At 47.1% G+C, this 70,986-nt stretch overlaps 4 protein-coding genes and 2 non-coding genes across 7 annotated transcripts in view; 2 read left to right on the top strand and 4 right to left on the bottom strand.

Moving 5' to 3' along the window:
- Positions 1 to 6,108, bottom strand: part of LOC119274838 — a 15,992-nt gene extending 9,884 nt beyond the window's left edge. The window contains exons 1-4 of one of the 2 annotated variants that reach the window (XR_005135352.1): positions 5,864 to 6,108; positions 4,973 to 5,779; positions 4,722 to 4,860; positions 4,432 to 4,623 (exon numbers count right to left, since the gene is read on the bottom strand). Coding sequence is in view for 1 of the 2 variants with exons in the window: in XM_037555570.1 (XP_037411467.1) it covers positions 4,238 to 4,342; positions 4,432 to 4,623; positions 4,722 to 4,860; positions 4,973 to 5,052 (516 nt within the window). In the remaining variant the exon portion in view is untranslated. Of the gene's footprint in view, positions 1 to 4,145; positions 4,343 to 4,431; positions 4,624 to 4,721; positions 4,861 to 4,972; positions 5,780 to 5,863 lie in introns of those variants that run through there. The other variant, XM_037555570.1, reaches the window with a different exon arrangement.
- A 16,790-nt stretch (positions 6,109 to 22,898) lies between these two features.
- On the bottom strand, positions 22,899 to 25,074 carry LOC119279331. The gene is made up of 5 exons (XM_037560603.1): positions 24,835 to 25,074; positions 23,753 to 24,117; positions 23,518 to 23,655; positions 23,334 to 23,417; positions 22,899 to 23,177 (listed from the first exon to the last, which is right to left on the bottom strand). The coding sequence occupies exons 1-5, from the start codon at positions 25,072 to 25,074 to the stop codon at positions 23,045 to 23,047; spliced, it is 960 nt and encodes a 319-aa protein (XP_037416500.1). The 3' UTR covers positions 22,899 to 23,044.
- Positions 25,075 to 32,303: 7,229 nt separating this feature from the next.
- LOC119274839 (probable inactive shikimate kinase like 1, chloroplastic) lies at positions 32,304 to 34,760 on the bottom strand. The gene is made up of 9 exons (XM_037555571.1): positions 34,561 to 34,760; positions 34,424 to 34,470; positions 34,253 to 34,307; positions 33,979 to 34,139; positions 33,804 to 33,886; positions 33,592 to 33,709; positions 32,988 to 33,066; positions 32,815 to 32,879; positions 32,304 to 32,662 (listed from the first exon to the last, which is right to left on the bottom strand). The coding sequence occupies exons 1-9, from the start codon at positions 34,706 to 34,708 to the stop codon at positions 32,594 to 32,596; spliced, it is 825 nt and encodes a 274-aa protein (XP_037411468.1). The 5' UTR covers positions 34,709 to 34,760; the 3' UTR covers positions 32,304 to 32,593.
- A 512-nt stretch (positions 34,761 to 35,272) lies between these two features.
- On the top strand, positions 35,273 to 35,351 carry LOC119283037. The gene has a single exon (XR_005138996.1). It is a non-coding gene; the product is annotated as a small nucleolar RNA U61 (small nucleolar RNA).
- Positions 35,352 to 35,448: 97 nt separating this feature from the next.
- LOC119283048 lies at positions 35,449 to 35,537 on the top strand. Its single transcript, XR_005139007.1, has one exon. It is a non-coding gene; the product is annotated as a small nucleolar RNA snoR14 (small nucleolar RNA).
- A 4,959-nt stretch (positions 35,538 to 40,496) lies between these two features.
- Positions 40,497 to 43,316, bottom strand: LOC119274840. Its single transcript, XM_037555572.1, has 4 exons — positions 42,613 to 43,316; positions 41,542 to 41,782; positions 41,285 to 41,402; positions 40,497 to 41,136 (listed from the first exon to the last, which is right to left on the bottom strand). Exons 1-4 carry the CDS (start codon positions 43,188 to 43,190, stop codon positions 41,045 to 41,047), a joined length of 1,029 nt encoding a protein of 342 aa, XP_037411469.1. The 5' UTR covers positions 43,191 to 43,316; the 3' UTR covers positions 40,497 to 41,044.
- Positions 43,317 to 70,986: the final 27,670 nt, after the last annotated feature.

Here is a 70,986-nt window from a genome sequence, read left to right on the forward strand (position 1 = left end):
CACCTACACCAACTCCAATTCTTCCTTATGCCTATGAAGTGAAGAAGACCAAGGCTGCAGAGCGAGCTGCAATGAAGAAAAGGAAGGCATCAGCTGCATCAAATTCTTCGGCTGCGAAGAAAATGAAGCTTATGACCAGCTCTCTTGAAAATCCTATTGATGCCGTTCCGGTTTCCTCCATGTCATCAAAGGAAATTGTTCCTTATGGAGAAGACTACAAGATCCCAAGCGGATCTGATGAAGAAAATCATTCTGCTGCTACGTCAGAGCAGCTTGATGAAGAAATTGAAGTGGAAGCATTCCCTTCAACGCCAGTCGTTTCTTCACCTATGCCTCAGTTCACAGCTGAAGAGGCTGGTGTTGAGGAAATTGAAAATGAAAATGAAGATGTGGATATTGGATGCACTACACCAGTGATGAATGATGACTTTTGGGAAAGTCAGCATCCCAATACTCCTCCATTCACACCGATCCAACAGATTCCTCAGTCCCCGGCAACCACAGTTCAGATGGGCTCTGAAGAAACTCATCCCACTCCTTCTGTTCATGAAGAAATTCCAGCCGCTAGTGCTGAAGAACCTGCTGCTGCTGATTCTCAAGTTGCACCAGAGGTGGAACCAGAAATTCCTCAGCCTGCAGAGCCTGAGCTCGTGATTCCTGAGGTTGTGCTGCAAATCACTAACACTCCTCTGCCCAAGCCGAAGAATCCGTTCTCAAGAAAGCAAAAATTCAAGGCTGAAGACTTCTTTTCGGAGCATGTGTTCTTCACTGATTATAATCCATATGACTCTGCTCGCATAAGGAAGAGGCGTTTCTGGACTGCTACTCAAGGCAACTTCTATTCCTCAGTGTTGTTCGACAAGGACAAAATCTTTGATCATGAACATATTCCTCATGTGGATATGGAATCTCTGCCATGCTTCGAGCCAGTCCTCAGTGTTCTTCACGATGCAGGATTGCTCAATTTCTGCAATGACATCTGTGATTGGAATGAAGAACTCATTCTTCAGTTCTACGCCACTCTGCATATCACTGGAGACGCTGATGATGTCAATTCATGGGTGTTGGATTGGATGACCGAAAACACTCACTACAAGGCACCGGCAACTGAATTGCTTCATGTCCTTCCTCTTGATCCTCCCCATGACAGTGCACGTTGCATCTACAATGACCCTGAATTGTCAAATCATTATATGCAAGTGCTCATGAAGCCTTTGAAGCCTGGGCAGGCCCCACGAACCAAATTCCTCGTCAAGGAATTGATGTATGTACCCCGGACTGTCTATCGCATCCTGACGAAGACAATGAGTCCTATCAAAGGCCACGACTCAAATGATGAAGATGTCGTTGGCATCATGAAGAACATGCTTTTCAACATCATTCATGGCGTTCCCGTCAATTTCCATGATTTCTTCATGAGGACTCTGGCTAATGTTGCTATGTCACCTTTCGAGCTGAAGCCCTATGCGCCTTGGATTATGAGATTCATAAGGGCAAGATCTTCACTGAATTACAAGGCTGACACTCTGAACCATGGTAGCTACTTGCCTCCCATTGAAGTCCTCAAGCGACTAGTTTCATCATCTGATGATAAAGGCAAGGCAGCTGCTGTGATCGATGAAGGCACTCGTCCATTGGATGGTCAATTTTGTCTGGCTACATCTTATTCTACCAATGACGACTCTGCCACACATGACACTGCCGCAAATACCTCAGCCAAGCACAAGCCTCAAGCCACAACACCCAGGGTGATGACTGACCGTGAGTTACTCCTCAGTCTTCATCAGAAGGTTGATCGCAATCACAAATGGGTGAAGCGTCAGTTTGCTGCAATTCTTCACAACATGACCTCAACACACAATGCAGTGAAGAAAAATCATTATCACCTTCATGAAACCCTCAACCGCACCTGGGCTGTTCTCACTCATGTATATAGCGCGGAAGAACTGAAGAATATGGGTCTCCAGGAAGCATTTGACTGGTCTGCACCTTCTCCGAAGAAATTCAAGAGAGTCAAAGTTCCTGATCTGGTGGCCAGCTCTTATTCTTCATCGCGTGAAACTGATGAGCATGAAGATTTGGACGACACTGCGGCAGGCCCTACTTCAACAAACAACCCCGACAACGCTGGCGCTCCTCCATCAACTTGAAATTCTTCAGGGGCGTTAGTCCTCAGTTTCGATCCTTTTGGTCATTTGATGACAAAGTGGGGGGGGGGGGAATCTGAGTTAGTCTTCAAGCGGGTTTATATTATGGATGTTTTGTTAAGTTACAACTCTCGTTCTTCCGAAACTTTTTACTGGATCGAGTTGTAATCTTAAACCCGATGGTGCCCTGATACTTTTGGACGGTGCATGGTGCTCTGATACTTTTGATGCACTGTGCTCCGATACTTTTGATGTGTTATTCTACATGCTTATTCCTCGTTAATATTATTGCACGCATGCTGAATTACATCAGGCACCATATTTCATCATGCATTTCAAATTCTTCATATTATATATCAAATGCGTGTATGAATTACAAGATATAGGGGGAGATCTCCATGATTCAATTCGTCAAATGTGCATTGCCTCAAAAGCAAATTCCTCACTATGCACATATTCAGGGGGAGTTCTTCTATATCTTGCAATCAAATTCCTCAATATCAGTATTTACACTTCATATGTTTATCCCCGTTGAAAACTTAACCTATGTTGTCATCAATCACCAAAAAGGGGGAGATTGTAAGTGCATCTAGTGCCCCTTAGTGATTTTGGTGTATTGAAGACTTATAGGTTAAGGGACTAATGCGTTTGTGAGTGTACATAGGTCTATAAGTCTATGAGGAGTTTGATATTTACAGAGAAAGTCGACCCCTAAAAATGAAGTTCTTCAACTGAAGACTTTGATATTCTGAAGACTTTCTGAAGACTTTGAAAGTGAAGAAATTGGTGTGACCTTGAAGACTTGGTATTCATTCGAGGAACATGGAGCGTGAAGACTTTTGTTTTCATAGTTTCATTTTCTCTTTCTTGAGTCATAGGAAACATTGTACTGTTAAAGGGGGTCGAGGAAATACTAAGGAAAAATTTCCATGTGATGCTCAACTCAAAATCCTACACCTACCAATCCCTTCGAGTGAAGCCATTGGAAATCTCATACAGTTCAGTCAATTTCTTCAGTGACAGAGATGCAGTTCTTCTGGTCACTGAGGACTTTGCTCTGACTGAGGAGTTAGGAATTCGCCTGTGCGAATTGCCTACACAGTGAGGAACATGATAGCCCTGAGGAATTTGAGAGTCAAATTTCCGACCGTTGCGGTGCTGCCGCCGGCTGTCCCAAAATATCTTATCCACCTAACGGTCATATCATTGAAGGGCATTTATGTCTTATCATGTCGGGCTGCTTCCTAGGCTATAAATAGCCGCCCCCTACAACCACTAGCTGGTTGGCTGCTCCGAGAGAACTTGACACTTGTCATTTGAGAGCAACCCATCCTCCGAGGACTTTGAGCGAAAATCATCAAGTGAGGAAAAACCCAAAACCAAACCCCCACAAACCCAAAGTGATTCAGCACCACTGAAGAAATTGATCCTGCGTGGATCCGACGCTTGTTACCTTTGAAGACTGTGCTTCTTCCAGACGGTTAGGCGTCAAGGCCTAGAGCATCCAAGAGGAATTGTGGATTGCCGAGTGACCAAGTCTGTGAAGGTTTGGAAGTCACCTGAAGACTTACCACGAGTGATTGGACGAGACCTGCGTGGTCTTAGTTCAAGGAGAATACGGTGAGGACTGGGTGTCCTGAGTTGCGGCTCAGAGACTGGGTGTCCGGGACTGCGTGTCCTCGAGTTTAAATACTCAGCCGCTCCAACCAGACGTACAACTGAGACAGCAGTTGGAACTGGTCTACCAAATCATTGTCTTCACCAACTAACTGGTTCTATTTCCTCAACCCCTCCATTTCCTCATTACTGTGTTGAATGTTGTTCATATCTGTGCTTGAAGACTTTGACTGAAGACTTTCTCAAATTCCTCAGTTCAATTTCTTCAGTCTGTTTGTCTTCATCTTGTTATCCTGTGATTACGCTTTCTGTACTCTGTGCTAGTCTTCATTTCATCATGATGACCATGATTGTATCCTGTTATGCTTACTTCTGAGTACTTATTCCGCTGCAAGTAGTTCTTCGCTAAGGAATTTCCTCACCGGCAAATTCCTCAGTGAAGAATTCATAAAAATCGTCTATTCACCCCCCCTCTAGTCGATATAACACACTTTCAGAAAAGCCTGCCTCATCTCCGAAATGTTGGCCAACCCACGCGCATTGTGCTCTCGGAGGAGTATCCCAAGCTTCTCGCTGGACTGTTGGGAAATATGATTTTCATAAATTTGTATGAACTTTGCTGGGATTCGGATTGGTTGCAAATATAAAGATTGATACATGTACTTACTATTGATGGGTGGTTTGTCCGTAGATGGTTTGAGAAATCTTGGGGTCCAATTTTGGCGTAGGTAGCTCTTAAAATAGGCGCGGAGGGCATCTGGACTCGTTTGGTCATGGTAGATGTCCTTGGAATGTTTTCGTCTGCAGGATCAGTGGATGCGCAGACGAGGCCCTTGCTGATGTTTTGTTCAGACCTAGCCTGACTAGAGAAAAAAAATGGCGTTAGGTAAAACTCATTTTGTGCCTAATTGGTTTTATTCGCTGTTCTTGTTTTGGCATGGTTTTTCGTAAACTGACCGAGGCGCCGTGGTATGATATTTCACCTCCTCCCATGTTGACCGCTATGATCTCAATCATCTTCTTTATGGACTCATACTCGAAAAGTGCTATCCTTGGATGCATTCTGTGTGGCTTGTTCATTTGACCAAGGTCTAGGCTGTCCAGGACGAACACCAGAAACAAATGCAGCTATCATTGTTAGATTCAGATAACAAAGATGTGAACGAATACAAAAAGTATGGTGGTCGTCGATGTTCTCGGATTAATACCTGTAGGAACAAATGGCATCCGACAATGTGAATGGTTGGGTTTCGCTTAGAGACATCTGATTTGAATTTCCTGACAGCATGGAACAGGTGCTTCAGAAGGTAGCTGCACCAGTTCCATTTTCTGATTTTGCTAACATCATTCAGGGCAGCCCAGAAATCTATTGTTATGTAATCATGCTTGGCTGATGGGGCAAGAACATGGCCAACTACAAAGATGACGAATGCAATTTTGAAACACTGGATATCAATCTGTCTGGACTGGGCTGTGATGTCCCGTAGCAGGTATGCCTCTGCTGCTTTCAAGCTGTGTGTACCTTTGTCATTGATGCTAGCTGCAAAACGTGTATACTCAATGCAAGCTTCGGATGGTTCGACACCTTCAGGTCCAATTGCTAGCTCACCGCATGGAATTGCAAAAACAGAGTGAACTGACTTGTCTGTAAGCTCAAGCATGCCCTGGCCTTCCAAGTTGATCACGCTGCTGTCAACATCGACTCTATCCATGAGGTAAGTGCTGTACTTAAGATTGATTTTTTGCCATGACTTAATCTGAAGCAAACCATCAAAACCTGTTTCTCTGACTAGTTGTTTCTTGAAGTCCGAAAACTTGGAAATAACAGAGCCTAACTTCAACAACGAGAGCCTAGACGTAATTGATGGTGTCCCTGCCACACCACTGGATCCGCCAGAACAATCGCCATCGCTATCTAAGTCATCCGGGGAAACCTCGCTCATTGTATCTTGATTCATAACTCTTGCTAATCCCTCCGCGGCAAAATGATTATCCATTCCGACAAACACCATGAACTACAGACCGAAATCGCAGGCAAACTAGTGAGATTTAGGGAAGAACTGCTAAATCGCTACTGAAAAGCGTGAGGCTGTTCATACCTTTTTTGGCGGCGGCTTCTTGCTGAACAAATCGCTGATAGGCAAAAACCTAAATGCTGACCGCTAACTGGAGGGTGGGTGAGCTCCCGTGCGCGGCCATGGCATTCTCCCTGCTAGATCGCCTTCTTGTTCTTCTTGGGACTCTGGTCGGTGGGTGGGTGGGGAGATGGATTGTTCAAGAAGATGAGCTGCGCGTGTAGATGCGGTAAATGCGTGAAGTGACTAGAGCACTGGGATTGCTTTGATTGGGGTGGGCCTCGAAAGGCATATTTTTGCACGTCAAGACGTGACAAAAACAGTGCCACTGGCTGCTGTTCCATCGTGCCCATTACGAGGCCTGTAGATGTTCACCCTAACCAACTATTTCGGTTGCTAGCTGTGTAAAAACGAGCCCTAAAAAAAGCTGTGTAAAAACGAATTACCAATGTGTTTATTATGGCAGAACCGCATTGATAATGGTTCAGAGCCGACGGTAAAAGTAGTTAAAAATTGTATTAAAAAAATTGTTGACTCGCTAATTGTGTTTTTTTGGCTGTGAAAAACGGTTGATTATAATACGTGGTAGGATTGGAAGTCATTTTCGCGTGGAGAAGAAAAATTAATATTGTGTCTGGTGTGCGAGGTTAGAAACGTACGGCTAAATTGACCGCTAATGTTTACAGCGTGAGGATGTACCGGGTCATGCTACAACTGTGCCGTGAGTGAGAGGAAGAGAAAGGTGCCCAGGCTGCCCTGTATACTTTTGGCACAGCGACAGACCTAGAGTGTGCCGCGGTACATGGAACAACGCCTAGATTCTGTCACCGCATCAACATCTCTGTCAGCCGAGATACATGGGGGGCAAGCGTCTACGAGGGGACATGCCCCGTGAATACAGGGGCGAATCTGGCCAGTGTGGAAAACGGACGGCCTGGATATGGTCCACATAGTGCACGTCCACCGTTACCCTTTTTCGCCAAACATGTATTGTATTGTTGCTACCAAGAATAAAACTATGGTTTCTCTATCACACTTGGATGATAATTTTATTGTCTACATTATGTCATCATGCTTATTGCAATACTTCATTTATTATGAACACAATACCTCGAGATCTGTGTTGGATAGCGGTCTTTAGGTGGAGTATTAGTTGTAGATGCAGTTGGATAACAGTCTAGATACCATGGACGTAATGCCTATCTTGAATTATGACATGAATACTCATACTCATAAATATTGTAATTTAAATGTTGCCTAATTATAATTTGATCATCACAACACATCTATCTTGTTTGGGGAGATGTCTCTAGTAAAACTATGACTCTCACTCCATCTGTTTACATTGCCTACACGTTTATTTACTTGCTTTCATTGCATTTTTTTGATCTACTATTTTATTATTGATCATATCTTTATCAATACCTACCATACTATACAAGCAACCTTGTAACTAACAAGACATGAAGTTTGACCATTTTCCTGGATCGTTGGGAGATAAGATTGTTTTGTGTGTTGTGTGCAGGTACCCATCATTAAGTATTGTAGGGTAATTCCTACTGGTTCAATAAAATCTTGAAACTCAATCGAGGGAAATGCTTGTTGCTAGTCTACATCATTCCTTACACTTGGGGCTATCCAAACATTTCTACGGAAGAGCAAGCACGGCACTAGAGGTAGAAGAGAGGAAGAAGGATCACGACAAAGACGACCACCTACAGATGTCTGAGTCAGCACAATCTTTGAGTAGTGATTCATCATGTGAGGATCTATCTGAGCCATCCAATTCCATGCCGACAGTTCTATTGATTTTTTTCTATATTTTCACTGGATACCCAATTTCTATCAAAGTCGTTCCCATCTATATTACTTCAATACACCCAATGACAAAGCTTCGGTAGGGCCAAGGCACAATAGCCCAAAGAATGGCGACAAAATACACACGATACAAAATGCCCCTTCCCCAGGTGGCTAGGAGTAGAAAGCTAGCAAAAGTGTTCTTTTCAAGAACAGGGGTATGCTTGGATCGCAAATCAATAACTTTGTCTTAACAAAGCCACTGTATGTATATGCAGCACGAGTCAAATCAAGTACTTCATGGTACGATGGGATCAAGACAGAGGTAATATATTGCCATCTTTATCCTGATGAAGGTGACATGCTTGCGGCTAGGTGAACGTGGAGAAAAGCTAATCTCCCATGCACATGAGGTACCGTGCATGCATGTGCCGTTGCTTTTGCTTGGAGATCCGATGCCATGCATTTATACTGCTCGCAAGTTAGATCTTTCTCTCACCACATGCAAGCACACTCTTCCAGCTATGCTCCATCGCATCCCTTGTTTTTCATTTTATTTCCAAGTTTAAATCTATTTTATCTTTTGAACCAAAAGTACAATTATAATCTGTTTTCATATTTGTATGTTGACGAAAAGAACTTTGAAATGAGACCACTTTTGAATTTATTTCAACAAATTTTAAAACTTAAATTCCAAAACATGGTGAAAAACTATAAAAGTACATGGAACCATGCTATATTTTGTTAAACACTAGATAAGTTCAAAGTTTTGTTGCAATAAAATCTATTAATATTACAAACTTTTAGATTACTAAGAATCATTTTGATACACATTGGCACACAATGCATCATTATGATATGCAATGGAATATGGAGAGCCATGGTGAAACAATAAGATTTTTTTGTGAATCACAATGAAACGTTATTAAATTTATCGCATGGAGTTAATAAATTTGTATGGAACAAGTTGGAAGCATGGATTTAGTTGTCAAAAAAATAATTTCTAAAATATATTCATTATTGGTCTTGTTTTAAAGATGTTGTCAGAGAAAACACAATCGTGCAAACAGAATGTAAATCAAACTTCTATTCAACGTGCATTAGGCATCTATTTATTCGAATGAAGGTTAGTCAGTAGATAATAACATGTGAATGTATGTTAGATGAGAGTGAGAAAACACTATAGCAGCGGTCCCACACAACAATAGAAAAATATGATGGATGCATGACACTTATATTGTCCTTCACATGGCTATTAATCTATACCTAATAATAAAAGGAGCAGTGCGTCTGACCGTCCATCATCAAATTATCCTCGAAATTGGCAAGAATTACCCACCAATGCCATCCATAAGTGACAAAAAATGATTCCTTTTTCCATAAATTCGTTGCCCGTCGTCTTCTGTTCATGTATATCGCTGTCGCTTCAAATCCCACAAGCGCACAAGCACCCGAGTGGCTGGAGCCTTCGCCTTCCACTTGGAGACCCAAGTTTGGACCCCCGCCCCCCTCTTCATCTTTTCTATCTTTTCTCCTTGATTTCAGGTTAACGTAAGATAGAGCTGCTTCGCCCAAGTGTCATCTTAGTCGATGGGCTGGACATTGTTGCAATTTTTGCCCAGTTATTTTCTTTTGAACCTTTTTTGGCGGATTCAAATATTCATATCTTTCAAACCCTAACTTCAAATTTAGAATGTTATATACAAAAATAGCTCAGAAAAATGTGTAGATTCCAAATATGATATTCTCTTTCATGTTAACCGTGTCTAAAATTATGTCTGTGATGCACCTTAATTAATACTTTTCTTTATATGGGGTATTTTAAAATGTATGCTTGTTATGCATGTCCTTACGGATTGATTGTTTTTGATGCAGATATCTAATATGTTTGCAACCAAATTAAGTATTGACTTGGAATACAGTTGCAAACACATATATCAGCAAGACAGAAATAATGCTCTTAATTATGCACATGCTATCATTGAGTACTAAAGTGTACTTTGTTATTTTCAGTCTAATGCACTATTTGTTCGGTATGATTGAGGAGGAACGCAACAAAAACATGAATTGATACCAGCAACTAGGTAGATATTTTTGTTGTCTAATAAACTGGACACAACTTCATTACACTTAAAAAAACCGTCCCACTTTTATGTTTGTGCACAACACCACTTATCATGTTGTTTCTCAAAGGCACCGTGAAAGATTTCAAGTGATTTGCTGGTGTCGTCGAGTGTGTGTATGAGGAGCGATTTTTTTTCTCCCGTTGCAACGGGGCGTAGCCATCTTCTTCTCTTCCATCACCGTAGTACCCGCAATCTTGTCCTCATTGTCTTTGTCAAGAACGATGGGTCTTGCACGGCCGCCTGCCGCCTGCCGCCCTGGCCACCATCTGCACCGTGTCGTTGTCATCCTCCCGCGACACCAATGTCCTAGTGCAGTACGCTGTGACGCGCTGGTCTTGAGGCGCCTTGTACTCCGTGTACTTGGCCATGGATTAATCACATCAAATAATACGAACACACATGCACACGAAAACTTTCACCAAAGGCGCGTGTCGTGCCTCTCTTTTTTTTCTCTTTTTTTATTTTTCTCCTTTTCTCTCGCTGTACAAACTCACGCAACTGGTTGTGCATAAACACCACCAATAACTTCCATGCTAAAAAAATACCAATATAGAAAAACTAAGAGAAAGAGCAAACAATCACACTTGGCTAAGCACACACACTAATTAAGGTTTATTAATGATCACTAGTAATGGTTAGAGTATCACACTATAGTCATATAGTCATGTGTTGTGGCGTCATGCCATATACTCCCTCCGTCCGGAAATACTTGTCATCAAAATGGATAAAAGGAGATGTATCTAGACGTATTTTAATTCTACATACATCATGTTTTATTCATTTTGATGACAAGTACTTTCGGACGGAGGGAGTACCTTTTTTTAGCGCTTTTGGGTCATGCCATATAACTTTTGGGATGACTTTTGAATCCCATAGAGCTTGCTCAAAGATAATGGGATAATGGCGGAGTGTCAGAGGGACTATACTGGGCCATGACCCGATCTTTCTAGCGTATATGGACCGTCATTATGCAGGGTGCCCCTATATCTTGCCTTCAGCGGGTCTATAGCTTCTGACACGTTGAAGGGGTCAGTGAAATGGGTTGGCCCTCATGTGCGGGAGGCCACAACCTTTTTTTCTGTTTTAGTTTTTTGCTTTATTTTTGTACTTTTGTTTACACTTTAAAATATTATAAATATATATATATATATATTACAAAAAAACTGTAAAAACATTTGAAAATGTTGCACACGTATTTGGAAATTGTTGAAGAAGCATTTCAAAATTTTTAATCAAGCATTCGAAAAAATGTTGAACGTGTATAGAAAAATTGTTGATCATGTATTAAGAAATGATGAATTTTTTTATCACGTATATAAAACTTTAATCAAGCATTTGAAAAAATATGTTGAACAAGTATTTAAAAAATGTTAATTAAGAATTTGGGAAATGTTTAAATGTGTATAGAAAAACTTTTGACCATGTATTAAAAATGATGAAGGAATTTAATCATGTAATTAAAAATTATAACCAAGGATTTGGAAAAATGTTGAAACAAGTGTTTGAAAAATGTTAAATGTGTATAGAAAAAATGTTGATCGTGTATTAAAAAATGTTAATCTTTTTATTTGGCAACTCTTAATGAAGCTTTTAATTTTTCTAAAAATGTACAGAAAAATGTGATCATGTATTTAAAATGCTAATCTTGTATTTGAAAATGTTAATCAAGAATTTGATTTTTTTTATAGTGTGTGTAGGAAAAATGTTGACCATGTATAAAAAAATGTTAATCTTGTATTTGAAAAATGTTAATTGAGCATTTAAAAAGGTTTAAAATGTGTATGAAAAAAGTTGACAATCTATTTAAAAATTGTTAATCGTGTGTTTGAAAAATATTAATTGAGCATAAATAGGACGCCTCCCTATTAGTTAACACAAATTGGACTTGGGCGAAGTGGCCAGCGGCGCTTGCCAACTCGCTGGAGACCAGGGATTGATCTTGGTTCTCCCCCTTTACTGTGCTCTTTTTTTTTTACTTTAAGTATGCCCACGCAAATGGGCTGGTCCAATTATCGTAGAAACCTAAAGCGAGACTTTCTGCCAACTCGCTTTAATGCGAAATATAGTCGACACGCTTTATGCAGAGCCTGTCACTTGTTTTTTTTTTCCTATATGGCCCGTTTTGTAGCTCTGGTCCAACTGGCTCAGGCTTAGTTATGGTTTACGAAGTGCTAAAACAATTTATGGTTCACGCCTTTATAGCTAAATAAAAAAAGGTTATATTGCATTAAAAAAAGTTATGGTTCACGCCGCGTCGCTGTCACGGAGGTATTAAATGTGTTTTTGTAACACGGTTTTGTTTTGTAACGAATCGGTCTTATTCCTGTCTTATAACGGAACTCATACAGGCATAGCTCTTTTCTCCTACTTATTTCCTATCAAAAATACATTTGACTACATTCAGAATAAAATATTGAAGCAAATAGGGGAATAAGACCACATGTAGCCTTAGAGTATTGGCCTCATTCTATGTAACAAAAGATAGTCCAATAAATTCTCCTTTCTAGCTCCCACATGGTATATGGTACGAAATGCTAGAGCCTTACTGGCCTTTGTTGCTTACTTTTTCTTTTTTCTTTTGTTGCTTACTTCTTATCACAATGCCCCAGACAATAAGGCCACTCTTGGGTTTTGTTGTCTCGGTCAAGCTGATGGAGACCTCACCATCACCTCCCTCATTATGGAACTCACCAAGCTCCACCTCCATCCAACCGTCGGCTTTCTTACGTGGGAAAACAACGTTCTTTTGAGGAGGAACCTCGTCACGATTATATATACTGTAAGAACTTGGCACGATGTGTTTCCGAGGTGAAACATCGGTTCCATCACCGTCCTCGACATAGCCTTGCAGGCAAACCTGCTGGATCGACTGGGTGCCAACAACGCCAAATGAGGCTTCTTGAAACGGGAAATCGAAGCAGTAAAATCTGGGTCCTAGCTTGAACACCATGTATGCCACGTAGGTTATGTTTTGAGAGAGCATGCTTCTCTGTATCTTGGCACATATCTTGAGTATGTTAACATGGCCGATGTCAGCTGCTTGTGAGAACCTGTCGAAAACATACATAGGAACATATGCATGTGATTAAATTGTGGTGGTCATGTAACGGTAAAAGGTGCAAGAGCCACTAACTAATTAAGATGAAAGTTTTAAATAGAGGACTATAGCAAAACTTTGATTAAAACTGAATTACTAGTAAAATTGTTATGGAAGTACTCCTTCCGTTTTAAAATAAGTGTCTCAACTTTGCACTAATTTTAGTATAAAGTTATACTAAAATTGAGACACTTATTTTTAGGACGGAGGGAGCAGGCCCGTCGACCAGGGGGAGCGAAAGTGAGCGACCGCGAAGGGCCTCCAAAATCGGGGGGCCCCGTCGATAGAAAAATACAGTAGATGAAAGATTGGTTCATTGCCTCGTGCCGTTGAAAGTTCGTAAAACCAGTACGAGAAACGTACGTGTCCATGCTACTCGATGGATGGAGCACGGAAGGCAAAATCCTTAAAGGCCAAAAAACTAATCAAGGCCCAATGCCCCAATCAGGCGCTGGAGGCTTAGAGCCAGGACAGAACTCACATCGATCGATTCTACCGTCTCGGCGATTAGGGCAAGGCGCGATGCGAGGCCCTAGCAGTCGTGCTCGTGCCGGCGCCGTTGCCTCCGATGATCCGATCCCATCCCATCGGCTGATAGTCTTGTTGCCGTGAAAACGCAACAGCCGCAGACCGTGGTGCCGATCCTTGCTTCGATCAGGATTCAGGAGGACGCCCATGCCTGGACTACTCACTGTGTTTTAATCTCCGAGAGTAAGGTTCCCTTCTCAGTTTTTTTCTTTTTGTTGTATTTGAAGATCTAGTCATCTCCTGATCGTTACCATATGGAACTAATTTTATTCCGTTTGATCATTTATAATTTGTTAGGTTTACTTCGTAAATCTTCAGCATGTCTACTAGAATTAGGAAGCATGATTCTGATGCTGCAAAGCGTAAGAAGAAACAAAGACAGGAAGTCGAGGTGCGGTTTCAAACGGGTGCCCTTGAGTATTGTGAGAGACACTCAACTTTATTCTGAAAATCAAACTGCAGATGATAATGTTGATGATGGCCGTGATGGTAATGCAGCAGAGGTTGAGGCTCGTGATGCATAAATTGATGATGAGAATTTTGTCGATGAAGTGGCTGCAGATAATTCTCAATAGATTGTCAACAATAGCACTTGAAAATGATATCTTGGTGAAGATTAAGTATGATGATATGATTGAAGATTTTATTTTCAAGAAATACGAGACGAATGCTCTTTTGGTAGAACAAGAGGTTAGTTTACTGCTTTGCTATCCTTTACTGATTTTTTAGCATAATAGTATTTGATATGTCTAAATATTGTACAAAATAAAACATATTTGAAATTAGATAATAAAGTGAGACTGTGCTTTAGGCATATTAATTCGAGCAATGCTACATTCACGGGGCTTTACGGGCGTTTTACGGGGCTAAGCGGACGTGGGTTGCGCTAATTGGGCGTTAGGCGACGCGGGCCCATCCTAAAAATCAGGGGGGGGGGGGTTGAGATTAGTGAGGAGGAAAAGGAAAGTCCGTTGATTAAGTAAAAAATAGCCTGTGAGTGTAGCTTTTTTGTATTAATTCTTCTTCTATTACATGAATTGTTCAAAATTTTGGGCTATTTTTTGGTTTTCGCCCGGGGCCCCGAATTTCTGGAGACGGCCCTGGGAGGGAGTACTAAACAAAGTTGGGAACTGCATGCTCGAACCTTTTGCCTCTTTTGCTGTAGCCCGGCACTGAACCTACACGTATCAAGGGCGTGTGTGCATCATTAGCTTGGGTGATCTGTAGCGCGCTGGCCGAAAACGTGAAGCACTTGGCGCCGGTGGCCTTGGCCGGTGGCCTTGTCCAGCTGCATGCGCTGCAACGTACGTAGTACGTAGGAACACACACACAAAAAGATATATTTAAGGCGACAAGGCTAATCGAGCTGAAGAACCGCATTCGAGGAGTAACGCACGTACCACATACTTGCCCGGGAGGAGGGCCGGTTCGTCGGAGAGGCGCCGGAACATCCCCTTCTTGGTCGACGGCGGCTTGCGGGGGAGCTCCCTCTTGGCGAACTGCGGGAGGTCGCGCGCCAGGAGGCGGGACCAGACGGTGTCCGAGTCGGCGGCGGCGTGGAAGGCCCGGGACACGGCGGTGGCGTGGATGGCGCCCGCCGGCGACGTGAGCGATATCACGTGCACCAGGAGGTCCTCCGGCAGGCGCTCGATCTCGCAGGCGGCCGGCGCGTCCATGGTGGTATGTAATGTGATGTGGAACTGTGAACTCCAGTAGAGAGAGACGTATATATAGAAGGCAGCTGGAGCTTGGAGGTGCTAGCGCTCGGAACCGTGCATGCTACGTAATGAAATTATTTGGGGATTGGAAGCTGTACCAAGAAACCACGCAGACGTGCATGGTACGTAAATGCAGTTTGGTGCCTATTTGACGCTTGCTGCGTCTAACTGCAGCGCGGGCGGCCAGCCTATTGGCGCTTGACGTGTTTTTTTTTTCATTCTTTTGCGGGGTACCTGTAGCGAACAAACTACATCAGCATGGTCAATTTGATAACAAGTTTCGAAAAAGGTGGGAAAATGAATTTTGTGAACTTTCTTTGAGAACCAAGAACGTTCTTTGAAAACGCAAACAGTTTCTCTGAAAATTTTGAAGAAAAAATTCACAAAGAGTGAACATTTTTAAATTGGGAACATTTTGAGAAAAATCCAAATACTAAAATTCCCGAAATTTTTTTAATCTGTGAACTATTTTGGAAAAGAGATTTTCTTAAAATGTTAAACAATTTTTGAAATATGAACATTTTTTTAATCTGTGAACAAAATTTTAGAATCCTGAACATTTTTTAATTTCCAAACATTCTTTCTTCAAATATGAAGATTTTTTGTAAAGTCATGAACATTTTTCTGAATGTGGTGATTTTTTGAATAAAATAAAAAAGAGAAAGAAACAGAAAGAATGAAAATTAAAAAGGAAACCAGAAAACCAGTAAAGAGACACAACAGACTAAAGAAAACCGGTTCATGAACCTTCTAAAAAGTTCCCCGAAACCAGGCAGGAACTTTCTGGGAATGGATTTCCAGAACTGGTTCCTGTAGACTCTGTAGTTTATAGGGCATCTACCAAATGGGACAGCCGAATGCAGTTTGATCGGTCGCTATGATGTGCAAAAACAGGTGTAATATTGCCGCAGAATGAGCAGTTGGGATTTTCCCGATATCACTATCGTCCTTGGTGCAAAAGATAACCTGGGAGTTTATCATTTTTCTGTAGATTAATTTATTCAAAAAAAATATCTCTTCAACCACGCATCCAAATCCCAAACCATTTTAACTATTAGATTTCTCACGGTGAAATCTTTGAACTAGATCACATGTTAATGGGGTTTTGTGAAAAAATATCAAGATACCTGGAAAAAATTGGAAATAGATAAAAAAAACTGGCAACCTAAAAAAATAAATACAAAAACTGGAAGAAAAAACTAGAGGCCGGAAACACGGTTGTGGTTTTTCACCTTTTCCCCTTTTTGAGAAGCAAAGCAATGCTTCCCGCGACAGCAAATCTATGTTTCGACGAGAAACAAATCCGTGTTTCTCATGGAAGCACAATTTTTTTCCCAAGTGCTTCTTGCTGAAACAAATCTGTGTTTTTCATTAAAGCACACATATTTTTTTCCTTTTTGAGAAGCACAAATCAGGGAATAAATATGTGCTTCTCGTGGAAGCACGAATTTCTTTTCTTGAGAAGCACACTGGAAGAACAATTTTCTTCTGAAAAGCACAACTGTACTTCTCGCGGAAGCAGATCTATGTTTTCATAAGACGCAAATATGTGCTTCTTATAAAAGCATTTTTCTTTCCTTTTTGAAGGAGCACATCAGTGGACAAAAAAAATATCTTCAAAACCTGGGGAAATCATATGAAAAGCCTAAAAAATCCAGAAAAAGACCATCTAAATCTTGAAAACACACCCACACAAAAATATCTTGAAAACACATACGCTAAAATAAAAAGCGAAAATCGAGAGGGAGCACCAACTCGTGACAATGGTTGGGTGCCTCACTTGAGCACGCTCTCTGGGCACAAAAAATGGTCCTTGCGGGAGCCCGGCAAGGGGTAATCTACAACCAGGTGGAGTATTCTCAAGTACGGGTCAATTTTGTCTACCAAGTTAGCCAGAGGAAATGCCGGCCACTGATGCACTTCCGTGGCCGACGGATGCACAATTTCTATCAAAGTCGCTCCCATCTGTGTGGCTTCAATACACCCAATGACGAAGCTTCGGTAGGGCCAAGGCACAATAGCCCAAAGAATTACGACAAAATACACATGATATATAAAGGGGGCCAATGCCCCCTCCCCCAGGTGGCTAGGAGTAGAAAGCTAGAGAAAATGTTCTTTTCAAGAACAAGGGTATGCTTGAATTGCAAATCAACAAATTTGTCTTAACAGAGCCACCATATGTATATGCAGCACGAGTCAAATCAAGTACTTCATGGTATTACGAAGGGATCAAGACACAGTTATATAGCCATTTTATTCCTGACGAAGGTAACATGCTTGTAGTTGGGTGAAGGTGGAGAAAAGCTAGTCTCCCATGCACGGGAGGCACCGTGCATGCATGCACCGTTGCTTTTGCTTGGAGATCCGATGACATGCATTTATACTGCTCGCAAGTTAGATCTTTCTCTCACCACATGCAAGCACACTCTTCCAACTATGCTCCATCACATCCCATGTTTTTTCATTTTATTTCCAAATTTAAATCTATTTTATCTTTTGAACCAAAAGTAAAATTTATAGTCCGTTTTCATATTTGTGTTTTTGACGACAAGAAATTTGAACAAGACCACTTTTGATATATTTCAACAAATTTTAAAATTTAAATTCTGAAACATGTTGTAAAACATAAAAGTACACGAAACTGGCTATGCTTTGTTAAACACTAGATAAGTTCAAAGTTTTGTTGCAATAAAATCTATTAATATTTACAAACTTTTAGATTACTAAGAATCAGTTTGGTACACATTGGTACACAATGCAATATTATGATATGCAACGGAACATGGAGAGCCATGGTGAAACAATAAGTTTTTTTGTGAATCACAATGAAACATTATTAAATTTATCGCATGGAATTAATAAATTTGTATGGAACAAATTGGAAGCATGGTGATTTAGTTGTCAAAACATTAATTCCTAAAATATATTCAATATTGGTACTGTTTTAAAGATCTTGTCAAAAAAACACAATCGCGCAAACAAAATGTAAATCAAACTTCTATCAACATGCATTAGGCATCTATTTATTTGAATAAAACTTAGTAGAGAATAACATGTGAATGTATGTTAGGTGAGAGAGAAAACACTATAGCAGCGGTCCCACACAGCAATAAAAACTGTGATGTATGCAGGACACTTATACTGTCCGTCACATGGATAACTATGTATAGTAATTGAATATGAGCATCATAGTCTTCCTCTCGAAATGGGCTTTCGCCCCGCTATATTAATATAACAACTACCCGATACATCAGTGAGTTCCACGCCGGGGCAAACAACACAATCATGCCCAAAAAAGAAAACAAGAGAAAAGAATGCAAGCAACAACGGCTCAATGAAAGCTGCAGTATCCCGCAACCGTTGCGACCATCGAGGGACAGTTTTGCCTGCATATCGAGGCTCCTATATTGATCAAATTCAAAACCCAGAAGTGGCTGAAGCTATTGTTGTTCGTCAAGCGCTCATCATTGTGGAAGATGCATGCTGGTTTTCATAAGATTCACGTGGTCTCCGATTGCTTGTCGCTGATGAACAAAGTTCAGGATAGGAGTTTCGATAGGTCCCCTTCAGGTGCCATAGTCCAGGATATTAAAAGTAGGAGCACAAAGTTCTTATCTTGTGTATTTTATCCATGGCAAACGTTGTAATGAGGAGCTCATGTACCGGCAAAATCTGCAGAATTTGATGTTGGGTCCTGTTGGTCTAGTGAGCCACCTGATGAAATCGGGGCCATTATTTGTAATGAACATGCTTCTATGTGAATGAATGTAAGGGTGCTGCCCGTTATTTAAAAAAAAAAGTAAAAAGTACAGGTGACATGCTTGTAGCTGGGTGGAGGTGGACACTTACCGTCACATGGCCATTTAATAGTAATTAAGTGGAGCAATGATCGTGGACTTCCTATACGCACGATATAGGAATTTTTAGGCTGGTCGTAACGGGAGTATCATTTATTTTGCATTCAAAACTCGACAGCTTTATTCAGCAAATTAACTCCTAGCATCATCAGCCAAGAGGCTAGTGAGCAGGAAAGGTGGTCTATCATCAGTCCAACTTTTGGTGACCGTCAATGTGTTAGCTCGCTTTGCACAAATATGGGCCGATACATTGGCTGACCTCATTACATGTTGAATACAAAAATAAGCAAAAGAGGAAGCTAGCTCTTCAATTTCTACTAGTATCGGTGCCACAACAGACCGACTATTGTGACGAGAATTCTAGAGGTTCACCACCTTTAGGCAATCGGTTTCCATTATCACATGAGAGAAACCACGAAGTTTGGCAAAGATGACTCCATCTCTCAATGCTAGTGTCTCACCGATGAAAGGATCCGTGACCCCATGGTGGGGTTTTGACCATGCACCCAGCAAACTGGTGTTGGAGCGAGCAACTCCTCCCGCACCACATTTGTCCGTGTCCATACACATCGCCGCATCAGTGTTAACCTTTATGACACCTGGATCAGGGGGTCTCCACCCATAGCCTGGCAGCACTGACGCACACGACCGCGGTATCTCCAAGACAGCCAAGTCTTCCTTGATGCGCCGAATCGTTGTAACCGGATCGAGCCTGTCACCATCATGTGTAATTCTGTTGCTGGAATGCCATATCGCCCACATAACGGAGATCATCTGCGACCTCTGTACATCTGTGTACTTGTCATCACACAATATGTCTCGCGACCAAGTTCCTGGGTGTAGACATGGCCGGACTACACTCAGCCATGAATAAGCCTCTGCCCAGAACATCTTTGCGTGCGAGCAATGCACTAGAGCGTGCATTAAATCCTCGTCCATAGCAAAACAAACTTTGCATCTGCCAAGTTGTTGTATATGCCTACGCCGTAAGGTGCATTCATCCGGAAGAATATGTCGAACAACTCTCCACCAGAACACCCGAACTTTAGGCAGCACATTGAGCTTCCAAAGACGCTTCCACATATGTCCATCAGTCTGTGAAGTGCTAAGAACCGTCCCTTCCTCTAGAGCTAAACGCTCGTTGTGAGTCACGAGAGCACGGTACGCAGATTTGACAGAGTAGTTGCCATTCTTTTCATGAGCCGAAGCAGTAAAATCCTCTCCACCCCCATGTCATAGTGGTATGTTGAGAATAGCATCAGCTTCTAGAGGGATAAAAACATTCCGAATCAGCTCCCGGCGCCAAGTCCAATTCTCGACATCAATCAACTCACTCACAGTAGCCAGTGTAGTACCTCCCGGCATCACCGATGGACTCAAAGAGTCAAGACCAGGGATCCACTTATCTTCCCAAATGGATATGCTCTGGCCATTACCAACTCGTCTCAACAGCCCAGTCTGCAGCGCCTCCCGACCTGCAACGATTGCCCGCCAAACAGCCGATGAGGCTCGCGGCACCGAAGCCTGCATAAACTCACCATCAGGGAAATAACGGCCTTTCATGACACGGGCACATAGGGAATCTGGATTAGTTATGAATCGCCATCCATGTTTCCCTAGAAGAGCCAAGTTGAAGAGTTGTAGGTCACGAAACCCCATTCCACCTGAAGCTTTTGGAGATGCAAATTCATACCAAGATACCCAGTGCATCGACAAAATCTCGCCATGCAAGACGTCAAATTCTTACAAACCTTCTTAGTCAGACGAAAATAGCTCATGCTAAACGTGGGGATGGCTTGAATGATAGATTTTAAAAGTGTCTCTCTCCCAGCACAAGCTAGCAAGCGCTCCGCCCAACCATACATCTTACTCCTTGCTCTCTCCCCCATGTGTTCAAAAGTTCCGCTGGTGATCCTCCCAACCGCAGTAGGGAGGCCCAAATATCTCTCTGTGAACGCTTCCACAAAAATCTCCAGAACTTGTTTAACCTCCACTCTCCTGACTGATGGAGTATTGGGGGAGAAGAAAATTGCACTTTTTTCACGATTAACTGCCTGCCCAGAGCAAGAGGCATAAATGAGCAAAATTTGGTTCAGCCTTTCTGCACTCTCAAGTTTTATGAAGGGGCACATGTTGATAGAGGGATCCGTGTTTCCTTCCGAGCGCCATGGGTAAATCGTAATGGGAGTATCATATACTGATATCATGCATATGATACTAGTGTATGATACTACATCCGTAGTACATAGTATCATATGCTAGTAACATGGATGACATCACTTATTGACATGCATGACACATAGTAGCACAACAATTAATATGATATGGTATCATGATATGATACTCAACCTTTTTTTTTCTTCATTTAATTCTATGCCACCTCAACAAATTTGCTTAGTTGACATGCATGATACTATCTATGATACTCCCATTACAATCAGCTACGTGTGATGCATTGGTCTGCCTATATGTAATCTGCTCATCATAAAAATTGTAATTACTTTTTAATTCGAATTAGTATGCATTAGCTGTTGAAAGCTCTATTTTCTTTGTATAGTTATAGTCCTTAAATTTGGAAGTAGCTTTGTAAGTGTTGCTTACATGGCAAATTGTCAAAGTCAAGCAACTGTATATGGGAAATAAATGCATCTATAGTGGACGCGTTCGCGGACGCACGCCTCAAATTTCACTTGTTGCATTCGGACATCTCATACTAGATGCTCAAATCCATACAAAGACATGCAAACTAAAATAAACCTACGTACTACATCGATCAACTAGCTACTCGTCGTCGGAGATGTCGACAATTTCCGTGCCCGGCTCCGGTGGCATGGGCCGCAGCTGCAGCTCCGCCTCCTCCGGCTTGTCCGCTCCGGCCTCCTCCGCCTCTATCTTCGTGTCGAGCTTGGCGAAGAGCGTCGGACTCCGCCTGCTCCCGCCAGAGGAACGCCCGGTTGGCCTCAACATAGGGCCAGGATGGCCTGCTACTCTGCCATCTCATCGGACTGGGCGACTGCGAACTCCACCTCCGCCTGCTCCATGTTGAAGGCTGGCACCTGCCGGTACGGCTCCTCCACCTCCATCGGAGCCATATCCTCCTCCTCCTCTTCCCCCGGCTGCTCCTCCTCCTCCGACTCCGACGAGTCCGGAGGCAGCTCGGCAACGATGCGGGCGGCGCGCGTGGCCTACCATGCCCGGATCTCCTGCTGGATCTCGTAGCGACGCTCCGACGTCAGCATGGCATAGTAGGTGATCTTGCTCCGGACCATGGCAGAGTGCCGAAGCGTCTGACCGTGAGCAGAGCACCGGAGCGGGAGAGGGAGGAGGTGGATCGGCTCAGACTGGGGGCGGCGTTCCACCGCGGCGACGGACACGGCTTCCTCGGACCGCCGGGTTTCCGGGCGTTTCCGTGTGGGATCCCGTCGTCGTGCCCGGTGCCCCCCAAAGATCTGTGGGTGCCGGTCAGCTCGGGCGTTTGAGGCGTCCGTCTGAATCGGAAAAGGAGCAGAAAAAGACCTTTCTTTTCAGTGTTTGAAAGGTCCGGTTGTAGATGCTCTAACGAGCGAAGCACAACCAAAACTGTACTCAAGGAATGACGGCCACTTTATTCATGCAGGATTAGCACACAGAAGATGGGATTGAGGAGGTAATTTGGATATTTGTTGCCACTTCACACGTACGCGCGAGCATTATATATGCATGCATACCTGGTCTGTGTGTAGGCATGTAAGACCATGACGGGCCAACTGCCCCCACACAACATGCATATGGTGCATGCAAATGTATATATCAGGAGATACCAGACCATTCAGCATGAATGACGAGCTATCCCAAAACAAGAAACCAATATCATCGAGCGGTATACTTCGTATTTTTATGGAGAAGTATAAAAGACAAAAGAAAAGCAACATATATATGGCATCGCAAAACTGGAACTGAAGAAGCACCACGACCTTAATAAAACTGGCAAAACTGAGTTCAACACACGACGTATATATTTCCCGATCGATCGATCGATCTACTGGTACCTATGTCTCTCACGGCACCAACAAAGCTTGCAAGGCGGCCCTCAACTAGTTCAATCATAAATAATAATTCATATAATAACTCAATCCGCTCAGGGCGCCGCACCAGAACACGAAGCACGAGAGATTCTTAGCCGACTCCGTTGATTTCGACAAATCTCCGTAGGACCCCTGCAACGTCCCCACTATCCTGCATCACCCAATTCAGCGCCCAATTAGTAAGAGTTCATATACACACCATCAATCATTTTATATATATATATATATACATATATATATATATATATATATATATATATAATGACAAGTATTTTCGGACGGAGTAGTAGTTAGTTAGATAACATACTTCTTTACAGAGTCCACGATTTCGCCAGCCATCTTTGCCTCTAATCTGGCTTCTGCCACCCCAGCCTCTAGCCGCTTCACGTCCCTGCATCATCAAAATCCAAAACCAAATATATCATTCCCATTCTTCAAGTGCTGTTATAGTACTAGCCATGTACAGTAGTCCAGTATATATATACACTTACGCGCGGTAAGAGTGGACGGTGGCATTAGTTGACTGGACCTGCGCCTTGACTAGATCCATCGAGCTCATCGCGCTCCTGTTGTCGGCCTCGGCCTTGAGCCTGTTGGCCTCCACCATCTTCTGCAGACCCTTCAGCTCCCTGCATGCGCCCATCCATCCAAACAATCAATCAATCAATCATCTTGATTATGCATGTAACATGGTAAGGATGTAGCTGAGCGTATGCATGTACGTACGCGGAGAAGGTTTTGTGGGCGCGGCGCTCCTCGTACGCCGCGAGGTCGTCCAGGAGCTGGCGGGCGGCGGCGACGACCTCGGCCGTCTTGTGATCCCTGCCGTGACCGTCCCCGTTGAGCAGCTCGATCAGCAGTGCGTTCTTCTTCTTCTCCAGCAAGCTCCGGCGCTCGTTCAGCAGCTGCTTGGCGAGCTGGTCGGCCGTGGGGCCGTTGGTGGGGGCGGGGGCGGGGGCGCCGAGCAGGGAGAGGAGGTTGCTGACGCTCTTGACCTCCTCCCCGTGGTCACCGTCGCCGCTGCTCCTCGGGGTGTCGTTCATCAGCGCCACCGCCAGCTGCTTCTTCGTCCTCATCTCCTCCTCCTCATCCTAGTTAATTAGTGAATTGGCACAAATTACAATTAATCTCTATTCAAGAAAAATATGCTACGGTCGATGTTTTATAGTGCAACTAATATTGATCTTGCGATCTCCTTGGAGGCCAGACCAGATCAGACGTTACTATAGTAGCTAGTTAAGTTGCTCAAACTAAAAGCCAATCAGATCATGTAAAATAAGCTTTGCTTGGAGAAGAAATCATATCAGATCAGATGTTCCAGTAGTAACCAATGCAACATGCATATGAATGAAATACACGCGAAAGTAGAGTAGATTATGCGTTATGCTAGCCAGTCAAGCAGCAGCAAACTGATCATCAGAAGACAGATCGGAACAAGAGAGATGGATGAACAAAGTGAATATCAAAGAGAAGAGATCATCGAACATGCTAGCTAATCGCACACGTGAAGCTTAGACAGTCAAGCACCAAATCGATCAAGAATGATTGGCAGGTCGGAGCAAGTAGATTAAATAGCTAATCACATTACACGCGGAAGTAAGTAGATTAAACTAGCCAGTCAAGCAGCAGCAAATGGAAAATCATATTGATTGACAGATCGGAGCAAGAAAGTATAGATATAAAAGAGAAGAGATCATCGATCATGCTAGCTAATCGCACACGTGAAAGTAAGCAGATTAAGCTTAGACCACCAAACCGATCAAGACTGGTTGGCAGATCGGAGCAAGAAAGATGGAAACTGATCAGACCTTGAGCTGGCTGGCGTACTTGTCGTAGGACGAGAGGCCGCGGGACCCGGAGGCGATTGCCGCCGCAGCTGGCCGGTGCAGGGGCGCGCGCGGCGCCGAGGAGTGGTAGTTCCTTTGCATGAGGCCGAGGAGGCGTGGCGCCGCCATGACGGCCGCCCGGCACGCCAAGTCCGCCGCCGCCGGGGACGACGCGCCCATGAGGGCGCCGCCGGCCGCCTGCTGCAAGATCGCTGCCGCCATAACTTTAGTTTTCGCTTAACCTACGTGCGTGGTTGCGTGCGTATAGTTGGTTACGTCCGAGGCTTAGGATCATGGAGAGATATATATGGCCGGAAGGATTGTACGAGCGCTCGAACGTATCGTACGTGCGCATGTCTCTAGCCAGAGATTTTAAGAGAAAATGGGCCGGTATATCTGTTGATTCTCCCATGCATGCATGCGCGCCTTGCAGGACAAGAAAAGGTCGCGCGGTTACACGTACTACGTAGGTTACTAGCAAAAATAACTGTCGTGTCGATCATGGTCCAAATTAACCATTCCTCCTTGACTTGCAGCCCAAGATGAAGCGAGACTGCGATTGATCATGCGCACATATCGGTCACTTCATACACGTAATTAAAATCCTTACGTGCCAACTTCATACACGTACGCAAAATTTCTGCGAGACATATTATTATGTGTAAGAGGCGAAGCAAGAACTGCCACGAGGATGGTTCTACAGTCGATTAGTAGAGACTGCGGAGTAAGAACCAGGAAATCAATCACATTGTACGCCAAAATTGCAGAAAACAGCTGATGGTCACTTCTTTTGCAAAATGCCTCACTCTACCGGTAATTAGAGCATCAACAACAGACGCGCGGTGCGTTAAAAAAATATTTGCAGCGTCAAAATAGCGTTTTAGCACGCTAGGCTGGTGTTTTGCTTTACAAGAAGCGCTAATACACGGCGCCAATCCGGCGGCCCCATCTACATCGGTCTAGATTTTGCAGCGCGTGCGAGCGGGCGCACCAATTACGCATCGCGCGATGCAGCTTTCCCCAGCGCGCTGAACCTTGTTTATCGCGCGCGGGATTATAGCGTGGTTGCTGGAGCGCTATTTTCGGTCGCGGGCACAAACTGGAATAAGATGTCGAGGCCAGGAATTCCTATCAGGCTATTAAAAAAAAGGATTCCTATCAGGCCTAGCAATACCCAATGGGCCGAAGTGCTCCTGGGCTAGAAATTAGAGACTTTTTGAAGTCGAGGGAGGAGCTGGCAAGGAATGGCCCAATCCCTATTTGGCGCCCGTTGCGCCGTTCAGAGGTGTTGGCGCAACCCAGGAGCAACTAATGAATGAGTGCCCGTTCAGGAGCCCCGCAAGGGTCATCTGGGGGTGGGCTGAGAGCGTGCCACTTGGCGTGCTCTCAGCTACTGCCACATGTCGCGTTTTGGGAGAGGCACGGATTTGCTTCCGTGACAGGCATGGTCGTGCCTCTCGGAAGCGGAAAAAAGTTTTATTTTTTCCTTTCGCGTGAGACACGGATTTGCTTCCGCACGATGCACGGTCGTGCTCTCGGAAACAGAAAAAATATATGTTTTTTTTCTTTCACGAGAGGCACAGTTTTGCTTCCGCGAAAGGCAGGACCGTGCCTCTCGAAAACGAAAAAACGCATTTTCTTTTTTATTCTTCCGCAAGAGGCACGGGTTTGCTTCTGTGAAAGGCACGGTCGTGCCTCTCACAAACGGAAAAAACATGTTTTCTTTTTTTTCACGAGAGGCACGGTTTTGCTTCAATGAGAGGCACGGCCGTGCCTCTCGGAAACCAAAAAAAATAATGTTTTTTGCGCTTCCATGAGAGGCACATGTTTACTTCTGGCGGAAGCACGAATTTACTTCCGCGAGAGGCACAATCATGCCTCTTTCGAAAAGGAAAAAAATGCTCCCAGTTCGGTTTTTCGTTTGATTTTTTCATAAAAAAAGTTCGTCAAAACCTATCAACATGGGTTCTAGCTTTAAAGATCTCGACGCGAGGAATCCAACAGTAAAAACAGTTCGAGATATGGATGCACGGTTTAAGAGATAAAACATTTTGAATAAACAAAAAAACAAAAAAATACAAGGTTGCGACAAGTGACACATGCGCAGTTCGCCATGTGTCACAACCTGGAGAGGTGGGAGTGACCTTTTGCAAAGAGTGTTCCTTAATTAGTGATTTTGGCACAACATTGTCTTAATAATAGTAACAGATGGCCCGGCCTCTTTTGAAGCGCGACGACGTGATTTCTCCCCCGGTTTGAAGAAGCTTCCAGACTTTTTTTCTTTTTTCCTTGTTATCTAATGAGCCAGCGTTGTTCTCTTTTTATTCATTTTCATGTTTTTGGTTTCTATTTTTTCATTTTAATTGTGTTTAAAATTTTCAAGAACGCATGAACTTTCTCAAATTTGTGAAATTTTCCAACTTCATGTTTTTTTCAGTTTGTACTCATTTTTTAGTGAACTTTTCTCAATTTTTCATGATTTTTTTCAAAATTTCAAGATCATTTTTCAAATCCATTAACTTTTTTAAATCTGCGAAATTTTTTTAGTGAACTTCCTAAAATTCATTAACTTTTTCAAAAAATCACAAAAAAAATTCAGTTTTTGCTAACCATTTTTCGTTAACTTTTTAAAATTCATGAATTGTTTTTTCAAATTTCAAGAAACTTTTTCCAAATATGTGATTTTTTTTAGATATACAAGTTTTTCCAAATTTATGAACTTTTTCCTTTGTGCACCTTTTAGAAAAGTTCAATGGTTAACGGGCCCTGGTCAACAGTCCATAGTATATGAACCACCAGTCAACCGATGTTGAGCGAGCAATCGAACCAGGGAGCGGCCCATTAGAAAAATCGATCCCTCGCTCGCTGAAGAATAACACACTCGTGGCGCTGGATTTTTTTTCGGGTTGTGCTGTACTGCTGGTTTAGGAAAAAGACTAGTCACGTCTCAAAAAAAAAAGGGAAAAGACCAGCCTCCGGTCTTTACAATTTTGAATATGTTTGTCAAAAAAAGTTCATATATTATTAAAAACAAATTCATCAATTTTGAACAAAAAAATGCAAAAACCTGGAGAAAAGTTCATCAATTTTGAAAAGCTCACCGGATTTGAAAACAGTTCATCAGATTAAAAAAAGTTCATCGAATTGAAAATAGTTCATTGAATTTGAAAAACAAGTTCATCGAATCGAAAAAAGTTCAAAAAAATCATTTGGAAAAAGTTCATCGATTTTTTAAATAAGTTCATAAAAATGTTAAAAAGTTCATTCATTTTGAAAAAAAATCGAGTTTGAAAAAAAGTTCATTGAAATTGAAAAAAAGTTCATCGATTTAATGAAAAAAATCATGAATTAGAAAAAATATCGTCTATTTGTAAACATTTCACGCATTCAAGAAAATAGGAAAACAGGAAAAAAAGAGAGGAAAAAACACAGAAAACATAGAGGGCATTTCCTGTATGTATAAAAAGATTGAACGGAGGTTTATATTCATGAGTCAGGGTGGTGGCGTAGTGATTCGTGGAGTTAGCTATCAACGGAGAGATCGTTGTTTGATTCCTGGCGGCGCACAATTTCCCTTGCTCTCATTTTTTGAGTTTCAAAACAGCGAAAAAATGGTAGTTGGGCCGAGCCCAGCTAGCGCCACTGCAAGCGTCGGTTAGCGCATCGCCAAACAGGAAATGCCATCGAACCAATGATCAATTCGACCAAGCCAACGAATAGCACTGCTCGAGTTATTGGGCCAGCCCATGAAAGGACGCACGTAAGCGTTGTGATGTATAACCGGCGCTGAAGGAGCCCAATAGGAGCTCTCAAGGGATGGATTGAAAAATCCTACTCCCTCCATTTATTTATGTAAGGCGTATTTTTTTCGGGCATGGTGATCAAGGCACGTGATTATAAACAATGTAGGACGAATTTACCCATGGCTAATTGGTTGTTTGGCGGCAAGTAAATCAATTAAGCTAGGAAATAAAAAGATATATGCAATAAAAGACATATACTTTCCTTTTTCCTAAAGGTGAGATACATGAAATTGACAGATAGATACTTTACCTTTTTTGGAAGGCTACAAAAGAATTATGAGGAATTAGAAGAACCTTACATTGTGAAATTTTAGCAGAAAACAAATACACCTTATATAAAACTAGGTAATTGCCCGTGCGTTGCTACGGGAATATAGATAGGTATAGCTCAAACGACACATATAAACAAATAATCCATTTATCTATCCCCGAGTTACCGCATATGAAAATGCATGTTCTGCCCTCATTCTACTTTTGGCTCAACATGAATGAAATCATGTCATCAATCCTTCTCTCCAATTGTACTCCACAAATATTTTCCCAAATATTATTCTTCCTAAATCACATACATACATGCCCACAATGAATATTATTGGTGATGATGAAGAGGCATGGCTTCATCGTGTTCTTCTGTATCTTAGTAGCCAAACAAGCCCTTTTTTCATTTATCAACAAACTAACCTAATGCTGGGTACAACCATGCAAATACAAAACACCCTGCTAGACTAAATAATAAATTTTTGTGACGGAAACAATAGACATCAGAATGTTGTGAAAAGAATTAACCAACTTAGATAATATATACTGGAAGAAGCAAGCGAATATAAATATTGCTAGTCTTACAAGGATATTTACAATGTTTTTTCCAACCTCTAACTAAGAGTACAACCGGACTCTTAGAATGACAAGTTCCTTCTAGCTCGTAAATGATTTACGTTTTCTGCAATACAAATGATAGTCGGTGTGTATTGAGCGCCTGATTTTCCTGAGTAAATATATTCATGGGATGACCCTGACAAAGAGGAAGAGGAACATTGAAGCAATTAAGGAAAAAGCTAGCTTGCCATCAGGCCATTGCCCGTCTCGTACATGACTGCATCATGTAGGCTAGCTCGCCATCATCCAGATCCTCGTAACTATTCCAAGGGAAATGTACATTAGATATGGCAATCAAGCAGACACGAAACTTACCAGAAAATTATAAACAGGAAAGCATTTTATAAAACATTGAGGACCTCTGTCGTGCCGCTCGCCGCCGTCTCCAGGAGTTGAGGCTCAGCTAGTCGTTTTGCCCGGGAGGATGGGGTCTGGCCAACTCCGTCCTTCCGAAAAGCTGCACGACCTCCAAGGACATCTTCTTGCTTCCCGTCTCTCGGTGGCTCGGTAATGAAAAACGTTTGGTGACGGTTCTACGCCGCGATGGAGTGGGTCAGAAGGCTGAGTCCGCCATCCAATCATGAACCGATGGAAGACGCTCGTGGGAGGCCTGGTTCGGCAGTGATGCTCAGGGCGATTGACGTCGAGAAAAAGGGCTCAGCGGCGGCAATCAACATAGGTGCACAAAGGCGATGCGGGTTTGGTGGGCATCGGGTGTCCCGCACTACTGCCGTAGACTCGAGGCGAGTACTCAACAACACCACGATCTTCCCTGGTCATGGTGCTCCGGCCTATTCTCCTCGAGCGGGATCGTAGCAACGGCGCTGGCAGTGTCTTGCGTACCCTAGCGCGGTGGGCACACGATCATCGGATGAATGAGATGAAATTTGGAAAGGAAGGGAGAGATATTTATGGAGAGAAAAAAAAATCAATACGCGAAAAGGCAGGAAATAAACCAAGATAAGGAATATAAGAATATGCGCGTGATTGATGTGAATTGATTGCGTTATGCATTGCCAAAGCAGAGATCGCTTACCATAGAGAATTGAATGAGTTACCAAAGATTGATCCTGGTTTAGCCCGGAAAATAAAAACCGATTTAAATAGAAAATCGGGCAGGGGAGGAAATAGAGGGAGTAGTAGAGATTACCATGCATGAATTAATTGTGGCTGGTTACCATACATGAATTGATTACCTGTTAAGGAAGGATAAAAAACCAAGGATAAAACCGGCAGGAGAAAACCGGTCGGGAGAAAAGAAAAACAATTTAGAGGAGAGGGGTCGTACGAGAGGTTGGACGAAGCGAGGGGAACGTAAGAGGGGAGAGGGAACCTTACGTTTCTTTTAGGTAGTGGAGATAACGAAGGGAGTATTTGACGATGTATGCGTCAAACTGTCGGGCAAACGCATATGCGAAACGAATCGAGAGTGAGCAATGGGCCGGCCGACTTCACCACATAACCGTTTTGTTTTTCTTTTACTCATTTTCTGGTTTCTTTTGGGGTTTTTGTTTTTAATTTTCCTTTTTTCGCGTTTCTGTTCCTTCTTTTTCATTTTTTCCCTTCTTCAGTTTTTTCTATGTTTTGATTTTTCTTAAAAAAATTCCAAAAATGTTGTTTTCTTAAAGTTAGTTCAAAATTACAAAACAATGCCCATGTTTCATATTTTATTCATTAATTCAATTTTTTTGTATTTTCAAAAATCGTTTGGGTCTCTGAAAAAAAATGTACAAAATTTTCAAGAATAGTTCAGGTTTTTCAATTTTGTTCATAAGTTCGAAAAATGATCGCATTTTAAAGTAATTTTCGAGCTTATCAGAAAATGTTCATATTTTTCAAGAATTATTCAGGTTTTTCAATTTTCGTTCATGAATTCAACAAATATTCACATTTCCAAAAGTTGTTTAGGTTATCCAAAAATTGTTCAGAATGTCAAAAAGTGTTTCGGTTTTTTGTAAATGCGCACATTTTTCGTAAAATGGGTGCTTTTTTAAAAAATCGGAAACACCAGCCCCATTCGATTCCTCGGACCTCAGATGCTCGTCCTTTGTCGAATCATTCAGGCTTCGCTTGGATCAGCTTCTCAATCTGCCTCACAATCCGAGGAAAAAAAAGAAACATCAATCGTGTCCACCACTAGCCATATCTACCAAAAAAGACTTATAGTCAGGTGGCGCAGAAACTGTGGATGACATAATAGGCACAGTTCTATCTAGGAGTATGCTTATATTGCTTACCTCGTGACCAGTTGAGAGGCCACATCTGGAAGGTGTTCAGTTCGAAAGCATGTCAATAGGGTTGCCCTGACTGCAGAAATACATCCATCTATGCTCAAAGTGAAGAAATGGATCTTGTCTGCTTACTCTGCAGTGCAACAGTACCATCAGAAACTGCATACCGCTCTTTCAGATCATCATAACAGCGGCGGAGCTTGCCCATCGCCTGCAAGCATGATATGCCTACTTTGATTAGATTGATTCAGAAGCCTATCACCTTTCAGAGGATATGTTTGGCATCAATTTCAGGCTAAGACTGACATGGACACGTCGGAAAGAACAACTAACATGGAACCAAATGGCAGGATCTTATGGAGAATCATAGGCTTTTAACCCGCTTTTGCAAATGGTGGATAGAATTGCAAGCCCACATGAATACAGGGATGCTTTGGTTCGGTCTTATGCGTAAGGGCTCAGTTGTTTTGATGCCCCTCGAATTTGACAATGGCAGAGGCTGAGCCATTAGGCATGCGATGCAAAAATCAACCGACACAAATTTGACTTTCATCAAGAGTGAACTGGTGCCCCTCTTCTACTTTCTTACTCATTCGAAAAAATCTCCTGCTTAATGTTCGGCCGTGGAGCCATATACATTTTACAACCGGCCACATGAATAACTTGCAGCGAGGAGTACCGTGTTACTATAATGTCGTGAGAGACTCCTTTACAGGGCATGGCGCATGCCCCCAAAGCCTTCATCGGCGCACACTATGTATATGAAATGTCACAAAAATATTGAAATCAAGCAGCGGGACTTGATTCCTAGGACCTCGGTCGATGCTCGAATCATTCAGGCTTCCCAGCAGCTTCCATCATCGCCTTCGCTTGGATCAGCTTCTCAATGCGACTCACAATCTGAAAAATGAAAATTGGAATGCATCCAACGTCACCATTAGCTATATTCACAAGAAGTAATTTACAAAGAAAGGCCCCGCATTCAGCTGCAATTTTTACGCTTTGTCCAATTGTGTAGACACATTTCTGTCTAGTATGCTTGTATTGCATACCTCAATGACCATGTCCTCCAGGCTCAAAGAGTCGATGCTGCTGTAGCCTAGCTGAGAAGCCACGTCTGGAAGGTGTTCAGTTCAAGAGAATGTCAATAGGGTTTCCCCCAACCGCAGAAAACACATCAACAATGTTCAAAGTGAAGAAAGGATGTTGGATGCTGTCGGCTTACTCTGTACTGAAACAGTAACATCAGAGACTGCATACCGCTCTTTCAGATCATCATAACGCTGACGGAGCTTTGCCATTGCCTGCAGGCATAATATCTCCACTGTGATTCAATAGATGGTAAGCCTATCACCTTTCAGTGGGTACAATTGACATCGATTTCAGGCTAGGATGGAGATGGCATCAGAAAGACTCCAATTTAATGCAAATGCAAGGTATCATAGGCTCTGTATCCATCTTATGTGAAGGGTGTGTACAAGCAAGATCACATGAGCACAAGGATGCTCCATTCATATGCAACATGCACATAACCATGATGAACACAACACACAATGAAGCTAGACCGCAAAGTCCACATTCTGAGTTTACATTTGCTGCATTACAGACCATATTTGGATGCAGTCTTTACATGGATGGATTAATGAGACTGTTGTTTAAGAAGCAAGGCAGAGTCAAAAGAGAACCAACCCTTTTAGCATGCCTGCTGAATCTGAATCACAGTTATCCAAGTGTAAACAGTGCAAGGCTATCTAAGTTACCGCGTTTCAAGAAAACAGGAATAACAAAACCATAAGGAGGAGGATGGAATTTGTAGAAGGGGGAAGAACCTGAGAAAAGGAATCAGGGTCTGAAATAGCTTGTGCCCCCTTGCTCTTCAACATATCGTTCACGGCTAATTCGAGAGGAACATCGATCCAGATGGAGACTCCATGCCTCAGCAGCCCTCTTGAGATCATTAGGCACAAACATCAGTCAGAAAACCTCTAGTAGATACACACCCACAGAATGGCTGCTGACAAAAGAGATAAGAGGCACATACAGGTTGGTGGAGTTCATGACGGCGCCATCGCCGCAGCAAAGCACCAGGCTGCCCATGGACGTGAGCTGCTTCAGCCCCTCGGTCTGGCGACAGTTTCAGGTAGTATTCAGACAAAATGTCGAAATGACGCTAGGATTGAAGGAATGAATTGACTTCAGAAAGAAAGACGGTATACCTCGACTTCGAGGTAGCCTTTCTCGTCGGACTCCCGGAACGCCGCGAGGGCGTCCTTGCCGCCGAGGACGTCCTCGAGCAGGTCCTCGCTGCAGAGGTAGCGGTATATGATGGAGTTGGCGAGCAGCTTGGCGATGTTGCGCTTGGCATTGCAGTCCGTCCCTGCAGCCGATTCGGTTCAGTTCAGTGCAGGTTGTTATTCAGCAACAATTCCAATCTGAACTGGGAATATATATGCAATGCATTCAAGAGTTCGCAGAGAAAGAAGAGCATACCGACGATGTAGATGGGCGTCTTCCTGAAATCGCCGACGGCCTCCGCGGTCTTCCTCTGGATTGGAATTGGGTAAAATTGAGATTGCGGTCATGCACACCCACCACAAACACAAAGCAGTAGTGAACGAATGAAGAAGATTGAAGGTGAGATGAATAGGTGGGAGGACGTACGAGCAGGGCGACGGAGGGGTTGAGCTCCTCGAGGGTCAGCTCGGTGGCTGCAAATCCATGGCGTCAGAAGCCATTGCTGTCAAGAAAACTACTACTGCCGGAAGGGAATCTGCAACGGAGGGAGGGCGGGCGCTGACCTGGGAAGGCGCGGAGCCGACGGGGACGGATACGGCGGGTGGAGCCGCGCCGGGGGGAGAATACGGAGTGCTGCTTCGGGCTCGGGGAGGGGGAGGGGGAGACGGAGGGCGAGAAGAAGGCCGCTGCCGCCCGCATCGCCATCGCCATTGCCGCTTCGACCGACCTCAATCTCCCTCCCTCGAGTTATCCGCGCCACCACCACCGAGGAGCGAAAGGCAGGGCCAGGAGAGAAGGGAGGTATCTCCGCCGTCGATGCGCGAGTGGACGGCGCGCGATCGGCTGCTAAGCGGGACCCACTTCCCAGTGACCCGCCCTGGAAGCCGAGACCATCTATAAAACCAGAGCCGGGACACACCGGTTCGGCCCAGTACCAGCTAGGGTTTCTCCGTTCCTCCGCCAGCCGCCGCCGCCGAAGTCTCGTCTGAATCTTTTGCTTGGCAGATCGCTGGATCTCATCCTCGGTGTTACTTATTTTCTTCTCTGTCTCGATTTCTTGTGCGGCTTGCGGCGTTTCTTCTGATTTCTTGTCTCGTTTGTTCGTGTGGATTTGGTGGTTTGGGGGGAATGGTGTGATGATCTCCTTCAACGAGTTGCAGAAGCAGTCATGTGCATTCCATCTCAATTCCACACGAGATTTCTGATCATTCCTCCTCCTCGATTCAACTGCTCTGTTTCTTGGGTCTTTTGAGATTTGTAGTTGTACTAGCTAAGTGGCAATGAGGAACGAAACCTGTGCCGGAGGCGGATGCGCCCATGTCGGTAACACAACCCTCTAAGAAGTTCTGAGCCCCAAAGTTCGATCCAATGTTCACTTGTTTTTTAGCTTGTTTTTCGTTGTTTCCGGTGATGTACTTCGATTTGATGGTGGTGGATTGATTTGTATTCATGCGAGGTGATGATGTTATGTATGATAGTCTGTCAATCCCCTGATGTCACAAGGTGATGACACGCATACATCCCGACAGGCTCTGATCGCATCTGGATTTCCGTTTGCTGTGTTCCTCTCTTTTGATCTCTTTGTAAGATCGGGATGAATTTGTCGGGCTCTATATCATGAGTCAACAGCAGGCGCCGTTCAATGGCGCCCTGTCTGCCGCATGGAGCCTAGATTGACATGCCAGGAGAAGATTGTTTGGAGATCCTTCTGTTAACTCCAAGTCACAACATCTGGCCATAATTCTTGAAGAACAAATAATTCGGATTTCTCCGGTCTTTCAGTCCCAACACAGATGCTGCATGTTGAAATATTGGGTCTGCGGTTTGCACCAAACCGATCGAGTTGCATCTCGGTGTCATACGCAGAGACTACAAGCATGTGAAGTTGAACGGAGGATAACCACCGACTATAGCTACCTAGAAGAACGTATTGGAACATTCATCAACTACCATTGAAAAAACATATGAACAGATGGCATCGTTTCACCTTTCTGTTTAACAGATATCTTTGAGTTCACTAATATAAGATGTATTGTGTGTTTGTTCAAGTCCACATTGAAGTATCTAGAATATCTTATATTTGTGAATCGAGTATTTATCATGACGCATTCCAATAGCAAAATTCAGAACGGCCAAATATCGTTCAATTTAACCCCAATGTAGTGACAGTAACAAGTCTCATGAAATTTGTTTTGATTTGCTGGGCTTCTCTGATTGCTCATCTTGTGAATTTGATTGGAAATGTGTGATATCATTTGCAGAAGCAATCATGTGGACCACAGCTCAATGCCACACGAGATTTTTGGCACCTCCTTATTAGTTGCATAGTAAATGAGCCAAGGGAACAACATATGAGAAATTTAGGCCTCGGTTGGAACATGCATGTCACAGGGTTTTTTCGGCCCTAGGTTCCAATCCAGTTGTAACAGCACAGATGTTCCAATACACACACACAGATTGCACTTGCACACAAATTGCACAAGTATAAAATGAGCTAAAATTTTGATTTATATAACAATATATAACTTCAGCAAACAACCAAATACGATTCTTGTATTATCTTACTGAAATTCGGATCCATCTTGTTACTTTTGCTATCGGGGGTAGGAACGAAGCAGTGAAGAATGAATACCTGAGCATATGCCACACATCATGAGAATGATATTGAACAAGAAGAGTCAGCTCAGCCTGCCTCTTCCTTTGCTCCCCCTACGACATGGAGGCGCTTACCCTTCTCCAACAAGCGTTCCACCACGCGGCGATTGATTACTGCTTTCCGTCACCACGCCCCTTCTCTGATTTTTTAGCAATCATCCATTTGAACATAGTTTTCATGACGTACTCAAAGTCGGCAGTTTAATTACAAATTTATTGAGGCATACTTGTCTCATCTTGTCAGCATGCATAACAAGTTAGGAATCAACGATTGTTCAATAGTTCGTTTAGATGTAAAATACGTCAGGAAGATTATTGATTACTTCATGGACTCAGGTAATCATAGAATCATGTGAAAGTACAACCTGAAAAGAAGCTATGTAATGAACACTTTGTGCTCTATGAAGGATACCAACCACGCATGTCAACAACAACCATGTATGTCAAAAGATTAGCACAAAATTCGAATGGTACAAGGTAGACATAGCATGTTACACAAGTTTAAAGTAACTATATCCCCTGAGTGCCATCTATTGGCCCTAGTCAGTTTTGCATTAAACAAGCTATAGTTACATAAAATACATGGAGTGTACCTCAAAGAAATGCTAAAACTGGGGATTTGTTGATATTTTTGAATGAGTATCTAGCCAATTATGCACCATTTTTTATTTATTTTTATTTTTATTTTTTATTTCTTTGACATACTTAGCTCCGTAAGAATGGATGTGTTGTAAGGAATCTTTTCGCACCGGTATTTACGTGAGGCCCATTCGTATTTTTTCACACCGGTATATTTTACACGCTTTGGGGCCTGAAACGACGAACCAAGTGGTGCCTTAACTCGAGGGAGGGGGACATCCCCCCCCCCCTTCTCTTGTCGGCTCCAAATATCCTTGAGGATAGATGGGCAGGCATATCAATCAAAGTCCAATTATATGTAAATTCGGTTGTTTGTGTATTTAGGACTTGGGAGCATCAATACATCAACTTTCTACTTTAGCATCATATGTATGAATTAAACTATACCATGGAAACCATAGTGTCGAGGTTGTATTTCCCAACAACATGGTTTGTGTTTGCTTATTGCCGATTTCTAGCAAAGATTATTGCCATGCCAAAATCTGGTATCACCGGTCACAAAACGATTTATGTTGACGCTTTGGGATATTTGTGAACGATCTTTACGCCTACTCTTGTTGGAGACAGATATGTCCTCTCGTGACCCTCTTCATTATACTGAATCTAGTCAGCCATTCAAGCAATGATTTTCTTGTAGCATTTGCAAAAGTCAATAAGTATAATTTAGCTCATTTCTATAAACTACTCGATAGTTAGCCACTTCACAGCAATTTTATCGTACCCTTGTAGACTTTGTCAAAACCTCCTCTTCCAAGCGCATTGAGATGAGAGAAATTTGACATTGTATTGACTATGGCTTTAAACTGACAAATGACAATTTCAGAGCCTTGCAAGTGAGTCAAACTAATGTAAATCGAGGGGAGGGGGACATAGGCCCCCTCTTCTTTTGGCTCCAATACACATTGCTAAGCATACCATTCAAATTACAATTCTATGTAAATCCAATTGTTTGTGCATTTATTGTTTTGGCTTCAGATCATCGCTTTCGGGCTTTAGATCTGATATATTGCAAAACACTACTGAAATGTGAAAGTTTTTCAAAAAATGAGCATGCACTTTTGAAAAGTTGTTACAAAAAACCTCGAATATAGACTTCAGAAGAGTGTCTACTGCTTGTGCAATTTTCCTCTTTTTCCTCTCCTCCTACATGTTGGATCAATGAAACACATGATCAATGTGTCAAGCAAGACGTTCATGGGTGTGCATCCCATTTGGTTCCTTCTCAAAAGTTTCTAATCCTGATGAATTACTTGCTTGAAGGATCTTATCAATCTCATTGATTGGTTTCACTCCTTGCAAGAAAGACCCCATGCCACGGACGAATGTGCAAACAATGTGTTATTCTTCGATGAAGTGAATGGTCAATTTGTGGATGTAATTGTTCTTTTTCTTATGAGGATATTATTAATCTCTTTGTTTGGTGTGGCTACCAGAGGCCAAGGACCATTCTCACCAAGGAATGTAAATAGTCAAGTCTAAGACGTGCAAACTGATAACGGAATATGTTATTATTTTGGTTTTGCAATATATGTTGTTGTTACATTAAAATTTACAAAGTTAGTTGTTCCTGAAAACTTGGTGACACTTAAGGACGACACATGCATCTCCATCAACTGAAGTCAATCCTAATGATGAAGATTTCTAATTTTATTATCCCCCTCCATTGTTCAAGTACTAGCCGTGCACATGTTTGTGATGAAGTAATTCCAAGGGCCATAGCACATGGAACATGAGACCATAATTATCTATTCATGCGGTCTTTTTGGAGATTCATCTGCTTTTAATTCCAAGCCACAATATCCGGCGATACTTCAAATAAAAACAAACAAATTAATATGGATTTGTCCGGTCTTCCAGTCCAATAAAAGATGCTCCACACCAAAATATTAGGTGTGTGGTTTGCACCAAACTGAGCAAGTTGCATGCCAGTGTCATACACGGGGACTGCAACCACATGTTGTGTAGTTGAAACATTAACAAGGATTACCACCAAATGTATCTAAGCACATAATTGCACTGAAAATTCATCAAGGCTATGGTAAAACATACTATGAATCAGATGGCATCAGGCGTCATCACCATTGTTTGTTTGTTGGACAAACTCTATTAATCAATGTGATGGGATCAAGAGTCCATGAACTGTGTCCTTAGCTTCCAACCTAGTACTCTTCATGGTCCAGAATCATGATGCAGTGATCAAGAATCTATGGTCTGCTTCCTTCTTCGTTGCCAACGGGGTTTTAGTTCAATCCAGGCCAACAATGCAACACCACAACAGTAAAAACTGCAAATTTTGGAATAGCCAAATATCTCTCGGAACAGCCAAAAATTATACATAGCACAGCTTGAAGCAAGTAAGACCCTGCAGATTCAGTCATACAACCTCATAGTTTTATTATCATTCAACTATTACTAGTTCCAGTGCACACTTTTGTGACCAATCTAGTACCAGGAACAATCTCATCCCTGATCTTGGCTCCTGTTTTCTCATTTCCCAATTCCACACAAGGTTTCTGATCATTTCACAGAACTCGGACGAAGATACGGGCACCAGCGGTACGACCACACATGATATTGCTCGTGATTTCATCTACGAGTGACGGTTGGGCTGTCACTCCCTCCCTCTTTGTTCAATCTGATTGTATAGCAGTGGCGGAGGCTATGAACTTGGACTCCGCATCATTCAGCATTGTTATAGGGAGTCAAATGCAGTTGCTCATGAGGTAGCTCTCGTGTTAGGAGGTATAATCCACCTACTTTGTCCTGATTATATTTTATCATTGATTGTGGATGATTGCTTAACTTAATACTCATATAAAGCTAGCTAGTCACGATGGCTTTTTCTTATCTTAAAAAAGGAAGAAAGAGGAAAAGCACGAATCGTGACACTGCTATAAAAATGATGGTCAAACTCTACAACGTGCAAACTGATATCAGGGATATGTTCTTGTGCTTGCAACATAAGGCCATGTGAAATCAAAACACAAAAAGTTCACAACCTTTAGCAATCTGCTGGTAACTGCAACCCCTCCTGGATCACGGTTCACCATTTTTTTTTGTACCAGATGTAATTGAATGGCACACAACAACAGCAAAAGCATCAATCAAGAATGGTAACCAAGTTTCGATCCACCGAAACAGTAAGAACAAATCGACAACACAGCTTGATGATGAAGCAGACTTGCAAATTCAGTCACACTCCTGATGAATTAAGGTTCACAATCTTATTGGCATCATCCATTATTACAAGTACCAGTTGTGCACATGTTTGTGAACAAAGCTAGTACAAGAACAGGGGGCTACATGGGAAAGCTGGCTAGTAGAAATATACCTCACCCCAACACCAAAAAAATTTCAATGAATCGGTTCCATTCCGACTGTTGTCCGAGCATATGCCCGCTCCTACGAGCAAGCAACCGACAAATGGTGAATCCCTCACAAAAAAGAATGAAATGGAAAATGCCGGCCAACAATGGGGCGCACAACAAGAAGCTAGAATCGGTGTTTCTATCACTCGCTCAATCTCTAGCAGCAGTCAGAACCTACCATACCACGAACATACAACAACAGAAAAACGCCATACAAAAAAAGGTACACAGCTTCAGGAGCAGGCAAGACCCTGCAAATGCACAGTTAGACAGATCATCTATCCTCTTGGGCATAGATGTTGCTCCACAATTCGGCACTCTAGCTCCGGTGACAAAATTGGCTCGACTGCATCGCCGACTAAAGACTACAACAACAACCCCCTCCTCAAAGTACAACAGCTGCCTTGTCTGGAGTAACATGCTGGAGGACGGTGGCGATCAATGGCTCGTAATGGTCTGCACCAGCACCGCACCATGCTGCAGGTAAAGATTTGGGTTTCTACTTAGACAGGGAAACAGAAACACAACTGACTGAGATAGATACCAATCTATAACAGGCTAACACATTCCTTAACATATTGACTTGCAGAAGAAAGCACAGCAAGAATGCCAATCTACAACGCACCTGTTCCCTTCATGAATAGAAAGATGGGCACATCACAGATTTCTCCTCTAGGGAGGTGTGGGAGGAAGAACACGCAGTTATCCTCATCAACCATTGCATCGGTGCCATGTGCTTGTACCTGTCAATGCCGCACAAATAAAAGATCCAATCAGACCAAGATGTAAAATGCTGCATACAACAGTGGCCAGTTCTATGGACAGAAATCACATAACTGAGAAAAAATAAACACATCATATCAGCGAGTTTATTGACTTTACCACGAAAACTTCTCTCTTGAACTCGGTGGCGAGGCACTCGATGGCAATATCATCGCCAAACGCAGCCGCACGCCCATCCCGGTTCTCATCAATGGTCAGTAAGCCCTCCTCTGTGTACTGCAGGGTGATTATGTCATGCTCATCCTCCGCCGAACCAGAAATGGACATGTACTTGGCCCAACTATCTCCATCGTCTACAGCAATACATCTCTCCTTGTAGATAGTCTCGGCTGCCAGTTCCCTGCAAGGCGATGAAGAAGATCAGCACATACAATTTGGAGGATCAGTTGACCAACCTCTGTGGGCTGTCACAACTGCACAGGGTACAGCAACTCTAATTTAGCACTACAAATCAACATGATATTCTGTACTCCCTCTCTCAGTTTACAGGGCGTGCGCGTATCCCTAGGTCGTCAATTCGACCAATCTAATACAAGTCATGTATTACAAAAAATATACCAATATAAAATTCAGATGTTCTATTTCCAAACCGTATAATTTTTGTGTTATATAGTTTATATTAGGGTGATAAAATTGGCAACCTAGGTATACGCGCAGGACTTGTAAACTGAGAGATGTACTGCAATTGTACCATTGCCAGGCAAGCGGCATAAATGGTAGTTAGTGTGCCAAATAATGTGCTACAGCATAATTAACAGGCTGGATGTCAGGGTGGCAACAGTAAAACCATGATTCCTTCGTTGACCAATTCATGCGGGGCAGAATACTACTAAGACACCATGTGAAGCGATTCTTGCGGCTTCATGATGCATTGGAATTGCATCAATTGGCGTTTCTACACGAATTAACATAAGAAAGAATCAAGAAACGCAAGGTCAAGATGTAAATATAGACATAAAAGACTAGACAACTTTCTTGGACAGCAAAGGGGATCGGATCAACGCAAGACAGGAAGCCGAATTCCGCGTGATTCGTGGCAGCGGAGGGAAAGACGGGGTCTTTGAAGGAGAGGGCGACGCCTTTCTGAGATCCCGGCACGCATGGTAGCAACAGATTCGAGCGCGAGGAAGAAGACTACTAGATCCGGGATTGGCGGGGCGGTCACGGTACCTTTGGATGCCGATGCCGACGAGCTCCTGGATGGCGGCGTCGAGGGCGTCGCGGTCGGCCTTGGGCGCGAGCAGCTTGACCTCCTGCACGACGTGGACGCCCCAGCCGGCCTTGAGATCCGGCGCGTAGAGGTGGCGCACGGCGGCGTCGACCGCGGCCCTGTCGGAGGCCTCGGCCGCGGCGTAGACGTCGGCGAAGCGGCGCACGGCGCGGTGCCGGAGCTCGCGCGCCTCGGCCTTGGCGGCGGCGGCCCTCCGCGCGGCGGTGAAGAGGCAGTTGCCGTCGGACTCGACCTCCCCGCCGTGGTCGAGGCGGAAGACGACGGCGGGGGGCGGGGCCTCCGGGCCGTCGCCCCCCTGGCGGGGCGGCTTCCAGGCGACGCCGCGCTCCCAGATCCGGAGCAGGCGGCGGCGCTGCTGGTCGTCGAGCGCCCAGACGGCGGACCAGCCGGCGGGGGGGTCGGGGGCGGCCCAGGCGAGGAGCTGCGGCGGCGAGGCCGGGGCGGGGGAGGGCGGGAGGGCCTCGGCGACGGCGACGGCGCCGCCGCCGGAGGAGGACTCGCAGAGGAGCTTGCCCATCCTGGCTGGCAGCTAGGGTTCGGTCGCTGGCTGGCGCCTGCCTCGGGCTTGTCGTCTCCTCCCCCCGCTTTCTCTCTCTTTTTCTTTTCTTTTCCGGCGTTTTTCTGGTAGCCGTTGAAGAGGGGGGGAGGGGGGTAGGTGGGGGTGGGGGTGGGGTGGGGTGGAGTCGCGGCGGGGGGAGGAAGAGACGAGTGGTTATAGCAGTGCGCTGTGCCGCCGGGAGCGCGCGCGGCCGATGTTACCGTTGGTTGCCGCTGGCCGGCCGCTGGCGTTGGCGGGCTATTGGCAATTTGGCATATGGAAAGTGTTCATTTCTTCCCTATAATGAAATGAATAAGGATGGAGGGACTTGATTCCATTCCATGTCTATGAGTCATGACCAAGATTTATGAGGAACCAAAAATGTTAGGGTTTTTTTTTCTCTAGGTTGATCCAGAACAACTTAATCAATACGTCTCTTATAACTTCCCTAAAAGAAAAAGACATTTCTTAACTTGCAATATTTAGTAGAAATGGGTCGTTGCGAGAGCTCCACCTAGGTGTTTTGATGTCGCCATCCACCATCATCGGACAACTATTTCTTGTCGTTTCCCTAAAAAAAATTTGTCGTGGCCCCGCCCGTAGAGTGACTCAACCAAGACATGTGTTCATTACTTACTAACTAGAAAACGTTCTTATATTATGGGACGGAGGGAGTACATTCTAAGTGTACGCAACTAGAGAGATGTGTTGCTCTGAGAGATCTGACGTGTTCGCTACCGGCCAATGACTATCTTTGTGCTGGCGTGGCCCCACATGTGGATAGACGTGTGCGTGCCGGCTTCACATATCTTTTTTTTATCTTTCTCGTGTTCTCTACCTCAAAAGCATCTCTAGAAGCAGGTGACTCCTGCCCCTAGCCTATGAGGGAGACGACAAGCAGGAAACATCGAATCCAAGGCAGTCGTTGCGTGGCCCGCTTAACTTAGGATGGGTTAAAATAATTAGGATGGAAGGTGTTGATTTCACTCCAAGTTTATGAACAAGATATATGAGACCACAAAAATGTTGGTTCTTTTCTCTTGATAGATTAACTCAATAGGTTCCCGTGCACAAATTGTACGAACCAAATGGGCATTCATGTTATTGTTTGTGTTGCTTCAATGATGATTCGATGCTCGCATCGAGGAAAAAGCATTGCCGCTTGATAATTCACGTCTCAGTTAGTCAGGAGGAGCTTGTACTCGTGTTTTCATCGACAATCGCATGTGATCTTATTTTTTTATATACTATATCTAAATGCAACATCTTGGTAGAACAGAATTTAAAGTTAGTGAAGAACTCGCCATACTGGGCCTATACCGCATGGTCCGCTCGTGGCCATTAGCTCCTAGTGTTCGATCATTCACGTGCCTTTGTTCACTATTGATCTAACCTCTACCATGGGTTTCTTGCAAACAAAACGTACCAGGCCAAAACTTCATGTAAAACAAGCTAGAAAAGGAAGCCCGCCACACACCAAAAACCTAATGTCCCATACCATTCTCGCTTCTCCCGCATTGCATCCTCTCGTGCCTCTCCCCTTCGCACCAACACTGCCACTCCATCTAGTAGTGTCTCAAGTAGCACCACAACTCTTTAGCCCTGGCGCTGTCGGCGTTCTGGGAACGGGGGTCCCCAGACTTGCCTGCCTGCGGCCTGCGGCGTGGCTCAAGGGGTGGCCCAGCACGGCTCATCTTCATCAGCACGAGCTCAAGACCCTCGGGAGGGGCCGAGCCTCGCGGGGTGGACGACAGGAAGCTTCCTCAGGCACGGCTTCGTCAGCCTGGCTCGCGAGGAGGCGGAGAGATCAAGGCGGGGTACCTCACGAGGTACCCATGACGCAAGCCATGACAACCAAGGGCGCCAGACGGGCGCCAGCCCGCACAGTGTCCTTCTTTCCTCTTTGGTGCAAAGGGAGCAAGCGCAGGCGAGAGCATCAAGCAAAGGCATCCATTTCGATGCAACAAGACCAAGACCGTCGCAACGGCAGGGAGGAGGTCATGGTGGAGCCCAGGAAGGCGTCATCGTCATAGCCTTTGACAGGCGAGGACCAACTTTAGTCAGGATAAGTGTACTAGATGTTCCCCTTCAAAATGGCCAATTGTTGGCGCCCTTCCCGCTCAATATTTGGAAAGAGGCCCAGGGCCTTTGCCTATAAATAGGACTAGCCACCACAAGGTAGAGGCATCGGATCATCACCAGGAAACCTGTAGAAAGAGCGACTGAACTCCCCCTAGCAGTTCATCGCACCAGCCAAGAACAGACCCTCACGAGGCTGTTCTTCCTTGTATTGTTCATCATCAGCCCAAGAGGCAATTCACCACACCACACACTGGAGTAGGGTATTACACCATAATGGTGGCCTGAACCAGTATAAACTCTGTGTCTCTTGTGTTGTTCCTTTGATTACTTAGATCGTAGCGAGGCGGTGAGGTGCAGGTAGGTGGTGGGCGAAATCTCCGTGCACACCCCAGTGTTCGAATCTAGAGGGTCTGCCGGAACCCGAAATCCGACATTTGGCGCGCCAGGTAGGGGTGCGCCGGAATTCGTCTTCCGCCGCCCTGTTCTTCACCGACCATCGCATCCATGTCAGACGCTCGTCGGGCCCGCGCCGAGCGCCGTGCCGCTCTCGCTTCCCGCGTCGCCCAGACGGCCCCTGAGGGAGTCCTGGATTAGGGGGTGTCCGGATGGCCGGACTATGACCTTTGGCCGGACTCCCGGACTATGAAGATACAAGATTGAAGACTTCGTCCCGTGTCCGGATAGGACTTTCCTTAGCGTGAAAGGCAAGCTTGGCGATATGATATGAAGATCTCCTCCCATTGTAACCGACTATGTGTAACCCTAACCCTCTCCGGTGTCTATATAAACTGGAGAGTTTTAGTCTGTAGGACGAACAACAATCATACCATAGGCTAGCTTCTAGGGTTTAGCCTGTTTGATCTCGTGGTAGATCAACTCTTGTACTACCTATATCATCAATATTAATCAAGCAGGAGTAGGGTTTTACCTCCATCGAGAGGGCCCGAACCTGGGTAAAAACATCGTGTCCCTTGTCTCCTGTTACCATCCGCCTAGACCACAGTTCGGGACCCCCTACCCGAGATCCGCCGGTTTTGACACCGACATTGGTGCTTTCACTGAGAGTTCCTCTGTGTCGTCACCGTCAGGAAGGATGCCGCACCCCGTCTTTAAAGACGGCGCTGTTGCTAAAGGAGCTTTGGCTGTCGGCCAAACTCTCCGGCTAGGCAGGTTTTTGATGACCGCATGTTCGGCCGCCGCGCCGACGATGACCTCTCGGGCCATCGAAAGCAATCTCCTCATCAGCTCGGAACTTGCCGAGCAGTTAGATCCGATGGAGCTCTCTTCCCTAAACGAGCTCTTGGATCGCATCGCCGCCCTGGGAGTCGCTACAGATTACGGCCAGGTTGGGCTTAAACCCGATCAGAGAGAGATTGACTCTCCCCAGGTCACCCACCACGTTGAAGTGGTGGAAGAACAATGCATCGGATCTTCGCCCATCCTAAGGACCAGATGTGTCCGGATTCCTGACCCCTCCGAGCCAGACATCCGCGGAGGGGAAGACGTCGCCCAAGCCATGAACCTAAAGTCAGGCAGCGGGCCTGATTCATTGAATAACGTCCAAGAAAATGAGATTCCGAATTCGGAAGTGTCTTGGCAACCGAATCTTAGATCGGGCGAGGTTCCATATTTAAATCCCCCCGCCCACCCAAATACAAGGGATCTATCCCAAATTCGGCAAGAGCCTGGGGAAACAGTACACCATTACTGGGCCAGATTCCTCCTGGTAAGGAACAAGATAAAGGACTGCCGTGAGAGGGATGCAATCTCATTCTTCTGTAACAACTGCACGGACATCGGAATCCTCAACGCCATAAGTCGCCGCGAAATTACATGCTTCGCCGACTTGACATCCATAGTACGAAAGTATTGTGCAACAGAAAGCGTTTGAAAAACCAAAACAAAATTCTAGGACAATCTGACCCTGAATACAATCCCAGTCCGAAACAAAAGGGCGCATTATCGCCAGGCACCTAGGCCAAACAGCAAAAAACAAAAACCCTCTATAGGGTATGGATCCGTACTGGAGGGATGGCTCAATGGACCTTGTAAAATTCATAGTTTAGGGGAAGTCACACCAACTCATAGCCTTAGAGCATGTTGGATACTCCGGCAGGTGGCCAGAAGTGGCGAGGAGCTTTTAACTCTAGAATCCGCAGAGCACCACCCCAGAAACGCCAGTACAGTGTCAACAGTCTTCGAGACTTTCACATCAAACAAAGTAAGGAAATGAATGCTCTGCAGCCTTACTGAATTCTACCAAGTAGCAACAATAAACCCATGGAGTGACACGGCTATTACCTTTAATGCCAGTGACGAACCTAAATTCCGGACAGCCTGAGCACCAGCCGCACTGGTCCTCGGTCCGATACTGGACGGCTTCCGGCTTACAAAGGTACTCATGGACGGCGGCAGCAGACTGAACCTCATCTACAAGGAAACCCTGCGAAAAATGGAAATAGACTGGAGCCGCATTGAGCGAAGCAACACAACCCTTAGAGGAATAATCCCCAGCCGGGAAGCGTGCTGTTCAGGGAAAATCACACTGGATGTGGTGTTTGGCACGCCGGATAATTACAGATCCGAGGAGGTCACATTTCAAGTGAACCCGTTCAGCAGCGGATACCACGCTCTGTTAGGGCGAGAAGCATTCACAATTTTTCAAGCTAGACCCCATTACGGGTACATGAAGCTCAAAATGCCCGGACCCAACGGAATCATCACTCTTGCTAGTGATCCGGACACAGCGCTCCACGCCGAAAACAAGACAGCCGCACTGGCCCTCGAGGCATTGTCCGAAGCCCTAGCGGCCGAGGAACTAACTGTGTTGCGCTCCACGGTGGACAGTGATGACGTGATACTCGACAAAAGATCCAAGTCCACCTCCTTCAAGCCGACAGACGAAATAGTCAAATTCCAAGTCCATCCAACAGACACTACAAAAAACGGCCTCCATCGGGGCACAACTAAACCCAGATGTAGACGCCGCACCCAGAGAATTCCTACGAGAAAATAGGGACATTTTTGCCTGGCACCCTTCAGACATGCCAGGAATCCCACGCAGGCTGGCCGAGCATAGTCTGAACATCCTAAAAAGATTCAAGCCCGTTAAGCAGACTCTTCGGTGTTTCTCCGAACCCAAGAGACAAGCCATGGGAGAGGAGCTAGCCAAACTACTGGAAGCCGAATTCATCAGAGATATAAAACATCCGGACTGGCTAGCAAACCTAGTGATGGTACCAAAGAAGGACAAACCCTGGCGCCTATGCGTCGATTTTAAAGACCTAAATAAGGCCTGCCCAAAGGATCCCTTCCCCTCCCCCGCATTGATCAAATCATCGACGCCACTGCAGGACACGATTCATTGTGTTTCCTCGATGCATACTCTGGCTACCACCAGATCAAGATGGCAAAGTCAGACCAAGCCGCAACGGCATTCATCACCCCATACGGCCCGTTCTGCTTCAACACGATGCCGTTCGGGATCAAAAACACCGGCACAACATATCAGCGCATGATTCAGACATGTCTGGCCAACCAAATCGGCAAAACAGTTGAAGCGTACGTGGATGACGTGGTCGTCAAAACCAAACATGTCAAAACTCTAATAGACGACTTGAGGCTCACGTTCGAAAACCTCCGAACATATGACATTAGGCTCAACCCAGAAAAATGTGTTTTCGGCGTACCAGTCGGAAAGCTCTTGGGCTTCCTTGTATCCGGTAGAGGAATTGAAGCAAACCCAGCCAAGATCCGAGCTCTGTCACAATTGGATATTCCAAAAGATCTCAAGCAAATACAAAAATTGACTGGATGCGTGGCGGCTCTAAGCCGCTTCATCTCCCGCTTGGGGGAAAAAGCATTACCCCTGTACCGCCTCCTCCGGCGCACCGAACACTTTGAGTGGACGGATGCCGCCACGGCCGGACTCGAAGAAATAAAATCCATACTGGCAACAAACCCTGTCCTGGCCGCGCCAAACATCGGCGAACCAATGTTGTTATATATCGTGGCAACTCACCAAGTTGTAAGCGCAGTCCTCGTCGTCGAATGAGAAACGGACGAACACAAATTCCCTGTCCAGAAACCAGTGTACTACGTGTCCACTGTCCTCACTCCATGCAAGTCCCGGTACCCGCATTACCAAAAAATAGCATACGCAGTGTTCATGGCATCCCGGAAGCTATGACACTACTTTCAAGAGTGTTCGATAACAGTAGCCTCCGAAGTACCTCTTAACGACATCATAAACAACCGCGATGCCACAGGCCGGATTGCCAAATGGGCCATTGAGCTCCTCCCGTTCGACATTACATATAAGCCACGGCGAGCCATCAAGTCGCAAGCCTTGGCTGACTTTGTCGCGGAATGGACTGAAGCCGAACTCCCTAAAGAGTACGACACATATCCAACTGGACCATGCACTTTGACGGCTCCAAAATGCTGGCAGGTCTGGGGGCTGGCATCGCCCTGACGTCCCCAACAGGAGATACAGTCCAATATGTACTCCAGATAATGTATACAGACTCCAACAATGCAGCCGAATACGAGGCCCTTCTACATGGCCTCCGGATGGCAGTCTCCATGGGCATTCAACGCCTAGAGGTGCATCGGGATTCGAACCTCGCGATATCCCAAATAAATGGAGACTTCGACGCCAAAGATCCGAAAATGGCAGCTTACCGCAACGCCGTCCTAAATATGTCAGCTCGGTTCGAAGGGCTGGAATTCCACCATATAGCCCGGGAAAATAATTAGGCAACAGACGTCCTGGCACGCATCGATGCAAAGCGCGATGCAGTCCCCCCCAACATTTTCCTGGAAAGGTTATTCAAGCCATCCGTACAGTGGGAAGGGGAATCCGGAATTAACAAACCAGACCAGGCCGCATCACCTGACCCAGAACACCATGACACAACGGAAGACTCCGTCAACGAAGTCACACCCTCAGCCCACGAAATAATGGCAGTAATCGCCCCGTGGACAGAACCATTCTTAGCCTACTTAACTAGGCAGGAACTTCCCGAGGACCAAAATGAGGCATGCTGCATAGTGCGGCGATCTAAAGCCTATAAAGTCCACGAAGGAGAGCTTTATAAGAAAAGCACCACCTGAGTCCTTCAAAGGTGTATCTCCGAAGAGGAAGGGCGGAACCTTTTGGCGGAAATTCACGCCGGACTCGGCGGGCAGCACACCGCAGCCCGAGCCCTTGTAAGCAAGGCCTTCCGTACCGGATTCTATTGGCCGGCGGCCCGGGCAGACGCTCAGGACTTAGTCCAGCGATGCGTCGGTTGCCAATTATTCGCTAATCAAAGCCACATGCCACCTACCGCCCTACAAACCATACCCATAACCTGGCCTTTTGCGGTCTGGGGGCTTGACATGGTTGGACCCCTTAAAGGAGGAACCCACAAGCAAAAATACCTACTGGTCATGGTGGATAAATTCACCAAATGGATAGAGGCCAAGCCTGTAAAGACGGCAGAATCCGGACCGGTGATAGACTTCATATCCGGGGTTGTACACCGTTACGGCGTCCCCCACAGCATCATCACTGACAACAACACAAACTTTACGGCCGACAAAGTTAAACTCTGGTGCAAAAACATGGGCATTAAGCTCGACTACGCTTCAGCCTATCACCCTCAAACCAACGGTCAAGTCGAGCGAGCCAACGGTCTCATCATGAGTGGCATCAAACCCAGACTAGTGTGATCCCTCAAGGAATCTAACACGCACTGGGTAGAGGAGCTCGACTCCGTACTCTGGGGGCTGTTGACCACGCTGAATCGCACTACCGGATTCACACCATTTTTTATGGTATACGGCGCAGAGGCAGTCCTGCCCTGCGACATAATTCATGACTCACCTCGCGTGCGCATGTACGAAGAAAAAGAAGCCGAGCTCGATCAGCAAGACAACTTGGACGCATTGGAGGAGGAGCGCGACATGGCAAAAGCTCGTTCCGCATTCTATCAACAGCAGGCTCGAAGATATCAAAGTAAAGAAGTACGGGCCAAAACTTATAACGTTGGCGAACTAGTTCTACGCCTGCCGGACAAGAAAAAGGACAAACTAAAGCCCAAATGGGAGGGTCCCTTCATAATCGACCAAGTCCTGACTGGTGGAGCGTACCATCTGCGAAACGCATCGGACAACCGACTCGAGCCAAACCCATGGAACGCAGCACGCCTATGAAGATTCTACACCTAGCGCCGGACTCCGTGTCCGTCTCCTTCCTCTGTCCCTTTTCTTATTTTATTTTTTTCAAATTAGCTGCCTGGTATTTCTCTCCTTCCCCCTACCTTTTTCTCCCAAGCCCTTAGGGGCTTGCTTGCGCGGTGTTCGCACATACTTGACGCGCCACCCGCGCTCATTATACCTGGGGGCTTCTTTATCAGAAGTTTATATAAACGGGCCTCATGCCCAAAACATGTGTGACACTTCCGCATGAACCTTTTATACACCATTATATGCATCGATATGACTTAAGTTTTGGCCAAGCTGGGTTGCCTGGCTCCTGTGCTTACCCCTACGTTCCCGTTTGTTCGACTAGGTGGTAAAGGGAGCACCTCTGCGATTGTTACTGCCGGGTCAGCCGGATGTGTACCTCAGACTGGGTGAAGCCGAAAGCTAGCGTTCTTAAGGGAATATTCGGTCGGTGAACTAAAAGATGTTTTTTCTTGTTTATTTATCTGCCCCCAGATGCTTTTCTGCTTTTTTTCTCGCAGTTCCGACATGCACTTTAGGGCATGCCCCCTAGGGAAAGGAACCCCTAACGGAACTATTTTCCCTGGAAGATGTTTCTTACTAACCATGTAATATAACATAACTAGTTGGGCACTTGTCTGCTAAAGCACTTATGACCCCTACGCCTGGTCTCCATGCATGCCCTGGTTCTTACATAACCGAGAGGGTATTCGGACACACTCCGGACTATCGGGTCTAGAGTTGAACCGAAAAGGTCCGCAATGACAAACGATCTACAATCCGACTAGAAGGCATTTTACATGTCATTTTAAATTACATAGTCAATTTGACTCGATATATTCTTCTTCAATACCATCCAACAGGCTGTCTAATTTACAGTCCTGTTGAGAATACTTGGCAGCCAGCTCTACCTGGCCATACACTAAACTGACAGGGATCTCCTTTCCGTTAGGCCCCACAGGGCCGACCTCGTCCATGTGGTTCGGGTCAGCCTTCGTGTACCGAGTCTTCACCATAGCCAAGGCCTCCCTGGCACCTTGACGACATGCCGATATCTTCCACAACCGGAAGCGCTGTCGCACTCCCTCCAGCTTCTCCGCAAGCTCTCCAAGGCCTTCGGGCATGGAGAGGGATGGCCACATAGCCTGGACGACGCCTTGCATCGCCTGCCGAACTCGTTCGTGCAGTTGCAACAGCTCGAGAAGAAGGTCCCCCGCTGAACCGGGCATCTCCTCCGCAGGATGACCTGTCAGCACATCTGCAGACATAGCTCTGTCAATCGACTTCCTCGCCGAACTCTTTTTTCGAAGATTTGCTTAAGCACTTACTAAAAATGCCGCGTCGAAGTCGCCGATTCTCCTTTACGGAATCAGACAGCTGAGCACGAACATGCTTTAGTTCCTCGCCCAGCTGGGTATTGGTGTCTTGAAGCTTGTTCTTCTCTTGCCTCACCCTCGTTAGCACGCCCTCACCAGCCTTTAACTGGCGTAGGAGTTGCTGCTTGTCCGGATTCACTCTAGCCCCATCTGCACTGTTATTGTCAGAATTGCACATATGCCGCACTTCACAGCAGAATTATCTTTCGAAGTATACATTACCTGAGGGGGTCCCCTTGGCATTCTCTGAAGCGGCCAGTGCGGCATCGAGTTGGGCCTTGCACTCTTCCAGCTCTTGGGATAGTTGCGTGTTCTTCTTTGAAAGATCATGTATAACATATGATCCTTAAATCAGTTATCTTAACTGTTTCAAGTCTCGGGGGCTACTGACATATATAACCATCAGATTTACTCACCCGTATGTCTTTCACATACTGCTCTGCGGCTCTGGCTAGACCATTTTGAGCGGCACGAAGATACGCATCTCTCGTATTAAAGGCGTCCAACGCCTCTTGGGAAAAACATGCATCACGAAGAACAGCCAGGCGACGCCTGTGGTTCACGGAACTCTCCACCTCTGAATTGGTGGCAGATAGCCCGTCCGCATCCTCTGTCAGAGGAGCGTCCGGTGCGCCCCCCGTGTTCGCCTCTGCTTCCGGACCCGGCCTTGAAGCCTGGCCAGTGGATATAGTCCGGTGGGCGCTCTTCCTCCTAAGGAGAGCATGGGCGTTAGTGTGACTTGAGGGCATAAACCCTAGGCATTAAAATTGCACGCCGTATCGTTCCGCCGGAATCTCGATCCATTCCGCACTTATTTTTAGCCCACCTGGCTTCAATAGCCCTTGTTGGCTACCCACCGCGGGCTCGGCCCTCCGCCTCAAGGATTTCCCCTGCAAAGCGAAAAAACTATTGGTTCACGGCAATCAAAATAAAGCATGAATGAATCCTCTTGAAAGTACTGGGACTTCGGTCTCGGTTACCTTTGAGGCCGGAAGTAGTCCGGGATAGTCGGCCGTAATGGCCACTAAGGTGTTGTCCTTACTCAATTGATGAAACACCCCGTCAATTAACTCCACACATAAGTCCGGGTCCTCTTGGGAGTCCGGATCGAGGGATCGTCCTGGGTCCTAGGGTTGCGGAGGAGGGTTGTTTATCTCCTTCACAGTCTGGCGCAGCTCCTGCGTTAACATCGCTAGACTAAGTACTCAAATATGGGAATTTCGAAAGCGGGTAGGCAAGTGGAAGTGTTCACTCACCCAGCTTCGAGGACTGTACATAGAGAATCCGCCCCGTGGGTTGACACGGAGGAATTCCTCTTCTTCTCCCTTGTATAAAGTGGATAAGATCTTTGTTAGAGTGGCGGCCGAATCCGGCCCCTTGCGACCGCACCGGGTGGCGTCGTCCACCCCGTTGAAATCCCACATGGGGTGGTCTCTGTACTGAAGCGGCTGCACCCCCCGCGTAATGCATGTGGCCATGACCTCGATCATGGTCAATCCGGAATGAGCCAACAATCTTATCCGGCTCATCAGGTAAAGGACGTCCCTATCAGTTTCCCTCTGAGGGTTTCGTGGGCGCCAGCTCAGGCGTTTCTTCAACGGAGCGTTGTTAAACTCAGGAAGTACGATCCGTACAGGGTCCGGCAGGGGGACGCATCCATATAAAACCATTCCGAAGGCCAGTCCTCGGACGCCTTCTTTGGGGTACCGGATAGATATCCGGTCCCGGCGATGCGCCATAGTTCGGCTCCGCCCACTTGATAAATTGACCCCTCCTGAGAGCGGGGCACAAGGCAGAACAACCTCTTCGACAACGCGAAATGGGCCTCGATGCCCAAAAATAGCTCGCAGAGGGCCACAAAGCCCGCAACATGCAGAATGGAGGCAGGCATGAGGTTGTGTAGCTGGAGGCCGTAGAACTCCAGTAACCCTCGGAGAAACGGATGAATTGGAAATCCGAGTCCTCTTATTAAATAGGGGACTAGGCATACCCGCACTCCTTGAGAGGGATTGGGGACGCTCTTCGCCTGCTCTCCGCCGCTATAGGTGGCGATCCCGGCTCGAACTGGGACCATATATGCTGGGGGGAGGAGCCCCTTGGATTGAAGCACTACTAGCTTGCTATGCGGGACGGAACACCGCTCCCAATCTCCGGGCCGAGGGCTGGAGAGGCGAGAGGAGGAGCTGCTTCGACCGGCCATGATGGAATGGATCTCTGTCGAAAGCGCTCTGATGAATACTCGCGGAGGGAAGGTGGTGTGAATTGGATCTAAATCCCCGTCTCTTTTATGGGCGCCTCATTTACGTGGCTGGGGGGTAAATGAAAAAAAACCTAGCTTTTCGCATTCGTTTGACACGTGGAAGATGGTCATTATTAGGGCACAGAAGCTGAGGAGAGCAACACGCACCAGAAGCCGGACACTATCCGACAGGTACATGGAATTTGGAGAAGAACCCGCCTTGCAATGCCGAAGACAAACTTGCGCGCCGGACTTATCGTCATTGAAGCCTGGTTCGAGGGCTACTGAGGGAGTCCTGGATTAGGAGGTGTCCGGATGGCCGGACTATGACCTTTGGCCGGACTCCCGGACTATGAAGATACAAGATTGAAGACTTCGTCCCGTGTCCGGATAGGACGTTCCTTGGCATGGAAGGGAAGCTTGGCGATATGATATGAAGATCTCCTCCCATTGTAACCGACTCTGTGTAACCCTAACCCTCTCCGGTGTCTATATAAACCGGAGAGTTTTAGTCCGTAGGACGAACAACAATCATACCATAGGCTAGCTTCTAGGGTTTAGCCTCTCTGATCTCGTGGTAGATCAACTCTTGTACTACCCATATCATCAATATTAATCAAGCAGGAGTAGGGTTTTACCTCCATCAAGAGAGCCCGAACCTAGGTAAAAACATCGTGTCCCTTGTCTCCTGTTACCATCTGCCTAGACGCACAGTTCGGGACCCCCTACCCGAGATCCGCCGGTTTTGACACCGACAGCCCCCGTCGGCGGCCGCCCCCGCCGTTCCCCGTCGCCAGCCGTGAATGCCGCCACCGGCCCGGCGGGGAACGAGCAGCAAGCATCGTCCCAGCATCCGTCCATGAGGCGAGACGGCCGCACTGCTACGCCCTCACTCGCCCCAGCTGGTTCTTCGTCTCGCGCACCCCGCGCGGCCATGGAAGCTCGAGCTGCGCTCATCGCGGCAAACGAGCTCCTGCACTACCGCCCAGTCGACGACGTCTATGAAGAGTGGCTCGACTGCGTCGCTGAGCTCGTCTGCGCCGCAGGGGGCTCCCCTGCGCCGTCCTTCTCGCTGCACCGCGCCCCGCCCTGCGCGGGCAATGAAGCTCCGGGGGCGCCTCAACCGCCTCCCCCTCAAGAAGGCGCCCTGGCCCCAAGGCGCGTGGCCCCTGGACGGAACCCACTCCATCCGGCGCCAGCGCAGCAAGAGCGGAGCTGCCAAGAGGTCCCTCGTCCCCAAGAAGCTGCCCGAGTGTTCCCCGCTCCGGCCCGTCGCGACCACGCTCCTGTTCCAGCATGCCAAGACCCCGCGCTGCTCCCAGCTGCAGCGCATGGGGGCCCGCAAGACCAAGCTCCTCGTCACCAGAGGCCTTCCGTGGCCACAGCAGGCTGCCGCGCCTTCACCACTGAGCTGTGCAGCGTCGCGTGGCCCTGCAAGTTCAAGCCGAACCTGCCTCCTCGCTACGACGGCACGGCCGACCCTGCGGAGTTCCTCCAGCTCTACGAGCTGGGCATCGAAGCCGCCAACGGGGACGAGAAGGTCATGGCGAACTGGTTTCCCATGGCGCTCAAGGACGGGGCCCATACCTGGCTCCTGAACCTGGCTCCAGGCACGATCTCCTCCTGGGACGAGATGCGCACCCGTTTCATCGCCAACTTCCGAGGTACTCGCGACCGGCCACCTGCCGTGAGCGACATGCGCCGCATCAAGCAGAAACCAGGGGAGACCCTGCAGAAGTACATCCAGTGCTTCAACAACGCACGTCTCAAGATTCCCAAGGTGACCGAGGAGGCCATCATCTCAGCCTTCTCTGACGGTGTGCGTGACGTCAAGATGAAGGAGGAGCTGGCGATGCATGACGATCTGTGCACTTCCTTGGAGCTGTTCAACTTGGCGAACAAGTGCGCCAGGGATGAGGAAGGGCGCCTTTCCGTCCTCGAGCTGCCAGCCGCAGACCCAGAAGAGAAGAAATCCAAGGCCAAGGACGTGAAGCGCAAGGGGGCTGCCGTGCTCGCGGCAGAACCAGACACCAAGCGGGGCAGAGATCAGCCCGAGTCGTTCAAGGGCAGCCGGTACTGTGTGTACCACGACCTCCACACTCGCAACACCAACGAATGTCAAGAGCTCCGAGTTGTGCGAGAAGGGAGGATCGGCTGACGCCCCGACCGCAACGATCGTGTCTACGGCCGAGGAGGAGGAAGGAACATAGGACGCTGGGAAGACCGCGACCCTCGCCAAGGGTGGCGCGACTGACCTTGCAAGGATCGCTGGCAGGATCAACCTCGCGAGGGAGACTGGAGGGATCAGCCTCGTGAGGATCATCCACAAGGAAACACATGCCTCCCTCCACTACCGCCGCAACCAAGGAGAAACGAGGACCATCATCAGGACGAGGGGGCTGGGGGCTTCCAGGAGTCGCGCGCGATCGCCTGCATCCTGGGCGGAGCTCAAGCCCCAGCCTCTCAACGCATCTTCAAGCATTTCGCCCGCCAAGTGAATGCAGTCCTCCCCAAGCTTGAAGCCACCCGCCCCCTCAGGTGGTCGGCATGCGCCATCATGTTCAGCTCAGCGGATCAGCTCAAGTGCACGGCCACAGCCAGAGTCCTCCCGATGCTTTGCTCCCTAGTCATCAGCAACGTGCAAGTCACCAGGACCCTCATCGATGGCGGGGCAGGGCTCAACGTCCTATCCGTAGAGACATTCAACAATCTCCAAGTGCCTTACAATCAGCTTCAACCAACCAAGCCTTTCTCCGGAGTCACCGATGGCTCCATGGTTCTGATTGGGCAGGTCTGCCTCCCTGTCACCTTCGGGCGCGCAACAACTACCGCACCGAGCTCATCGACTTCGACATCGCTCACATTCGCCTGCCGTACAATGCCATCCTCGGCTACCCAGCTCTCGCCAAGTTCATGGCCGTGACTCATCACGGCTACAACGTCCTCAAGATGCCAGGAAGCGGTGGAGTCATCACGGTGCCTTGTGAAGAAAGAGACGCAGTGTGCTCCCTGGAATGAGCTTTTCAGGCCGCATCACTTGAAGACCCAGATCGCGGGAGCGGGAGGCTCCCCGAGACCGCTCCCAAGAAGAAGACATCGCCAGGCCCGACCCCTCAGGAGGCAGGCCCCTCAGGGTCTGCGCCTGCTCAGGGGGCACCTTTTCCTGTTGCATAGGAAGGCGCGCCTAGCGCCCTCCTCAAGCAAGGCTCGGGGGCTCCCTCCTGGAGGGCCACCGACCTTGCTAAGGTCATGAGGGAGGCGCTTGGGCACCACTTGGAGGCGTGTTTCAGAGCATGTTTCCCTCAGGAAGGAGCAAGGCAAGGAGGGCCAAACCCTCAGGAGTTCGTCAGTCAGATCACGCAGGAGTTGCAGGAGTCAAGAGTCATGAGTGGCAGCCGCCGCTTACCCGCCGCAGCTCCCCATCCAGGTGAGGATGGCGGGCTGCGCGTCTGCATCGACATCCGAGGGCTCAACTGAGCCGCCTCTCAGGAGCGCTTCTGGCCCTCATGCGTGGGGCGCTGCAAAGGCCCTCCTCGCAGCTACGTTCGCATGCCCTACGGCTTGCCGAATGCGACTGCTGTGCACCAGCGCCTCATGAGGAGCATCCTGGAGGCTCAGGAGGCCAGGCATTCCGCAGTCCTGGCGGAGATGGAGATGGTTCGCGAGGAGCCACCAGCACCTCTGGAGCCTCCCGAGGCTCCTGGGCCAGGGGGCTCGTGAAGATCGGTTTCCGCGGCCCACGATGTCCGCTACTCCAACACCCCTTTGTCTTCAACGCTATCAGGTGACATCCTTCAAGTTTCGTTTCTAGCTGGGAGCGCCCCCAGGGCTGCATTATTCCCAGGCTGCGTGGGTCCGTCCCTGCGGCATGTATCCCCTTTTTTACCTTATGTTCCTAGCTTACTTTGTTGGGGGCGCCCCTCGGGCTGCATCATCCCCAAGTCGCTCGGGCCAGACCCAGCAGCGTGTACCCCTCTTGCGTTTATTTTCGGGCCATGCATTCGACCCATCATGCTTGTTATTTGACGCATGTCTGTGGCACCTATTCTTCCTTCATGTTGGCCGCTTGCACGTTAAAGGGGGGGTACCTGTGCATCGCGACTCAGGGCTCCTACTAGCTCTCCAGCCCTCACCCTCTGGCTTTGTCCACGGCATCGCACCCTGGCAAACCAGCGACGGCTGAGACCCGCTCGAGGGCCGGGACCCGAGGACGTAGAGCGTCGACATCTAACCAAGCTTGTGCGTTAAAGGGGGGGGGGTACCTGAGCATCACGACTCAGGGCCCCTACTAGCTCTCCAGCCCTCACCCTCTGGCTTTGTCCACGGCATCGCGCCCTGGCAAACCAGCGACGACTGAGACTCGCTCGAGGGCCGGGACCCGAGGACGTAGAGCGTCAATTTGCAGGAACACATCACAAGTTAAGGCCCAGTGCCAGGCGCAACCCGCCTTGAGGTAGGGCCGCGTGAGTCCCGCGCTGGCTCACGGGTGCCCGGATACGCCTCGTCAGGCCTTTAGTGCCTCGTCGCCTCTCCAAAGCAACTAACGGCTGACCGCCATTTGTCATAGCGGACTTTTGCTCTTTTTGTGGTGGGCCTGCAGGATCCCTTCAAGGAGCAGCGCCAGGCGAGGCCCTCACGGCGTCCTCTTCACTCTCGTCCGTGCGAACCGCTTGCACGTTAAAGGGGGGGGGGGTACCTGAGCATCGCGACTCAGGGCTCCTACTGGCTCTCCAGCCCTCACCCTCTGGCTTTGTCCACGGCATCACGACCTGGCGGACCAGCGTTGGCTGAGACCCGCTCGAGGGCCGGGACCCGAGGATGTAGAGCAGAAAGGGGAGCAAAGGCGAGAGGGAAGAGGCGCGCCGGTACCTCGCCAGGCAACCCCTCGCCCACCAATGCACGGACCTAGCGCCGCACCAGGAAGCGTTTCCTGACTCTCGAGATAAGTCACCCTCCGGAAACACTAGCTATCGCAGCACCGTCACCGCATCCAATGCAATCCCGTGTTAGCAACGTCGCATTCCTTTCTCACCGAACGATGGTTGCTTGAGCGCTAAAGGGGACCTTCTAAGCATCGCGACTCAGGGGCTCTTAGTAGACCCCGAGCCGCTCACCTCCTGGCCTTGACCATGGCATCGCGACCTGGCATACCAGCGACGGCTGAAGCTTGCCTTGGGACCGGGACCTGTCGGCGCAGAGCATCGAGCCCTCGCGAGGTTCGAAAGGAGGAACTAAGCTAAGGCGGGATGAGCATCTCACACTACTTCACGATAAGGATCATATTGACAAAAGGAGCTATAGACACCTTACAAGCCCCCACGGGGTGTGTTGTTGGCTCCTCGCAGGTACAAAAGACACGTATCCTAAGGGGTCCTAACTACAGGAACCATCACGGCAGACGCCATCATCAACAGTGGGCCGTCAAGCACCAGCGCCAACCTCATCCAGATCAGAGACGGCGGCGGCCTAATGGGCCCGTCCTGCTCCGAGAGCGGCGTAGGCTCGGGGGCTCGTAGCTGTCGTCACTCGTCTCCGGAGTCGCGAGGAGCTCGGCGGAGTCGATGCATCCTTGGGCACCCCCGCCACTTGAGGAGCTGCTGGAAGAACGTGCGACGGCAGGCCTGGTCCCTGCCGCTCCGGAGCTTCTGCCGCTGCCTCTGGGACAACACTCCAGCCGACGCCCATCTTCGTCGAAGACCTTGAAGAGCATCATGGAAGCGCCATCGAACTCCAGGTGGATCACGAGGGCGCCCCTCATCCTGCAAACCAAGGTGATCTCGCCCCAGCCCCGGGTCATGAAGACCTTACCTGGAGCGACCACCTCGACATCCGCATCGGTCGCAGGAGTCTGGCAATCGGCGTGCTGCAGCCAGAGCCTGAAAGGCCCCCTCGGCAGAATCTCGAAGGCGAAGGAAGGAGGAAGGCGAATCCAAGATCGAGGAGGCATGGCGGCGTGAAGCACAAACTCTCGGGAGGAGCCCTCAGCGTGAACTCCAGGAGGGACAACACGCGCCGCTGTGACCCGCCGGCGCCGATGGTGGCGTCGTCCATGGTGCTCGACATCAGCTCCTGCATGGCCCTCAAGGTGGGCGTACAAAGGCAGCGGGAACCCTAGCGGCAGTCGCTCGCACCAAGGCCTCGACACCTCCTGCTGCGCGCCCTCATCTCGACGGCAGAGGACCAACCGCTTCTTCAGCGGAAGCGAGTCAGGACCCTCTCGGGGGGCCTTTCCCTTCTCTTCTGCGGAGAACCGGCGGATGGGTGCCATCAGCGTGAGACGGAGCGATGGCGAAGATGAAGAAGAGGAGGAGTAGCAGATGAAGATGGACTGGAATGGCTCGCGCCATTCCGTACTTATAGCCAGGGGAGGCCAACCGTCAGCTTCCACGATCGCAGGTAATCATGACCAGCTTTTGCATGCACGGACTTGTCGGTTCGTGCAGTTGCCGAGGCGTCGTGGGGGAGCGGAGCCGCCCACGTCCAATCAACCGCCACGCGGCGCCCGAGGCCGCAGGCTGTTAGGGCCCGCGACGCTTCGCACTTGCCCTTTCGCTTCTCTGCTCAGCCAAGTCCAGGCGCGCCTTGGGCCCGAGGGCTACTGTCGGCGTTCTGGGAACGGGGGTCCCCAGACTTGCCTGCCTGCGGCCTGCGGCGTGGCTCAAGGGGTGTCCCAGCACGGCCCATCTTCATCAGCATGAGCTCAAGACCCTCGCGAGGGGCCGAGCCTCGCGGGGTGGACGACAGGAAGCTTCCTCAGGCACGGCTTCGTCAGGCTGGCTCACGAGAAGGCGGAGAGAACAAGGTGGGGTACCTCACGAGGTGCCCATGACGCAAGCCATGACGACCAAGGGCGCCAGGCGGGCGCCAAACCGCGCAATGTCCTTCTTTCCTCTTTGCTGCAAAGGGAGCAAGCGCAGGCGAGAGCATCAAGCAAAGGCATCCATTTCGGTACAACAAGACCAAGACCGTCGCAACGGCAGGGAGGAGGTCATGGTGGAGCCCAGGAAGGCGTCATCGTCAGAGGCTTTGACAGGCGAGGACCAACTTTAGTCAGGATAAGTGTACTAGATGTTCCCCTTCAAAATGGCCAATTGTTGGCGCCCTTCCCGCTCAATATTTGGGAAGAGGCCCATGGCCTTTGCCTATAAATAGGACTAGCCACCACAAGGTAGAGGCATTGGATCATCACCAGGAAACCAGTAGAAAGAGCGACTGAACTCCCCCTAGCAGTTCATCGCACCAGCCAAGAACAGACCCTCGCGAGGCTGTTCTTCCTTGTATTGTTCATCATCAGCCCAAGAGGCAATCCACCACACCACACACTGGAGTAGGGTATTACACCACAATGGTGGCCTGAACCAGTATAAACTCTGTGTCTCTTGTGTTGTTCCTTTGATTGCTTAGATCATAGCGAGGCGGTGAGGTGCAGTTAGGTGGTGGGCAAAATCTCCGTGCGCACCCCAGTGTTCGAATCTAGAGGGTCTGCCGGAACTCGAAATCCGACAGGCGCTCAGTATCAAACACAATCATCCGCCGTATTTTCATCATGCGCCGACCAAGGCCACGCTGCCGCTCCATCTCCATCAATAAGGAAGCCCTCAGATGAGTCCCTTGCACCAGAGGCTGCATCGCCACTCCTATTTGTTATAGACTGCGCGTAGAGGAACTAGAGGTTGAATCGATGGCTATGGTGAGCCCAATGGATGTCACGACTTCTCGACCACTTAACCATGGGTGACTCTAGCACTCGATGTCAACCCAATAAGTCTCCTTTTTGTTTTCCATCTCCCTCATTTGGGCATGGATGTTTTTCTTTGATTTCTTTTGTGAAATTTTGTTGGCGACCTAAGCATAGGAGCACCACCCCATGCTGGCTGGGTACGTCATGGTCGAGCCCTGATATGTTTCACCAGGCGATTTGGATCGAGGGCTCCAAGGGCATACCTCCGATAGTCGTATCCTTGGCTTCTCGCCCCTCCCCCAAGTCTCTAGGGCGAGGGATCAACCCCTTGCGACATTGCATGGGCGCAACCACCGTCATGAAGGAATACTGTGATTATGGAAGGGATGGGACTGCTCGACCCATCCCCATCCGGCCGGACCCGCCATGGGCCTGATGGGACAAGAGGGGGTGACGAAGGCAGTGGTGGGCCCCAATGAGGGAGCGACATGGTCAGGGACAGTGAGGCACTGTCAGATCAACTGACGATGTTGGAGCTGGCACCGTAGGGGATAGCGACATGGTGATGTAGGAGGACCACCTACTACGGCACATTCCCTCGTATCACGAGGGGATACCCTCGGGAGTGATAATAAGAGGCTTCCCCCCGGCTATATAAGGGGGGCGAGAGACTATCTAAAAGGGGTTGTAAAGATTTGATATACAAGAACACTATAAGCAGGAGTAGGGTATTACACCTCATGATGGCTGGAACCTGGGTGAATCTCTTGTCGCATGCGTGTGGAGTGTTTGGAGTATTTTAACCCTTGACCGACCAATCTAGGAGTTGCATCGTAGCTCGAATCTTGACAATCGCCCATTAACTTCTAGCACGTAGGTAGGGGTTAAGGATCAAACCATTTCCTACAAGCATGCCTGCTCGCGGATTCGTGCGATCAGCGCGACGACGCTTGTCGCCAGCAGGTCAGGTGAGCATCCACAGCAAGGGTCATTGCCGCAGCACACCCACAAAGCCCCACGCAAAGGATGCCCCCACCCGCGGTGACCATGTGCACCTGCGGACACGCCACTCATCTCGGCAGAGGCCAAACCTCGAGGAGGTCGCTCACGCAACAATGTTGCAGGCGACATGCGATCTCCTCTAGGACCCCCTATTTCGGTATGGGGTGGATCCCCATGCGCCCATGGCCCCGGGATACCACCAGCTCGATGGTTTCAGTCCGCCCCCCTCTCAGGGAGGAAGGCAATCACACTTGTGATGGGTGCGGCCCTGCGTGCCCGGCGCAGAGCCAGTGGACATCCGGCCCGGCCTTTGAGCCCACTGTGTAGGAGGATGGTAGAACATCGCCCCTCACTTCTGGCCAACAAGTGCATAAGGCGGTGTAATGATTTCGTGATAAATAAGGTTTGTCGATCCCATAGGGAGCGAAAAGGAAAGCACTACTATCCCCGCAATTGTGTGGTCACTTATGCAACTACGCTCACATCCAAACTAGAGTTTGGAAATAGTTCACTAATGTCAGTTGCTAGGGCAAACGATAAAAGGCAAGAATTAAACTAAGGGCCTGTTCTGTAGCCCTCCAGCTTCTCAACTCCTCAACTCTAGACGAGGAGTCCAGCCGAACGTTTTTTTTTCAACAAAAGAAGGCTTTATTCAGGATCAGGTGCATTTTACAGAAAGAAGCATGAAGGGAGCCATGCTAGAACAAGAAAGTATGTCCTTGCTAGGACATTGACCTTGACCTACTTGTGTACATAAGCAACAAATAGCTAAGGGCCTTGTATGAATACGAAGAGCTAATCGAGCTTGATGATCGACTTTTACATTCTTGCTCCTGCTGATGTGAGTGATCTTGTTACAGTTGAAAGAGGGATAGGCTTGGATCTCTACAAGGACAGGTCTATTCTCCCAACATCCTGGAGTAGCAAACAATGTTGATGACCTTACTGCCGAAGCTAACACCGAGTAGTCCGTGTAAAGTGAGGGTTTTGAACCTGCAGAAGATCTACTAACTTTGTAGCTAGGAGCAGCCCATAAGTTTCAGTTTGGAGTGGAGATGAAGCTAGAGGCGAAAGCGCAGAGACGTGGAGTTGTTGGAGGTGCAGATTATCTTGCATGGTTACGATTCACTAGTGCAGAACTGACCTTTAGTGCCGGTTCGTAATGGCCTTTAGTGCTGGTTCGTAACGGCCTTTAGTGCTAGTTCGGCAACCAGCACTAAAGAGTGGGGACTAAAGGCCCCCCCCTTTAGTACCGGTTCGTCACGAACCGGCGCTAAAGTGTCACCATGTGGCACGAGCCAGGCCCGGGTGCATGTAGGACATTAGTACCGGTTGGTAACACCAACCGGTATTAAATTTTTTTTGGGGGGGGGGTTGGCTTTATTTTCCATTTAATTCTTTTTCGTTTGCTGGTATTTCACGATACTACAAATTGTACACGTTATGCATATATATAAATAGATTTTCTCGTACGTAGAACTGCATATATATATAAATATATATCATCGAATGTCTCACAACCAACACCATTAATTATTCACACATACACATGTATATACATATACAATTTCTCCTACATGTTGCCTTGGTGCCTTCGGAGCACGTCGACAAGTGGTTCATGGGGGCGGTAGCGGGTAATAGTATTCTCCTTTGGGATCTATGACCCGGTCGAGCAAAAATCCGGCTATTTCCTCTTGAAGTGCTAGTATGTGGTCCACTGGTAGGAGCTTATCCCGCACATCTCTGAACTATTAAGAAGGAGATCAATATACATGTGTATTAGTTGTGTGACTAGATATCGATAATGGTGTGAATAGTGTTCTAACAAACGTACCCAGTCCTATCTTTGAGATCTGCTCCTTTCGGACGCCATCATGCGAATGTTCTCGCAAACGTAGGATGCACACAGATCATTCCCTTGCGCCTGCTTCAGGGCCTTTACGAGAATGGAATTGAATCAGATAATGATTAATCAAGCATGATAATTAATTAATGGCATTGAAACAAGAATTAAAGAGATGGTAGCTAGCTAGTACTACTTAATTACTTACCTTTGGTCGATGCCAAAACAACTTTTTTGCCCATTTGCCTAGAGTCACCTTGATGAACTTTGCCCAAGCCGTGCCCGCCGGCAAAGAAAATTAATAAAGGGGTTATTAAATAGTTCATATCAGGAAATGATGAACTAATAATAGGACTAGATATAGTTAATAATGATTGAAATTACCTGTTTACTAACCCCTTCACGATGGTGTAGTATTTATCTTCTTTAAGTAGTGAGTCCAGTACTTCAACTGTTCCTTTGTCAACTGTAATGTCTAACAAGATCCAGTGGAAACTGCATGCGCACACGTTTGCATGTCTTAATAAGCGGGCATGTGCATAAAATTAATCAACTACCGTAAACCGTATAGACTTAATTATTAACATCTAGCTAGCTAGTAAGCAAAAACAGAATTTGTAGTACAAGACAGTGTGACTCATAGGAAGTTGTAAGGAAGTAGTATATCTTCATTGGTATTGAGGCGCTTCAAGAACTCTAGCATGCTTTCCTCTACACTTGCTTGATAAATTGGAAGATTCCATATGTACTCATTAATGGTATTTGGGTCAATGAACCCAATGCCATAGCGTCCAGATTTTTTCATTTCATACATCTTCATCCTGCATATAATACCACAGAAAAGAATATAGTGAGGATAATTACATTTAATGATTGATCAAAATGATCACTACATAGCTAGCTTTAGACTTAAATTACAGAAAGAAATCACTTACAGACAATAGCAACTGACGATAGACTTGTCGAGTGCGTCTTGATTGTATAACTGAAATAGTTCTGAATACTCAACGGACAGAGCTTTCTCATGGAAGTAATGCTCATGCTTGACATTCACCATGAGGGACTCTCGATTGGAAATCTTGGCAATGTTCATGTACCATTGATGCAATTCATACATTCTTGTTGGGAGGTTCTTGACCTTGTCTGGCTCGACCAAAGGTTGGCCCCGAACATATTTCCGTTTTATTTCCTCCTCTCTAAGCCGAGGCATGGGCTCGATTTCGAGGAGTTGTCCAACAATGATCTTGAGCATTTCAGCCTGCATTATATGATCCTCAGTTATTACCACATCGCCCAGCTGGGGAACGTTAATGGTTTGCCCACAATAATATTGGGCGCGCGTACTCTCATGTGTTGTTGGCACAACAAGCGGGGGGATCGATTGCGCCGCCTATTCTCCTAGATGGGGAACGGTTTTCCCACATTTTTGGCTAGCTGCTTGTTGGCTCGAGCTCGAGCTCGCTTCCTTCTGTAGCCATGCTCGATGTAGCTTCCTGATTTGGCACTCATAGTCCGAGTTAACAGGCTTGGGAGCTGGTGCTCTAGCCATACGAATGAAGTGGTCAATCGTTTTCTCAGGCACTTTCTCCTTTGGCGGCGGTGCCGGTTTCGGTCCAAAATGGGCGTCCACTTGGGCCTGCACTATGGCTGTGTTTTGCTCCTTGGTCATGTCGTAAGGCCTCTGAGGAAGAGGAGCAAGGCTTGGACCATATTTATATCGCTTGTCTCCGCCTGTACTTCTTGTACTACCTCGACTCGTACCGCTACGCACCATAGCTGCGGTGTGTCTCTTCTGCAATTGCTGAGACGACGGAGACGGCTGACGTGGCTGACACTGTGCCGGACTTGAAGCAGGAGGAGTGGCATGATGCTGTGTCGGACTTGAAACCGGAGGAGTGGCTTGACGCTGTGCCGGACTTGAAGCAGGAGTCTGCTCACGTGTTCGAGGACTTGGAGGAGGTGGCAGACTTCAAGGAGGAGTTGGCTCACACGTTCGTGAACTTGGAGGAGCGGGAGTCTGCTGACTCAGTGGCGGACTTCTAGGAGGAGTTGGCTCACGTGTTCATGGACTTGGAGGAGCGGGAGTCCGCTGACTCGGTGGCGGACTTCGAGGAGGAGTCGGCAGACAACGCGGTGTCGGTGGACTTGGAAAGATGATGCAATCCTTTCTCCATAGGATGATACGATGTATGGCCTTTCCCAGTGTGCGCTCGCTTTCACCTCCAGCAATGTCAAATGCTAGCATCGAATATGGCTCCACCACTTCATCAACCATGACATGAGCATAGCCCTCTGGAATCGATATGCAATGGAAGGTTGCTTCGGGGGTAATTGTGAAAGCAACACCGTCCGCCACCTTCATGGATATGTTCTTCATTTTGGAGTGTAGCTCACAGTTAGTGTTCTCTATGATGTCATCCACAGGGTATGTATCCAGTAGTGTGTCGCCCGGGGCAGAACCAACGCTGCTTCTCGGCATGGATGGTATGGTGCTATCCAATGTTGGACGATTATCCGCTTGCTGCTACCGCTGCTGAGACCCCCTTTCCTGGCTAAGTGAGTCGATCTCCTGCTGCTGCTGCTGCTGGAATTTGAGTGCCAAGTCCGCGGGCCTTGCTTCTAGGCCTTGAAGGCGTTCTGCGTCCTGCTTCCTCTGCTCCTCCTCCAGCTTCCTCTTCTTCTCCTCCTCCATCTTCTTTCTTGCACGGGACCTGTAGTCACCGTTCCAGTCTGAAAAGCCCTCATACCAGGGAATAACGCCCTTGCCTCATGTTCTTCCCGGGTGTTCAGGATTTCCCAGGGCGCGCATAAGCTCGTCGTGCTCTCTGTTGGGCGTGAACACCCCCGTTCGAGCTTCTTCTATTGCATCAAGTATCTTTTGTTCGGATCCTTTTAGACTTGCCTTCTGCGAAACCAGGCCTGTCTTCGGGTCCAACGCCCCCCATGCGCATAGAACCAAGTTCTGCACCTGGGGGGCCAGCTCCTAGTAACCGGAGTGACCCCTACATCCTCCATCTCTTACTCAGACTTATCCCACTTAGGCATTCCCACCGCGTAGCCACCTGGACCCAGCCTATGGAACTACGTCTTTTTTGCGGCATTGGCCTTGTTTTTTATCGACCGTTCCTTAGATAATTCTGAATCCTTGAATTTCACGAAATCATCCTAGTGTTCTCTTTGCTTCTCTAGTGTTCCCGTGAATTCTGGAGTCTTCCTTTCTGCAGCGAGGTAGTTGTCCCATACAGTTTTCTTGTGGGTGTTGAATGCAATTGCCATCTTCTTAAGAGCAGCGCCCTTGACTTTGTCCACATCTACTTTAGTGAAATAATCTGGTAGGGTGAAATGTTCCATCAGAGAATCCCAAAGGTTTTTTTTGCTCTGTCGTTAACCCAAGTAATACCTGGACGTTTAGTTTTTGGCTCTTTCCATTCTTGAATGGAGATCAGGAGTAGGTCCTTCACAAGAACTCCGCACTGACGAGTCCACTTGTTCGCAATGTTCTTAGGCGTGAGGGGTTCACCACTAGGTTTGATGGAGTCGATGTTGTACTTTACACCCTCCTTCAACTTTTTGCCCAGACCTCGCTTTGTCCTGCTGTCTGTAGAAGCAGATTTGCTCGATCCAGAGGGCTGAAAAAAGAAAGATCGATTCGTTAATATATCTTCAAATAAAATAAAACATGTGATGATCACCATGCCTGCTTATATAAATATACCTCACCGGTAGTCTATGTTATATGAAGATCAGCATTGTCTGTGTCATCATAAACATTGTCTGTGTCATCATAATCAGAATCATAGTTCATGACTTCATCAGCTCAGTCGTCGAGATCGAATATGTTTTCATCACCCTCTCTGGTATTGTTCAGATATTGGGAGCCGTCATCTGCTTCATTCAGATCATCTAGCCTGCCAGGGTTGCGTATGATGTCGAACAATTCCTTTTCTCTCTCTCTGCCGGTATTGTCCGCCATAGCTTTTACTTAACTAATATAGAAGAAATATAAAACAATTTAGTATTCAAATTACAATGCATGGATGCAATCAATAAGGAAAAACTGAATCATATAGTACATAATATATGCATCGTCTCAATAAATATATAATCTCGAATACATCATCGTCTTGAATAATATATATAATCTTGAATACATCGTCTCGAATATTATATATCGAATACATCACTAGCTAGGTGCCTAATAAAGATCGAGTACTACAGAAGAATCTAGGGCACCACTCGCGGTTCCTGGGGCGCGGACGATGGACACCCAAAGAGAAGGAACCATCACAAGATCATATCTCCGGTCATCTACCCAAAGAACCTGCCAAGTAGTGGAGAACCTGACATCGTCCATAGCAGCCATGTAGCGATGGACGTGCTCGTCTTCCTTCCTGACACGGCGACGCACCACCTCCGGCGGGGCCGGCTGCCTCTGCACCGAATGTGGCCCACGCAAACGCCACCAAAGGAGATCAGGGTCAACGACGGGACCCGAGGCCGGGTTCCTCACCAAGCGGCGCGCCCCTCCAGGTAGCACCTCCCAGTGCCAGCCCGGCGGAGCCCAGTCCCGGACATGGGTCCTCTGAAGCATGACGTCATCGCATCGACGGCGAGGATGCGGGCCAGGCATATCGTCGAGAACAAATACTATATGCCCGCAAAAAGTAACATTTTTTAAATGATTGGATTGTGATAACTAAAATTTTATATGCAAATTCTAACAATTTGACATTAATCTAATTCATCTAACTAAAACTAATTCTAAAATTTCTAACATTTCTGATTATATAACTAACATTTCTATAACATTTCTAATATTTATATAACTAAAAAACAGAAAAATTGCTAAGATTTCTATAAATATGTCTATAACTAAAAAACAAATTTTTTTTATAACATTTCTATATATATAACTAACATTTCTAATATTTCTATAACTAAAAAACAGAACAATTTCTAACATTTCTATAGATATTTCTATAACTAAAAAACAGAAAAATTTCTATAAGTAAAATTTATATAAAAAAACTAGTGTGTGTGTGTGTGGACATGGCGGCCGGGGCATGAGCTCACCGGCGAGGCGACGACGGGGCGACGGGACGGGGCGACGACGACGCGGCGACGAGACGGGGCGCCAACAACGGGGCGAGGCACGGCGACGGGGCGGGGCGCGACAACGGGGACGACGTCGGGGACGGGGACGGCCGGGGCGGCGATGGCGACGGGGGCGGCGACGAGGGGCGGGGACGTCCGGTGCGGCGACAGCGATGGGGACAGCGACGGGGGCGGCAACGAGGGGCGGCGATGACGGGGCAGAGGAGAAAGAAGCAGAGGGAGAGATG

This window comes from Triticum dicoccoides, chromosome 3B (assembly GCF_002162155.2).
Source record: "Triticum dicoccoides isolate Atlit2015 ecotype Zavitan chromosome 3B, WEW_v2.0, whole genome shotgun sequence".
NCBI lineage: Eukaryota > Viridiplantae > Streptophyta > Magnoliopsida > Poales > Poaceae > Triticum > Triticum dicoccoides.

Coding starts and splice junctions, on each gene's coding strand:
- LOC119274839 (XM_037555571.1), bottom strand. CDS start 34,708: ATGGCGATGGCGATGCGGGCGGCAGCGGCCTTCTTCTCGCCCTCCGTC. Junction 34,140..34,252: donor GACGCCCATCTACATCGTCG/GTATGCTCTTCT, acceptor AATCGGCTGCAG/GGACGGACTGCAATGCCAAG. Junction 32,663..32,814: donor TGGAGGACATGGTCATTGAG/GTATGCAATACA, acceptor TTCATTTTTCAG/ATTGTGAGTCGCATTGAGAA.
- LOC119279331 (XM_037560603.1), bottom strand. CDS start 25,074: ATGGCGGCAGCGATCTTGCAGCAGGCGGCCGGCGGCGCCCTCATGGGC. Junction 23,418..23,517: donor ACCGTCCACTCTTACCGCGC/GTAAGTGTATAT, acceptor TTGATGATGCAG/GGACGTGAAGCGGCTAGAGG. Junction 23,178..23,333: donor ATCGTGGACTCTGTAAAGAA/GTATGTTATCTA, acceptor TGGGTGATGCAG/GATAGTGGGGACGTTGCAGG.
- LOC119274840 (XM_037555572.1), bottom strand. CDS start 43,190: ATGGGCAAGCTCCTCTGCGAGTCCTCCTCCGGCGGCGGCGCCGTCGCC. Junction 41,403..41,541: donor TCAAGAGAGAAGTTTTCGTG/GTAAAGTCAATA, acceptor CGGCATTGACAG/GTACAAGCACATGGCACCGA. Junction 41,137..41,284: donor TCTATTCATGAAGGGAACAG/GTGCGTTGTAGA, acceptor CTTTACCTGCAG/CATGGTGCGGTGCTGGTGCA.